The sequence below is a fragment of the Oenanthe melanoleuca genome, chromosome 2, assembly GCF_029582105.1.
Source record: "Oenanthe melanoleuca isolate GR-GAL-2019-014 chromosome 2, OMel1.0, whole genome shotgun sequence".
In the NCBI taxonomy this organism is placed as follows: Eukaryota; Metazoa; Chordata; class Aves; order Passeriformes; family Muscicapidae; genus Oenanthe; species Oenanthe melanoleuca.
The window spans coordinates 13,581,926-13,654,014 of record NC_079335.1 but is presented as its reverse complement, the minus strand read 5'-3'; the positions used below and the strand labels follow the sequence as shown (position 1 = coordinate 13,654,014).

The window sequence follows — 72,089 nt, the reverse complement described above, 5'->3', positions numbered from 1 at the left end:
CATTAAGAGATTTATGTCAAAGTAAGGGGAAGAGGAATCTCAAAAAGATCGATTGGCTTTGAAATAAAACATATTAGTAGCTGCAAGAAGGCAACAATCTGGCATTCTACCATGCTATTACAGCTGTCCCTTAGAAATGAAACTCTCTCTTTTAATTGTAGGAGCTGATGATCTGAGTTGAAAACATTTTGAAAATGGAGGTTTAAAGAAAACTGTTAATCTGCAGGCAGTGTGGTGGTGCAGGTAGCAGGAAAGTATGTCTCAGATTTGACCAAAGTAGGAGAAAACCTTCTGCAGCTATTGCCCCATCCTTTTTCTCTCATGTAACTCAGAAACTTCAGGGTAACTTTCATGCCAGTATATACTGAAAAAAGAGAAAAGGTATTTAGCTAATAATGTTGTCAAGAGAAAGCTTATACCCACATGATTCTCTTTGTTTTAACTGTATGGCTTGTTTTATCTTGTAAGTGGATTTGCCTAATTTTTTTGTTTTTTTGTTGAGTCTTTGGCTTGTTTTGTAAATCTGAGGCACATACATGGGGCTAATATACAAAAAGGAAAATCAAACTGTGTCCAGAGAAGGGAAATATGGAGCTTTTCCTATCAAAACAGAACTTGATTTGGATTATAGGATTTGAAGGTTGCAGTGAAGGAAGTGGAAAATTAGGTCACAAAAGATGTATAGAATTATCAGCCATAAATAAAAGAAAAAATTAAATAGACACATCTCCAATTTCAATGTGAAGAAGGGCATATATTCTTTGCTGTTAGGGCTTGTCTGCCTAGGTAATTAAGTTAGCTTGTGAATTTGAAGAGTGCTGGTTCCCTGGGCACCTATTGCTGATAGATGATGTTATCTTCTCTAGTTCCCTTTTGAAGTGGATTGACACCATGTAATTCAGTTGGATTTGTGACTGTTTCATGTTGTATGAGCAATTTGAACTGGGTAAGATCAGATTCCTACCTTTCAGATGACTGTAATTCAGGGTTTGTTTAGGGGCCCAAACTACTGCCGTGTAAATTTACATCCCAACCTGCTTTGCAGTCACTTCAACCTACAGGCAAACCAGCATGAGCATAAGGAATGCTGAAGAGCTATGAACTGAGAAATGACAATTTTATTTAGCCATTCCTGCCCTTGCCATTTTTGGCCTTGAATTTTTTCCTAACTTGATCTCTGTGACATCAGGAGGCTTGAGGCAATGATTCAGATCCTTCAAGTACTCAGAAACCTTTGAAGTTTTCTGAAAAACTCAGTTGTAAACTCCATTTGATAAGAAGGAATTCATTGTTCCCAGAATCAACATTTCCAGTTAACACCAGTACTCCAAAAGAGAAAGAGACAGCACATACTTTACCGAAAGCTATGGAAACTGGAACTGAAACAAGACAAGCTTTAGCCAGTAAGATTTTCTGGCTAACAGGTTTTTCTTTTTTGTCTCTACTAATTTGCTTGCTACTCTGTAATTGAAGGTCACTGGTTAAGGAAAATGGTCCTCTTAGCTCATGAGGAGTGTCTGCAATTTCATTGCTTTCAGTCTGACTTCATTGTGTATATTTGGGCAGTATTAACATGGCACCAAGTTTCCCTCCTTCTGGTTTTCCACATACACAGGATTGTCAGGCTGGAAATGATGCCACTTTCAGCCTTCAATGAATTTTGCATGGAGATCTGAGGTTTTTTTGCTGCATGTTCTGAATTAAAATCTCTCAGATACTGGGTTCATTCAGCTGTGAACCAGCTATTGGCTTGTGGAGCTTAATGGACAGCCTGTATAATTTACATCCAAATGGTTTCACTACCTGTGGATTGCTAGGCTCTCCCCTTTCAACCAGGGAAGTAGTTAAAGGCAGTTGTTGTCTGTGAAGGACACAGGACCGTGGCTACTTCTTGTGGCAGTAAAAATCTACAGTACAGCAGGGGCTTTCAATGGTGAACAATCTGAAATACAAGTGAGGTAAGAGACTGGAACCTCACATGAAGACTTTGCTGAGGCCGGACAGAAAAGCCACTGTGAGAGAGTACAGTCTTTTAAAGGAATCAAACAAAATAATAATATTTGGTATAAAAGCAGTATCTTTCAGCTGCAAATAACAAGCCATCTGCATGACAATTCTATGAGTTGCATAGATACATAGATAACATTTACAAATACAGTGATTTCAGACACAGAGCACTGCTTTTCTTCTTATTTATAGAAAGTTGCTGGCTTTGATGTCCATCATGCCATGCTGTTTTGAATTTCTCCAACAGCCTTTCCTTTTCTCTTTGAACTAAGTTAAAGCATTTTGTCCCCACCTTTGAGAGTGACATGTTCCTTTCCCTTACTATTTATCTTTATGTTTCTTTTCATGTGGCTCCTATTTCCTTTCCCATGCCACTGAGGCCAGCCTCAGCTTGCCCATTTTCCCCCAATCACCTCTATGTCTTCATCATTCACAGATCACCCTTCTTGAATGAATATTGAAGACTCTTTACTTACTACTCTACCCACCCTCTCTTGCTGGGAGCAATGAATGTTTGATGGGCAGGTGTAAGTGTATGCTGTATATGTGTAATATATGTGTGTAGACATATTACGGAAAATGTATATACTTCTCTGCCTTCTACTTGCTGTACTTTTAAAAACATTTTGAAATTTCTTCTGTATGCTGCTTTCCTCAGGCAGGTTGCACAGCACATCCATAAAACCCCCTCATTTACAACTGTACACAGAAAATATCACAATAAAGTAACAAAATGAGCACCCAATTTTTCCTCCCCAAAATAGCCATTAGAATTTATTTGACATTCCATGTACAATGTCAGCTCTGCAGCTTCTGGCTTCAAAGGAAGTGAGTGCAGTGGTGCAAGCCAAGAAAAAAAGGAGGAACCTTTGTGAAGTAACACAGAAGGAATATGCAATTTGTGGATGATGGCAAAAGTCACTGGGAAAGCTTGCCATGTCCCTGCAGAAATAGCACATACTCATGTACTAAATGCTCTGAAGCACCTTTTAGGTAATTTTGTTTGTGGCCAGACTTCAAGCATAATAAAGCTTTGTCCTTTTCTTGGCAGAGAAGGTTGAAAACAAAAAACAGGAGAGGGGAGGAGATGGAAGGAATTTCAGACTCCTCAGGAGAGGCATTCCAGCTGCTGTGGACTGTGCTACATCCTTCCTGGATGCTGCAGTGCATTCCTTTGTTTCCTCTGACCAGACATTTTCTTTTGTTTAGTCCATCAGTGCCCTGCAAAGTATGTGGTACCTCCTCAGCAATGTGGAATGTATTGCATAGTCTTTCTCTTCCAGTTCTGAAGTTTCCCCAGATTTAGCATTTTTATCACATGCTGCTCTTTACTCACTGTGTTAAAAGAGCTATTAATTATTGGTTTTAATTTCTCTTATTCAGCACTGAGAAGTGAGCTAAATTAAGCTTTGGTGGAAGCCAAACTAACTGTCAACTTCATGCATATTTATTTTTCATCACCATAAATGCAGCAGGGAGAGCAACAGCACGGATTCCAGGGCTTCATCCAGCAGGGACCAGGACTTTTAAAGAGATTGCCCAGAGTCAGTGATTATTGGCCACAAGGGAACATACTGATTTAAAGATTTTTGCATACTGTGCCTCAGTTAGCACTGGGAGTTCACTGTGTCATGCAATGTGAATTTTAAACATTGAGCTTCTGTGTGTCTGTGTCTGTGTGTGTGTGTGTGTGTGTGTGTGTGTGTGTGTATGTATGTATGTAAGATGCCTCTCTTCCCTGAATCCACCTTTATTCATCCCTCCAAAAATGTATAAACTTCCCTCTCATCTTTCTTCTAAGCTTGTCCTTTCCTAGTGGGATTTTTTTTTTTTTAATGGAGATCTCCATACACTTCCATGTTTCTAGAGCTACAGGGATTCTTCTGTCATGCTCTCAGAGTAGGCAATAAAACTTTGTATTGTAAGACAAGTTTGCTCATTATCATATTCCTTTTCAATCAGGATTCAAGAATATCACTACTAGGACAAATATTGAAGAAGTCTAGAGTCAGTGGTGCTGGACCATGAACCAGGCTCCGTTCAGTGAACAAGAAATTAAAAGCTCCTCCCAAACTTTTAGTAAGAAGCCTGTTTTTGCACAGGAGTAAAGCAGAACTTGCTTGATAAATCCATGTATTGTAGGTGATGGTGATGACTTGATCTTTAGTGAAATTTCCCAGCAAGTGTTCCTGCAGATGCAAGTTAAGCTCCAGGAGATGGAAGCATGGCTCCTTGGCAGTCTGCTCTTGGGCTGGCTTATGACTCAGGAGGCTTGAGAAACAGAAAATAAAATGAGAGGAAGTGAGTGTTCACCCTGTTAAAAAGTATTAACACAGAAGAGACCAATATACTTTTTCCTATGTACAAACAGATTTTGCAAACAAAAAATAATAGTAATAATAATAACAACTTTAAAGTGCTCTTTCAGTTAAAGAATTCAGTGTTGCTGCTTTGAATTGTTGATGCTGACTGCACAAGGAAAGCTAACAGCATTCTGATTTGTTGTGAGAACTTCTCCCTAAAATGTAAAAGCTTTTCTTATCAGACAAAGCCTTTTCCTTCTCTGCTTCTACCATCTTTTTTCATAATGCTATAAAAAGGCTAACAGTAAATGTCAATAAAAATGAAGGCAATGTGGAAATACATAGAAACTGCTGCTCTGGTCTTTTTTTTTTCTTTTTTTTTTTTTTTTTTTTTTTTTTCCTTTTTTCCCTTGTGAATTCTTTTAAATAATTTTGATCTGCATCCAGAGCAGTTTATGGAGGCACAAAATAGTGCATGTGGAACAGCAGGCAAGAATGTGCAGTGAATACTAATGCACTCAAATACCCTCCCCCAAGCTCTCTAAGCCTGAAAATCCTTCTGCAGCATAACTACTAGTCCTGTGGAGCTTGCTTATATCCTCATGGAGGAAAGTCCTTTAGTATTTAATACAAAATTATTATCTTTTCACACAATTTTTAAGCTGTTAGAATTTAATACAAAATTTCATCTTTTCCATATAGTAGATTGGGGAAAAAAACCTCTACAGACTATCATGAATAAGTTCTAAAATGCTTTTAGGCAAGGTTTTTCAGGCCAATAATACTTTTTAGTAGGACCTGCCTGAATAACCCTTGATAAATAAAATGTGATTTTTTTCTCAACAGCGGAATCTTGAGCTAAATTGATTTTACAGGTAAATTTACCAGGACAAATTTTGACTCTTCAGTGTAAGAGGAGAACAAGAAAGGGCCACCTGTGAAAAACAGAAGAAAATTGAAAAAAATAAAAAAATCACTTTTTTTTTCCCTGAAAAATATATTAACATTTCTGGAAGGCTAAATACTTAAATTATTTGAACCTTTTTGGCACAAAATGCCAAAAAAGGCCTTTCTTTATCTTCTAATTTCAGAGGTCTAATTGCAATCTGACATATCACTCAGATGCCAGCTGAAGTCAGCAAAGTGCACAGCACAGAGTTTGGGGCCAGACTGGTATCAGATCATATTTTTTCCCTAAACCATTAATTCTGTGAAAGGGGCCATGTGATGTCTAGCCTGCAGTAGCAGAAAACTGCAGTGGCTTTCCCTTTTCTGCTCCCTCTGCCTCCCATTTCTCATAAATTGGCATTCATTTTTCCTCCCTTTCTGCCTATATAATGACTTTACATGTTCAGAGTGTAAATATGCTTAGGTAACCACTCAGAAGGGCAAATGTAAAATTTCAGTCTTAAATGTGCATTGGATACCTCTCTTTCATATCAATTCAAGGAATTTCAAGGACATAGTGGCTGCTGTTCCTGCTTATATGCAGAGTTTGAAGTTGCAAACAGACAAGTTGCAAGCATCACAAGTCCATAACTAAAGACAGCAAATGTACTGTTTATAAACCTTGTGTGGCGTGGGCTGTTTGCAGATGTTTGCTTCCCCGAGGCCATTTCTCCACAAAAGGGCAGGGTGGCCCAATGTAAGGCTTTTGAATGAGCTGACTTCACCTCACCCATGCACTCCCAGCCAAACATCCACAGTGCTCTCCAAGTTATTTTGGCTCTGCAAGAAAAGATGGGATCTGACAATCTTGCAAAATGGAGCCTGTCATTTATTTTTTGCCTTTTAAAAAATTCTTTTTGGGTAAAACCTCATAAACTGGTATTGCTAGCAGCTGGATTCTGCAATGAGAAGAGCTGTAGGATTACCTTGGGTAGGTAACTAAGAAGTGGTGCTGACAGGCCTTGGCATTTAGCATGCTGACTGTGACAGTGGAAAGATTTATTCAAAACTACTGCATCAATTAGAGTCTGTATTTTATTTCACTGCAATGTGCTTCTTGGTGTTTTGCTTTGTAGCTTATTTAGCAAAATAAGCTCCCTGTTGAATATATCAGCTGACTGTTAAAATGAGTGAAAATCCATGGCCTTCCACAGCAGCACTGTGCAGAAAAGAGAAAACCAAATTAAATCCAGACATGCTGATGAGAAGGGTGAAGGAGAATCATCAGACACTCTGGCAACAGCAAATGCCAGACAGACAGTGATGGTTATCTCTCCATCTCCCTTCTCCCTGCCTCCTGGTGGTTGGAGTTGATTCAACAATGGGAGAGGTCAGAGTCCAAATTAACGATCTCTTTAATGGAATCTCATTGTCCCACAGTGCTGTTTTTTCCCTCCCCTTATCTCCATTTATGTTCATGCAGCCTTGCCATCCTTCCCTTATCTCACCCTTCCCTCCCCACTGTACTCCACCTTCAATCCAAAAAGGAAGATACATACAGCTATGATGTTTTTTGCTGCTACTACCATATTCACTTTCCTTGCAAGCTGTGGCATCTCTTTTGGGGCCTGTCTTGAACATTTGCATTTCATATTTCCCTGTTTTACATTCATCACAATGGGACTGTGACGTCTTGAATGTTTTCCAAATAAATAAACTCTAGGTAAGGTCAAGCATGAGTCGGTGGCACCCCACCCATGAAGAGCAGAATGTCAGGCACTACTTTAAACATCAAATCAAAACTCCAATGTATGGTGCTGTGCCACTCCTCACCCTTTTTCTACTTAAGGAAAAGTCATCAGTAGTGGTCAGAATGGCTGCTATTGTTGGACTCTGGAGAGACAGGTAACAACACAACAGCTAAGGGCTATAAATCTTGCTCAGCAGCCAAGGGCTAGTTGAGCATATGCCAGCCAAAATATGGCTGGTATGCAGATATCACTATGAAGCAATCAAGTTATCCCATAACTAGTGGGCAACCCAGGACTTGTTGAACTCTCCTGCATAGCTGCAGAGTTGTGTTCCAGGATCTCACCTTGTTACTAATCCCAAGGTTACTCCTCAAGGATGAGAGAATCCTTATCACATCAGATACCCAGTAGGTGAATTGGGAATTGGAGTACTGAAACTTTGAAATCTTAGCTAAGTCATATAATGGCTTTATTGTTTATCTATGATCATACAAACATAGACCATTGACCAGGTCTGGAACTAAGCCTGAATCCAGCCACACCTGAAAATCCCTGCTGGGAAGGGGTTTAGAATGCCAAGGGGATTCTTTCTGAACCTCACAACTCAAAGGAGGGTCTCCTGGCAGTTTTGCCTCGCACTGTCCCCTATACAGCACATACTTTGCCACTGAATGTTGTTAAGCCACTGTCCCATTTACCATTGAACTTTGGTAACTCACTGTCCCCGATGCCAACAAAATGTATTGTTGCTTCTGCCTTGCAGGTGAAGCACATGACTCCATCTGTGACAAGGTGAGACTCAAATGGTGAGAGGGTGCCCCATACTCCAGCTGGTTTCATTGTATGCCAAGGCCTCATTCCTGGAATATGCCAGCACATGTCTATCTCTAAGTGTGTCAGTGTCCCACTGCTTTGAATAGGATTACTCACACTATGAAGTACCTTCCTGAACTGGAACCTCAGTATTGAGTTGAATAACAGAGAAAAATGCTTTTGAGATCCATTGAAAAAGTGCTAATTCAAACCCCATGTGAAATGTAGGCTAGTCTGAACAGCTATGTTATTTCTCTAAAAAAATATACAGCCATCTTGGCAGAACTCACTTGTTATTGAATTCATTTTTATATGACAAGTTACAGGAAATTTAATAATACCTCATATTTTTCTTTTTTAATGGAAACTATGTGAAAATACTTGAAGTTAACAAATGCTAAAAACCTTTAGTAGTCTTCAAAGCATAACTAAAAAATTAATTTTTTCTTTATGATGGTCCTATTTAAAAATCACAGATTTCTTTCACTCTGAAAAATGGGCAACCTTTTTAAGTAGCTCATATCAATGAAGGAAAATTCTAGTAGATATGGATCAAATAACATCAATATGAAAATAGTACTAAATCAAACAAAATTTTTGTTTTACTGCCAACCCCTGTGGGGATCCTTTGTTTTCTCACATGAAGAATAGTTGCTCAGGGCAAACTTTGGGAACTGTGTGCGTTTGCCCACCATTGCATTTGTCTCAATGTCTTTCCTGTGAAACCACAGTTTGTAGTCCTCCTTAGGGTATTGACAGTGAAAATATTGTGCATCATTTTAGGGGTGTTGAAATTACTGAAATGCTGTGAGTAAGAGACATAGAGGAATTTCCCTTACCAGCAGGAGATGAAGTAAACAAGAAAATTCAATTTCATTAGAAACCCATTGGGGGCTGGGGTTGGGTCACCATGTCAAGCCATATAGAAAGAATAGCTTAGTTTCCATGTTCATTAAATAGTATTCATCTCTGATGAAACTGCTAGCAAGAATGCTAATTAATGCTTGTCGCTCTCCATTGGACTGACACTGTGAGATGTCTAAATACTCATCTGAGTAAAAAACTGTAGCTTCTTGTCACCTAACATTTCTGAAGCAGTTATTTAAAAGTAAAAAAATCTGTTTTCCTTTTTCAAATCCTCTCTCTCCATCTTAAGCTGTTCTAATTTTGAAAAAATGCACAATTAATGTATCCAAAACTCCCAATCACTAATTGTTACAATACTGTATTGATGGTACTCAAAGGATCATGTAACAGCTGTAACATTTTGCACTGAAACTATTGGCTAGATTAATGGTATTGGCCACATTAATGAACTCCAGAGCTGGAGAGATAATTTTGCTTAGCTAACCTGATTGCTCATACAGCATAGATGACATAAATGCTTTGTGATCACTTATAGAAGATCACAGAATCATAAAATAGTTTGTGTTGGAAGGGATCTTTAAATTTCATCTAGTTCTACCCCCGCATGGGGAAATCACGGAATACTTAAGGTTGGAAGGGAGCACAGGAGATCATCTAGTCCAACCTGCCAAGGCAGGGTCACTTAGAGCAGGTGACACAGGAGCTTTTCCAGGTGGGTTTTCAAAGTCTCCAGAGAGGAAAACTCCATGACCTCCCTGGGCAGCCTGTTCCAGTGCTCTGCCACCCTCAGTGTAAACAACTTCTTCCTCATATTGAGGTGGAACTTCTTGAGGTTTAGTTTATGGCTGTAGATCCTTGTCCATTTTGAATAAGTCCCATTTTGATTGTAAGATCACTCCCTGAAACTCCAAATTGCTGTTCCACTCATTAATTACAAACAGGACCAAAATAAAAGAGAGTGTGGTTTATCTTGTCTGTGTACACAGAGCATCAACTTATCTTTTATGTCATACAGATCACAGAATACCACTCTGCTACCTCAGTGTTGAGTCCAGCAGCTTTTGTCCACTTTTTCCAAAGAGACATCTTTGACTATTTTTAAAGACACAAAGAAGTGGGGAATACATTAATATTCCTGCTATTTTGCCCTCATGGTTCACCACCACCTAATTTCACTGCTACTTATTTTTAATATCTTCTGATTTAAATTATGTAGACTGTTCTTCCTGATGTCATTTTGAACAACTGAAGCCTCAGTTCAACACCTATTTAAATCAAGGGAAACATTCCTATTGATTACAAAGAATATTGAACCAAGCTCTGAATTATATATAACACTTCTCTGGTGTTTATGAGATGAATGTTAAAGAAAGTCTCTCTTAATTGTCTCACAGAAAAAGAATATGGATGATAGAGAGAATGCTGCCCTCTCATGGTTTTATGGATAAATATGATCTCATAATATATAAAAAATAGAAAAATAATATTTTAGGTCACTGCATGCTCATCTGCTCTCTTTTATGTATTACACTGAAAGGCATACTTACAACAGGTCTCACTCCTACCCCAAAAATGCTATAAAAGCTCTGAAAACACAGCCCATTAATTGCAAACATGGAAGTAATGAAGCCCAGGAATAAAGGGTGATGCAAGATGCAAGTTTAGTATCACTTTCTTTCAATCAGTTCAATCAGCTTTCAATAAGCTCATCCATTTCCCTGATGAACTGTTCCACACACTGTGCTTTCCCTGCTGGAGAAGTCTTGGGTGCCACTGCGCAAGAGGTACAGAAAGTATTTTTCTAGCTTAGGAGAAAGTTAGTTCTAAATTACTGGGATCTTTTCCCTTTCCAAATGAGTAATTGCCTGAGCATGCATAAAGGAATAGAAACAAAATGTCTGTGAGTAAATCAGGCTTCCTACACATCCTTGGTAGCTTTTGAACAGTATGGAACACATCCTGCACACCCAACATACCCAGTGCATGCAGTTCCCAGGGCAGCTGCTGAACACACTGCAAGATAAGAGCTGGTGTTGATCTCCTGTGCCCTCCATGCACATTCTCTGCCCAGTTGATAATGACCTTTCTTGTCTTCGTGACCAGTTGGAAATTCACAATGAAAAGCATGGCATTAAATGAGAAGACCCTGTGTGGTGATTTCCCTGGAAAAGGACTCCTGCTGGCTGTTCAAAGCAGCTTTGCATTTTTTTGTGAGAACTGCATATCATAACCTCAGACTATGAGCTCAATCACATCTCACATTCTATGCAATCCTTCTGTGCAAAACCATGAAAGAAGCCACATCAAGATGTGCAGACCACTGAAATCTTCAAATAAACATTACCCACATTTATCTATCACTTCTGTACTAGGAATAACCAGATTCCATCTTGACTAACTGCTAAACTATGTTGAATTGGAAAAAAAAAAGCATAAAATAACTAGTTGTATTTAAACAAATCCTAGGCCAGAATAGACCATTAGGTCATGTAGTCTTGTCTCCTGCATAAAAAGAATTTCCCCTAAATACTGCCAATATGTTATATTCAACTGTAACAAAATGCTCCAAGAAAGCACTGGTGTGAAAATGTCAAGAAAGATAATTTTCTTCTTTTGTCAGTTTGTGAAGGTTAAATCTCTGTCATTCTTAGTTTGAGTATTTCTCCTTCAATTCTCACTGAAAGGTATCTGTCTGTCTTTCAGTCATCATTTTATAGCCTCATTGACAAATTACATCGTAATTTAATAGATGGATCTTCCAAACAGTTGTTACTCAAAGGATTTTTTTAAAGATTTTCTAAAAACACCCCCTGCTTTGTCTCCACAATGGTATTTTTAGTAGTTTTGGATGTAGTAGTGAAAATATAATGTAAAATAAACTTTTGTTCCCACATGGGGTGGTAAACCCAGAATTTATTGCACTGAAAGTGGAAATTCACCCTGGGAATAATATGGCTTACCTATTTTTTCAAAATTGGACTGGGGTATTTTGGTCTGGCCATACTAAGGCTAAAGAATTACTTGGATACCAAATGTAAATATTCAACACATTTTAAATTACTTTGGTTTTAGTCAGGTTATAATGCTGTAATAGGGTGAATGGCAGCAGAGTAATTCTGGTTTCCCATTGGTCTCAGGGAGACCTGTTATATCTATCACAGTCAACCAGATATATTCCTCTGAGCACTGATTGGATTTAACTTTTCTTGAGTCTCCTAAAGGAAGTCAGCATCTAGGCTTCCCCAATTACTCATATCTGTTTCAGTGTTGTATGTCATGCTAAGCAATTTTGAAATGTCAGAATAAAGGTAGGGTAAAAACATACTATAAGTATTTTTTACTCCTCCATTTCTCTGTAGCAGATTTCTGAGCTTCAAAAGTCAGCTTAGACATAGAATCATATTAAAAAAAAAAAATCACCTCAACATATACCTCTGCCTCTTCTCAAAGTGATTGCATCAGAAAAAACACAGGAGAAGAAAAACTCATGATGATTAATATTGCCATATGTACCATGCTTGGTACATGCTTACACAAGAGGACAATTCAGACAGCTAAGCAAGCATACCTTTTCAATTCCTCTGAAAAAACTCAAGTGGAATAAGTGTCTGGCAAAGTTGTCTGAAAAGGTCCACTTTGGGTACTATCACTAAGAGATCTGATGCTGGCAAACAGAAAGAGATGTACCTGTAGCAAATCCACAGATCCAAAGTGAAATACTGAGATATTTGTATCCCCTCTGATTCGTATGTTGGTGTAAGAGGCTTGTGTCTTATTCAGATACACATCTTGCTAACAAGGCTATCCTGTTACCCATGTACTCTGGGCTAAAATCATAAATGTGTCCCTAATAGAGGGCTACATTGAAATATGACCACTTTGCATTTATCAAATTCCATTGAAAATGCATGTAAGCAATGATGCAAGTTAAATAAAGTTTATCAAAAACTACCCTGGCATTTAGATTCATTCAGTCTGCTGGTAAATGTTCTTTCTTCTTCTCTGCAGCTATACTAAATACAGCATGGCATATTTTAAATATTCAGGATTGGAAAGCATTTAATTCATTACATCATACATGTTCAGAATCATAACCACAAATATACCTTGCCAAATACATATATTTAGCCAGTGGCTAAACCTAATGTTACAGAAAACAGCTTCAGAAGGCTGTGCAATCCAAGCAAATGATAAGCAAGCTCTGTAGCCTGAAGCTTTGGAGAAGTGGCTTATGGACAGTGCTACAGATTCTCCAGCTTTCAGGATTAGGTGTAGCCAGGCATGACAGCCATTACCATAACCCAAGCTGATAAGGAAAATAAATGATCTTGCTCCAGAGGTATTTTTACTCTGTATTGTCACAGACCAATAAAGTTTTGGGTGTGTTGCTCCACTGGAAACAGAGCTCCGCCTGAAGGGGCTGAAGGATGCATGTGACAGAGCCATCTACCACTGCCCATGAATGAAAGATCTGAGATAAAAGGCGTGAAGAATGGGAAATGGCATTTTCTCATAGTTGTCTTTGGGTCCACTGAGCCCAAATTTTCCCTCACTGTTGAGCGTGATCAAGTGCCAGAGAGAATTACAGAATCACAGAATCATTTAGGGTGGAAATGACCTCCAAGATTATTGAGTTCAACCTTTGACTGATCACCACCTTGTTAACTAGACCATGGCACCAAGTGCCACATCCAATCATTTCTTGAACACCTCCAGGGATAGTGACTCCACCACCTCTCTGGGCAGTCCATTCCAATGTTTAAGAACTCTTTCCACAAAGAAATTTTCCTGATTGAGGTGCTGTATTTCAGAATTGCTGCTTTTCTCTGTGGAAATCCGCTTATTGAAATAGCTGTACAACGAAAACAGCTCCAGACCTACAAAACAGAGACCTTCTGCTTTATACATGTTTTGCATTAGCTGTGCCTTGGGGTTGTTTTTTTACCCATACCTCATCTTGCCTTGTTAGTATGGATAAAGGAGCTGATGACTACAGAGATTACAAGGTTTTTTTCAGAATCCCCCAAGGGCCATTTTGAGCCTTTTTGTAGCTATTTATCTTCCCAAAACAAAAAACAAATGGACAAATGAAAGAGAGGGGAATTGTTATGCAAAGAAAGAACTGAAAGAGCTGGGATGACTTAGTCTGAAGAAAGGGACCTTCTGAAAAAGCAACAGCAAAGTCAGCTATTTTCTACCATTAAGCACAGAAAAGAAAGAAATAAAACAGCAAAAGAGATGTAGTCTGCACCCTGGAAATATCTTCTGGTTGGAAGACTTGAATACTGGGAGAGGTTGTTTAAAAAGCCATGGCTTCAGTGTCACTAGGATTGTACAAGAAAAGATTATCAAAATCTTGGTCAGCTACAAATGATTTTATCTGGAGACCAGCAGAAGGCTTCCTCAGGGTCCTTTCTAGGGAACAGCCACAGTCCTGAATAAACTCCTCAACTTCTGCTCCCCTTTTACTGACACTGAAATAACAAGAGCTGGAAGTATGAAAGCCTTGAGAAAGAACCAGGCAACATTTCTGAAGGGTTTAGGGAGAGGCTTCCTAAGTAGTCCTGAAGACTTCAGGCCCATTTCACCCACTGTCACCACAGGGAGAGAGTGCTAGCAGAGGTGAAGGGAAGAAGCCATGTGCTTAGAGGACATTTTTTCTTGGGTATTTACATGGGTAGACAGGAAACCAAATCTTGGCAGAGCTATGAAGCAACAGCTTTGTATTTATCATTATAAGGAGGTATTGCTATTTTCTACCACTAAGCCTGTGTGCCTTTTCCTCTGATTTCAGTTCTAGAAATCTCCTATAAATTATTGGACGCCATGGTGAGTGCTGTGTATTTGGGGCACTTCAGGAGGCCACACAGTCTGCCAGAGTGCTTGAGCTGGGGATCTTGGTTTCAAAAGGTCTGCCCAGGACCTATCCAAACCTGTTGTTGGTTTTTTTTTTTTTTTTTTTTTTTTTTTTTTTTTTTTTTTTTTTTTTTTTTTTTTTTTTTTTGCCAGGAACACTAACAAGAAGGCTTACAGCCAGAAAATCACTTTCTTCTAATACTGACCAGAGGTCTTTTTTCAGGAAACAGAGAAAATAAAAGTATCTCCTAGTAGAGCTACCTTTCTTGCCTCCCTAGTGGTCCTTAACTATCTGGTCTAAGAAGCAGCAAGTAGGTGCAGAATGGGTCTGAAATGTTTGATTGGGTATAGGGGAAGTAGCAAAGCTCAAATTTTCAAGGAGCTTAAAGTGCAGGTCTGAGTTTGGGATCTAATTTGTACTAGAAAGTGGGGGAGGTATTCACACCAAACAGCTGAGGAAACACGGGGAAATACACTTGTGGACTCCTATCACCAAAAAATAACTGTGCTTAAATCCTCTGAGCAGCTTTGCAGTGGCAGGAGAGATTCTTCTAATAAGACCCTCTGATCAGGGGAGGCTTTGGGAGAAACCCAGATGCACATCTGGAACAACAATCTACCCCCTGGCTACACCATTCCTTCCTGGGGAGTCAGAAAGCAAGTTCAAAGATGGCTGAGGCTTTTAAATACACCACAGTACTTTTATCTAAGCAAGGCATGTCCTCTGCCCATCCCACAGGTGCTGTCAGGTACCGAGTGTCCTGGAAGTCATGTAGTGTCAGTCATTCTTAGTACCCAGTCAATTTTTCTAGTGAGCCTTTTCCAGGCACTTTAAAGCAAGAGTCAGCTTTTTGTTGCAGTCTTTTCCAACAATTTCTAGGATTTATCTGGTGTGCTTCAGACATGCTGTAGGCTCTGCTCCAAATCATGTTTCAAGGACCATTTGTTTTAGTCATTTCTGGTTAATCTGTACCTCCCAGCACAGCCTGGTCCAGGCACTTGCTCTCCCAACAAAAAAGTGACTCAATCTGCCAAGATACTGTCTTCTCCACCCCTTCTCTCTTGGGTGAACTCACTGTCCCCAAATAATTGAATCTTCCCATTTGGCTGTAGCTGTGTCTTCCAATGAAACTAAAGCCACTGGCAATCAAACCTTCATTCCTGAGAGAAACACCAGGAACAGTCCATCGGTCTGTGTCTTGATCTTTTGAGGCTGTTTCTTCCAGTCAGAGGCAGAAGATAGAAAGGTGTTCTTCAGTCACAGGAAATTCCAGGGGCAGGCTTGAGCAAAGGGGAAGTAGCTCCAGAAAAGGAAAAATAAAATATAAAATACGAAATGAAATAAAATTTTAATAAGTAAAATTAAACTAAATTAAAATAAAACAAAATAAATGAAATATTCAGTGTCAGAATCTGAGTGGCATTTATGGCTATACTGGAAAATATGAGCCTCTATGTGGCCTCAATGTTTTTTGAGAGCAATAAAGTTAACATGGGTCTAGTCCAATCGCTAAAATTCTGCCACAGTGTATTATTGCTAATTCTTGAAGATTAAAGCAGCCTCTGGCTCTCCCTCTGTGGCCCAGTAAGTATTGCAGGCTGCCAGAAAATAAACAAGCTGTATTAATTGCCCTCTGTGGTGGTGTTTCTTCCAAGAATGGTTGGCACTATCTCTGTAGCCATTGCAAGATCTTGCCAATGGCCATGACTAAAAAGTGGATGGATAATTGTGACCCCTTTTTTCTGGTTTCCTATATTCACCACAGATATATCACACCACAGTGAATTTTGTTTTGAGGATATTGACACTGCATAATATCAGAAGTTTCTCTTCAGGCATTCATTATCTACAAGAAAAGTATTGAAGAGATTATCCCAAGGTTAAATTTTGCTAGTAACTGGTGTGGATTTAAATTCATTTAACGGCGGAATTCACACTTGAATCACAGCAGCATTTTCCTTTCCTAGGCAAAGTTTTGACTGCTGACAGGGTTTTCCAGTAAAGAAACTCAAGGGACCTTCAGTCATTCAAGTTGAAGACTCTTAATTGTGAATCAACTTAGAGCTGTGTTCCATGGAACGATGGAACTGGAGAGAAAAAATAAACACAAACAATGCATTCCACTCTATTTTAAGAAGTTTGGCTTTTCTCTCTTTTTTATTTTATTTTTTTTAATCAGTGCAGATATTAGCTGAGATGCACATTCTCAGCTTTCCCAGTGTTCTCCATAACACATCTCTTACAGGAAAACCCTAATGAGGTCTTAGATTCAGACTGTGTTTACTTGTGCTCTGTCCAGTTCTCAGGGGAAACAACACATTGCCAAAGCTCCTTCAGTGTTTGTATCTTAGAGGCAATACCTGGTGTGTGAGATCACTGCACACACCCAGGCTTTTCACTTTGAGACAGTTCTTGTAAGTTATAATGAAGACAATATGTTTTGCAAAATGCATTGTTTCCAGGACCAACAGTTGTAACTGTTCACACTCTGGTTCATACTTTATCCATGTTTTCTCTGATCTTTGGGTAAAGTGTCAAGAGGGTGCACCAGGTGGTATAGAATATTGATGTAATTTTCTGGTGACAGAGGAAGAGAGGCTTGCGAATGAGATCTGACAGCTCTGAGAAATGATGTGGATAAAAGGAAGAATACAAATTGGAGTATTAAATTTCCACTGCATTTTATTTAAAATTTAAGGGAAAGAAAAGGACCTGCTGAGACATGCAAGCTGCTGATCATTACTAACTATAGCACATGCAAACATATAAACTCGCTGGTTTGCATAAGATTTTAAAAAAAAATTTCCAGTGTAATTGATAAAGCTGAGTAAATAACTCAGTGTACAGTACACTCAAGAAGCTGGTACTCAGTAGATTCTGTGAGAACAAGCAACATTATGCTATTGTATTCCACTTATGAGATACCAGTATGCTCTAAGAAAAAGTGAATCAGGCCCTGTCCCTGGGAATTTCCTCCTGACAATATTTAATAGCTGCCTAAGTGGGTCAACAGGGAACAAGAAATCTGGCTAGCTCATTTCCTGGGCCTTAGGTGCTAGTTTAGGCTGTACTAATTTCTTGTCATCAGCAGTGGACCTAGGATTTGAACAGAGGGAAATTTGGTGCTTATGAGTTATGTACACACTCTTCTTGCTTCTTTGTATGTCTTTTTTTAATAAGTCTTTCCCTGATCCATGGATTGAGACTAGCGCTCTGAGACAAGAAAAAAGGAGGATGTCATTACAGTCTCAGCAGGAGCTGCTGCCTCATACAAACACAGCAAACACATACACAATGTCTAGTAGGAAAGTTTTATGGTTTAAAAAGAAAAGCCTTTGAACTAAACACAGATCCTTTGCAGCAAAAGTTAGAAGAATTCTTGTGTTCAGCACAGGAAATACTTGATGCGTTTTTCCTTAGTGGAAGCAACACAAAGAATAACTCATACTGAATTGAAGTTTTGTGGTCTCTCAACTTTGTTTGAAGCAAATTTGAGAGTCCAAGTCTGGTAAAAAAATCTATTTTTTCAATCATTAGCTGACACAGTGTGGTCTCCTTTGAAGGATGCAGAGCAGCCAGAGCAGTCAAAGAGCAATTTCCTTTAAGACAAGAACAGGTTGGATTTTTTTCTTGAAAGTCCTTATCCCTTTTTTATTGAAATACAGAACATTCTTACTCACTCAGATGAATTCTGGGCCTCAGAAGTCCTGTAAATATTTTTGTGTTTTAATAGCTAAAGAAGGTGAATGGCTATTTCAGGATGGGAAGTGGAGGGGCAGGCACAGATCTCTACTCTCATGACCAGTAACAGGACCTGTTGAGTATGAGGGAAAAGTTCCTCACCCAGAGGGTGTTTGAACACTGGAACAGCTCCCCAGGGCAGTGGTCACAGCACCAAGCCTGCCAGAGTTCAAGAAGTGTTTGGACAATGCTGTCAGGCACAGGGTGTGAATTTTGGGGTGTGCTGGGCAGGGTCAGGAGCTGGACTCCAGGATCCTGGTGGGTTCCTTCACATAGAGCATATTCTGTGATTCTATGATACAACAATTCACTCATTCACTGACAGACCTCCTTTTCAATGAAATAAAATCCCTGAAATGCAATTAAATGGGTGATTTTGATTCCAAATGATGCAGGAAAACTGCATCTAATCCAAATATGCACCTGTGACTGGATAGCACATTCAGTTACTACTGATCAGGTTACTACCTGTTTGTCTGAGCTCAGCATTCAGAATCCATTGTCCTTCTAGGGCTGTTTGGAATTCATGCAAAAGGAAAATGCAGCCATAAATTGCTTGATAAATTGAATGTGCTCACAAGAAAGTAGGGTGTGCTGAGGACTGAGCCACAGCCACCTTCACTTAAAGATGTGGGAAGAGGCAAGCTGCAGAGTAACTCCAAGGTTATGGTACTTGCTCAACCAGGAGAGCTGCCATATGGACCTTCCACAGCTTTTCTTCACAGGACAGAGCCTAACCATCAGGTTGGGAATGAGGAATACACTAGTCTTTCTTGCTGAAATCAGGGCACTCTGTAACTTAAATTTGAGATGCCTGAGTTCAGAGAGACAGCAATGAGCAGACCTGGAGTTGGTAGCTCAGCAGTGTGTGGTCTCTGCTTCTGAGGCAGGGATTAGATTTCAGGTATTCAGTATCAACACACTTAAGCTTTTGTTGTCTTTTGACCTTTTACTTCATGAAAAAGAGGGACTCAGCAGTAGTGCTGCTTCTTTGTAAGAGAGACCAAAGTGCACACTGAGTGAAACTGGATTGAAGAGCCATTGCAAAGCTTTAAATGAAACATTGTAAGGCTCATAAAATTATTCTTTACCCTCAAAAAGTTTCCTTTCCATCTCATTCCCACAAAAAGACTTACATTTCCTTTTACTTTTTTGGGGGGGTACTTACAAAAGTCTTAGTGATGGCTGCAGACCACCTATGTGATTTTCCTTCACTAGGTAATTTCAAAAAACCCACAGAACTAAGTCACCATGAAGCATCTACGAATATAAACACATAAAATTCATGGAAGCATTGTTCCCTTACCATATAACATAGCCAAGCATTCCTTCCTGTTATTGCCATCTTATTATTGGGAAAATGCCCAGTCCTGCTTATTCTTAAAACTCAGCAGGTTCTTTTAAGCCAAAAGTGTGTTTCAATGAGAGATGAGCTGGCAAATTCACTTCTAAGTTTTTATTAAATGATTTCATGTGACCTTTGCAACAAAAAACCTTTTTAAATAATTTCATATGACTATGATCAACGCAGAACCAAGATTTGCAGACAGTAAGTTGGTAGAAATTGCTGAACCTAAGGTTGAAACAAAGACACTTATTCTTCCACAGGGGAAAAAAAATGGATACTCTTTTGCCATCCTTCTGTTTTTGCAATAAACTTTTCCGTTTTTGCTGTGCTGTTTGTGTCTTCTGTGCTGGTGATGAGTTAAATTCAACAGACAACAACAACATCCTGAAATTTAAAGCAATATTTTATTTTGGCTTAAGTCTACTGAACTAGGTAGTATTAAGAGTGAATGGATGGAAACGGGTGTAATATGCTGAAGAATCAACTCCTTTGAAAGCAGTAAATAAACAAAAAATTGCCATTAGAAGCACTTTAGCAGCAGGCTGAAAGGAGCATTAGTGAGACACACAGAACAAATGGAGAGCTCATTAGAGACTGACTGCAGCAAGCCAAGAAGATAGACTGCTTGGGTATTTCCACATCCAGCTCCAGAACTTCAGGCATTCAAGTTACCAAAAGAGTGACTTTGAAGCTGTATCTATTTTGCTAAAGTATCAGCAAGCCAAGCTAAATTAGCAGATCTTGGTCAAGTAAGTCCCCATTATAACAGCTCAGCTGACGAACCACTTGATACAAACTCCACAAAAATGTGATACCACTTCTGCTATACAGCTTTGACCAGAACAATTGTAACTACTTCATTTGACTTTGCATCAATAGTTTCTCATTGTGCCTATATTCACAGTACCACGTTGCTATTTCCAACACGACAGCAATGGCAGAATTCTTTCTAGTTCTTGGGAATGTTTCAAAGTGGGGAGCAGTAAGGAACTGTTTTGAACTGCCAAGATAGAATGCTACTGGGGATCTTGGCAATGAGAAATGGCAATCAGGTTTGGGTGACCTACAAGTAAAAATTTGCTTTTTGGCATCAGGTTTATTCACTTTACTGGTCATTCAGGAAAGGGTAAAGATTGAAATCGCTAATTCCTTCCTTACTGTTCCTCTCAACGGAGTCTGTTGTTTCTCAGTTTACATAGAAAACAAGCTTTCATGCTAGAACTGATATGGCTTATTTCAGTTTCACTCTTACATTTCCCAGGGCTGAGCAAGGGACTCCAGGGAGTCCAGCAAAAGCTCTCCTTCAGCAGTGAAAATAAGGAAAGGCTTGGCACTGAAACATCCATCAAAACAGAATTCAGTGATGACAAACATAAAGAGTTCCATTATCTGCTTTCCTGTATATATTACAGACCTTGGACCTCCCTGGTTTTCAAGATCAGAGAGACTAAAATGTGTGGCAGGATATGAGGCTGTTAGTACTATTCAAATTCTCCATGTAGCAAGGAAGCAGGGCTGAGACAGTACTGAATTTTATGCTGGCTTCCTGGGCAGGTGTGCTTTTCACCCTGGCTAAGGGACATAACATTTTCTTAACTCCCAACAATTGTGGAATGCATTGCTAACCTCACCACAGGCTGCCACAAGTGCAAACAGCAACATTCAGCAGCATGACAAACCTCCCTCCGTGTCCAGCTAGGAGCTGCCTGCTCCTTCCAGCCTCATGCATCCTGGCAATCATTCAGTCCCTTACTGTCCCTCACCTGCTTTTTGTGAAAACAATGTCATTTCCATTACTGGCATCCAGACCCCAATGTTATAAATATAAAAATCAGACGGCTATTCCCTCTTTCTTTATGGGATTTTCCAAGATTGTCTTGGATATATTTAGTACTCATGTGTAATGAGTCAGAGTGTCCACCTGTGGTCTCCATAAACCGATTTTGTAAATAGCATTGACTGATGTGACTCAAAAAAAAAAAAAAGAGAGAGAGAGAGAGAAAAAAGGCAAGTTTCTGTTTTCCAGTTTTAGTCTGAATTCAAACACTGTTTGCAGTTCCAAGAACTCTGTGGGTTTCATGCTCTGGGTCAGTGGGTGGAGAATACTGGAAAAGGCACACTCCATCCTGTCCCCTTGTTCCGGTGGGCTGTAGGTCTGCAGAAAGATGACTTTATAGCACAGCAAACAGCCTTTTCATTTAGCAAATGTTTAATATGGAACCTGTAGAAGAGGCCCTGGCATACATATCTTCCTGTGTCCCTTCCTCACTTGGACGTTGTTTTTGAAAAACACTGAATTTTTAACCAGCAGGAATTAATACAGAAAATGAGCTGAGGTCTGCTGGGAAGCATGGAAGGATGTAAGTCTGACTGACATTCTGTAAGGCTTTGAAGAATATGAGAGAACAACTTTCTTCAGTGTTCTGTTATCTAAGCTCAATTTAGACTCATGCTGATAGAGGTGGCCACACTGTGAAGTGCACCTAAACTTCTTAGGTTGGACTGAAGTCACTTGTGTGTGTTGTGAGGTCCTTTGGGGCTGGAATAGAACCACAGGATTGTTAAGGCTGGAAATGCTCTCTAAAATCATGGAGCCCAACTGTTAACACAACCCACTGTGTCCTTTGCTAAACCCATACCCAAGTGCCACATCCACACACCTTTTGAACACTTCCATGGGGAAATGGTGATTTTACCACTTCCTGAGGCATCCATTCAAATGCCTGACCTAATATCCAATCTAAACCCCTGAGTGCCACTTGAGGCCGTTTTCTCTTATCCTGTCATTTATCGCTTTGGAGAAGGGATCCATTCCTACCTGGCTACAGCCTCCTTTTAGAGAGTTGTGGAGAACTAAAAGGTCTCCTCTGAGCCTCCTTTTCTCCAGGCTAAACACCCCCAACTCCCTCAGTGGCTCCTTATCAGATTTCTGCTCCAAACCCTTCACCAGTTTCATTGCCTGTCTCTGGACATGTTGCCCTTCCTTGGACAGCACTTGCTTTTGGTTTTTGAACAGCTGAACTGTGGGTCTGAAATGCTCCTGTGTGAATTGAGAGTGCAAGAGTGAAGTTTTGGACCGACAGTAAAAAACTAACAGCAAAGAAGAGGAGGCAGCTTGTATCCTGTTAATAACAGAAAAGTTGTGTTAATTGAAGTTTAGATTAACCTGTCTGGCAGGTCAATATCTCAAGTTAAAAGAAGCATCATGCATAATATAGATATAAATACAAATACAAATATATATATATATATATATATATATATTTGGGTTTAAAGTCAACTATAAAAGGATAACTGAAATCAGCTCTGCAATGCTGGCAAGCCCCATCTCCAGAAAATATATACATGAAATATACCTGAAACTCATGTTTGAATTTAAAATTTGGCATTTCTTAAGATATACTTAAGACTTTTCTTAAGTTCTTGTATTAAAATCTTTTATCTGCTTCCTTTGTAATTGCACAAAACAAGCAACTCGACAGGTGTTCTGTAGATGCTAAAGGATGCTATAAAACCAGTTCAGATTGAGGTGTTAAAAGGACATGTAGCAGTGCACAGGTAGATGCAGTAGAAGACTGTATATATTCAAAAATAACCAAGGAAATAAAGCAAAAGGTTGTGCTGAGTGTTTAAACAGTCAGTTGACTTCAGTGGAAGTTTTGGCAAAAGCTAAAGGCAGGCAGGCTGCTTCCTAAACAACTGAGGGAAATAATTGATGATTATGGCAGTATCTGCTGTGTTTCTTTTAGTTTCTGCATTAAATGCATTGTGTTTAGGGCTTAGAAATAGACCCCTAACTCTCAACATGTGTATTAAAAGATCCATTAAGACTCACAGAGCTTTTGCTCTAAGTTGCAATCTTAATAACACTGCTTATTTTCCCTTACCAGAATTTTATTAAATTCTTATTATTAATAAACTGTTAGCATATTTTCATTCTCAAAGCCTAGAAATGTAGTACCTTGAAGGACTTTTACATTAATGCTTCACAAACACTTGAGTCTTGTGCTCAAAGGAAACTTCAAGGCTTTCAAAACCACTTAGGTGAGAATGTAAAACACAATGAAAAGCAATATCTGCATGACTCTTTGCTGACTGAAACCACCAAGCAACACACAGATATATTAGGACAGGATTTCGCCAGGTGCTGACGTGTCTTGTGAGTCATTGTGTACTCTCAGCTCTTTGAAATCAACAGAAACAAGTCAAGGAACACGCAGGACTTACTGAGATCAGGTTTCTTACGGATCAGTAAACCAGTGTTTTCTGCCATATTCTTTGAGTAGAAGAACAAAAGCCAAAGCATTCACTTGCAGACATCACAATTACTAAAATTACCAGGGAACCAGCATTTCTCACGTTGTGATTAATGCAAAGGAAGCGGCTGAGCTGGCAGATAACATGAAGCATGTTAATTTGGAATTACAGAGGCATTTGATAGCAAGGCAATGGCTAAAGTTTTATCACCATTTCTATTATAAGCCACCATTAAAAACCTACTGAACCCAGATATGGGTGTATGCTTTCTGAGCCTCAGACTCATTCTAATGTTTGCCTTTGATGAAGTAGTTTCCACCAAAAAGAAATCAAATCAGTTGTAGTAACTGGCATTCTAGATAACCATTCAACTGAAGTTTAGGAGAAATAATTTTCTTTGTAGTTCTGTTAACTAGCAAACTTTGGTCTTTAACACTAATCACAATTGCTTATTATTCTGTAAGAAGGAACTTTCTTATTTTAGAAATAACCATGTGTAAGTAGAGTGATTGCTCATTATTTATGACTTGGTGGTAAGTGTTCTTGATGTAGATATGTGTGACTGACAATTTCATCTTAGTGTTAAGACAGGCACTAGAAATAAAATGTAAGAACTACTTAAGTCTGTTATTTCTTCTGTGTGGGAATGGTCTCTTCTGCCTATTGTACTTTGTGCTTTTTGGTGTCTGTGGTGCTATGCCAAGCTTTTTTAATGGCATAGCACGAATTTCCAATCTTCCTCAGGCTAGCAGTATTCTTTCTTGCATATGAGCTGGGCACTTTCCAAACAGGAAAGGCAGCTCAGCTTTTGTTTTAATGGTGCCATGAGCTAAAGAGGCACAACAGAAGCAGTAACTCAGCAATTCATGAAATCCAGCCAGGTTCCCTTGAGCATTAAGCAAAGCCAGCCACCCCTAGAAACACAGCAACTGTTATGGCAATGCCAGCAACTTGGCACAGACCAAAGGGAAGGAAGTAAAGAAGGAAAAACATAGGCAATTAAAGTAACCAGAACTTTAAGGCAATTACCCAGACTGTAATACAGCCCAGAGCCAGGATAAAGGCTGCTATTCTTGTGACAAGTGCCATTCAATATTTTACAGCCTGAAGTGGTCAGGACTCAGAGCCTTAGTGCTGGGATTCACCTGCAGGAGAGTACCCCAGCAGGGCACGAGTGACTCAGGGTGAAGAATGTCATCTTCTGAATCATGATGCCCCTTCCTGTGGCATTTTGTTTTATTTCCAGGATTCCCCTGGCTGTCTGACACTAGGTAGGCAGTAAAATCTTGGGAAAACTGAGGATATCTAAGGTGTTGGACTGAGTTTGTGCCCTCTGCAATACAGTCGGTGTTGCTGGCTTTGACTCCAGATTGAAAGTTTCTTTTAATTTCCTCTAGGCTTTATAAAGGTAAGAATGGTAGGTCTAATTTTAAAATACGCCCTTGTGTTTTTTAAGTGATGCCCAACCTTCTGGTTTTGTAGTATTTTAAAAATTAACCAGTGTTTCCATTGCAAACTCCTCTTTTGGGGATTTATCATTGCAATAAAAACATATTCTCATGACATGCATATACTCACACAAATTCTCTGGTGAAGGAAGCTGAATTCATGCATCAAAAATTGCTGTATTAGAGCAGGATACAAGGAAAATGACAAAGAACTTGATTCTGAAATGAATGCAAAATACTTGGGTTTAAGCATCTAAGGAGTTCTGCTGAGTTCCAGAGCTTTGTTTAAATTGTTAATAAGCAAGCACAGGGATCAGAGTAATTAGTAGTTGTTAAAAACAATTAATAAACAAATTAAATAAATAGACACCATAAATATGCCCTGCATTCATTCAAGGAAAATCCACTTTGCCTAGAAGAAAGTACATAGAAGAGCACATGTAGAAGAAAGGACATAGCTCACAAACTTAATACAGAAAACAGTGACATCTCAAACATGTAATTAATTTCAGATGTGCTTTTTACCTCTGCTCTTGTTCAGCTTAACTGTAAGAAACTTAACCTGTTGAAAGAGGTTTGTCTCCTACCTTCTGATGCAGACAGTCTTATGCATCTTCCTTCCACCTTCTCATAATATCTATCTTGCATAGATACAATAGGAAAATTATTCTATATTACAGTTATTGAAGGAAGTTTGCTGTGTGATGGAGAGAAACTGAATGATGTTTCTATAGATCACTGATTCTAGAACTCTAATCCAACATTCCTTCTCTCTTCTTTCAACTCGTACCACACATACCTGCTGAAAGGATAAAGTCATGATTTGTAAGAGTTGTTTTGAAGGATAAGGGAAGAATCTGGGTAAAGTCACTCTTTTTCACATATTCTGCACCAAGTCCCAGGAGTAGATGTATTCCCAAAACAACAGGGTGGTGCACTTATTTTGTTGAAACATGTAAAGCAGGTGAGGATAATCTGGTGAACAAAAGCAAAAACCCCAAGCCAACATTCAGAAAACAAAACCAAACCAAACCAACCTTCCTAACAATTTTCCCCATGGAGTTCCTAAGCTGTTTCTTTAAAATTCAGATATATCAAAATGGTTCTTTGGCCTGAAACATTTGTCAAGTGCCATGCTGCTTCAGACAAGAAAATGTTTTACAGTAAAATCTTTTGAAACTCGAGTCCCTTTTAACCATTAGTTTATAGTTACAAGCAAGTGGAACTCACATGCCTTTGGGCACTTGCATTGAAAAGCTTTTACTGAGAAAGGGTCAGTACACTCAGACCCAGCAAAGCCCTACTAATACAGAAACCTTTGTCATGTTTAGTCAGTATTTACAATGAAGAAAAGCCATCTGGGAAGGGCTCTCTCCTAACAGCTCAACCAAGCTGTGTGGAAGGATACTTGTCTTAACAGTTCAACTGTATCTGTTCACCTCCACTGGCAGCACAAAATGCAAAACATCAGAAAAAGATTTTTTTGTGAAAAAGGACAATTAATTGGAGCTGAAAACCATAATATATTGTTATTAATAAATTGACCTTTGGGGTAGATATCCACATGAACAAAAATCATAGAAAAGGGTAAATTTGCCATAAATACTTACTTCTTAACTAAGCAAAACACTACATATCTGGATCTGCTTGTGTTAGGCAGCAAGCCAGTGACAAATGACACCCTGGAGGTGCTTAAAAGGTGTCTGAATCTGGCACTGTGTAATGTGATGTGATTTAGGGCTTAGGGGCTACAGTGGCTGTGCTGGGTTCACAGTTGGACTGGATGATCTTCAAGGTCACTTCCAACCTTGACTTTCTATGAAAGCCAAAATCAAGGAGTAGGTTTGCTAAGCCTCAGCTCAGAAGCCTGGTTCAGGACTCAAAATAAAGAAGTGTCTATAACACTTGGTCTTCTTTATGGCTGAAGCTGTTTTAAAGCTTTTTCATAATTTGATTTGGAGGCTGGAGGGGTTATCTTCTTATTGATTTTAAAGTATCTGTCAGTTTTCATACAATTCTGCTCTAGTTTTCAGTACAAAGTCTTCATTTCTGCATACAGACCACCTATTATTTGCTTTTCCCCTTTCCATGCCTTGGAGCTTATACTTGTCTATGGTTTAGGTTCTTGAAAAGTGATAGGTACATATGAATGGATGACTGATCCATTAAGTGCAGCAATGCTGTATTGGTAATCACAGTCCCTGTACATCATTGATCCTTTCAGATTATTGGATTCCATGGGAGATTTTATACCCTATGACACTTAGTGTTCAGTTTGGGCATGACTAAATGGGGAATGGCAGGATGCAATATTGCAAAATGAAGGATTATTGGGAAACCTCAGGTTTGGTACTTCCTTATTTCAAAGTGTTGATTTTGTAACCAGATCTAACTTCATGTGAATCAGGACCCAAGGGAAGAGAGTCCATGAAAAAGACTGAAGATTGTAGCAGGGTACAAAACTACCTGGCTGAATTCAGATTGACCAGATAAGCAAATATCTGGCAATTCTCAACTTCAGAGGATTTGATTTTACACCTAAAAAAAGCATGAGTTTCAAGTGTATGTTGCTAATTTATGTTGTTGAAGAAAGTCCACTCTGTTCATGATAAACCACCTCTCCATCACCAGTGGGACATTGATGCTGACTGCTTGTGATGCTGCATGTAAGCCAGCTCTCTGAGCAATCATTTATACACTCAGCTACCAGCCACACACACCTTGTTTCCAGTGGAGAGATGATGGTAAATGGGGTGGGTAGGGCTCCTAAAGTGGGGCAAAGGAGGGAGCCTTTCCCAGCCCCCGTTCCCCAGAGAGCAGCTCCAGCATCTCTGCAACCTTTGTGCTGTGCTGGCTGCAGTGGAGCTACACCAGCACAAGCTGGTGGTGCTGGCAAGCTGCCACAGCTTCCCTGAGCTCTGATAGGAGAGGCAGAAACACCTCTGGAAAAACAATTTTGCAAGACAAAGGTTATGTATTTCCCTTTACAGTAAGAGCTCCTTTTTGTCCTGCCACACTCCTCAACCACGTTTCAAAGCCCTGCTGGAAGCGCCAAAGATGTTAAAACTTCTCAGGATGAAGTAACAAGAACATTTTATGCTGAAATGGGTCAGGGCTCCCAGGCATGCAGGTAGAACTGCCACCCTGATGATTAAAGCAATGTAATTTAAAGCCTACCACAGGATGGAGAAATATTTCCTCCTTTCCTCCATACCCACGTATGAGTTGCAAGTTGCTGGTCCAGATTATTCCAGTAAAAGTGCTATCACTGTTAACAGGGTGAGAGGAATCCACAGCAGGTTTCTTGTCTGGCCTTCCAGAATGAATCTGAATTTTAAATGTGCAAAATAAATACTGAGTATCTGCCACAACTATTACAGGAAGAAAAGTATAATGTCACGTAATAGCTCATGTCTCAAGACACTTTGATGTCAGGAAACAAAATACACAAGTACAGCTATTTTTCCAGCTTATTTATCTTTGGGGGTTGCCAAAGGGAGGTCTTTTTTGCCTCCCAGACCACCACAAAGTTGAGACATGGGGAACAAGTGATTGTCCACATGACTCTTCTGTGAAAGTTCTGGATTTTCCGAAGGGTCGTTTACAGTTACATGTTTATTCATTTTTCCAGTCAGTGAGCATTACAAGAATAAAGGACAGAAAAGCAGAGGTTATGCTAATAATTCCCAAGTGACTATCAAGAGCATGCAGTTTCAGTCTCTGATGCAGATGATAGCAGAGTTTCTCAGGGAACTAAGGAAAGACACAGCCCAGCTTTGTGAAATTGCTTAGAACCTAATAATTTGTAAAATTTGTATCCATAAGATCATACCAACAATTGATTTTTAGGTAATTCTTTGAATTATTGGTAGAATTTGTCACATTCTTGGCAGATACCAACTTTAATAGTTGTAGTTAGGTAGTCAGGAATTTTCCATCAGAGCTGAAAGCCTGATGGTCAACAAAATCATCTACAACTTAAAAAAAAAATTAAACCTTTTAATTGAAGAAGCAGTACCAAATTTCTGGTCTTCTGACATTCAGAAATATCCTGTAGTTGAGATCTGACATTTAGACTGTTTTATTTTTTATTGTATGTTCTGTCTTAAAAAAAAAAAAAAAAAAAAAAAAAATTCAAGTCAAATTAGAAAAATTCCATGACCTTGACTAAATACTGAGAATGTTGGTCCATTTTACTGCCCTCCAGCAGGATATAATCCAGGCACTGAATAATCCATTATGTTGCCTTGCTTCCTCATGGGGAATAGATAAACTGTTAATCTGCATTAAATGTAATAAGTCTTCTTTGTGATTTCTCCTTTTTTGAAACCTCAGAAACTTTTGAAGAAAACAATGCAGACTGCTAAGCCATGCCAAAACAAAAGCTGTTATGGACAAAAAGTTGTACTGTTGGGCAAAAGCACAAAATTGTCTTCAGAGACACCTCTCTGCAGAAGTCTCACTATCATATTATTTGTCATGTGATTTCACCCTGCATTTTTTCTGCTTTCCAAAGTAAGTGAAAAACAGTTACTTTTAATGGAAGGACCTTGGATATGTCCATTCTTATGTTCTTTTACACATACCTGTTCCCATTGTGAATGAACATCATCCTATTGAAATGAAGGTGGTGAAGAGGTGGAGTGGGCTCTTCATATTTAAACACTCCTTTTTCCATTCTGTATTCACAAAGGATTTGGTACAAAACTCAGGGAAGTTAATGGAAGTTTTTCATTCATTTCCATTGAAAGACATGCTGGAGAATCTCATACCAATTCTGTAGCTTCCCTTTATTTTTTTCTCTTTACCTTTTTCTTCTTTCCGCAAAAAAACCATTGGGATATTTTCTGTTGCTCCCATGTCTTTTCCATTTGCATCATGCATCCTTCCCAACGCTTGTCACACACCTATCAGGTGTAACAAGGTGTGTCTGAAAAAGCTTCCTGGCTTTCTTATTCTCATTCATGGTGAAATTTGTTTCTCCCACATACAGGACAAAGTCAAATGCTTTGTGGAAATCTAACAGAATCAACTCTCCACTCTGGAGTTATGAGATACAGGCAAAGGAAAAATACAGGCACAACTTCTGTTCTTAGGAACAACTGCATAAGCAATTCTGTGGCACTGTGCCAAAACTTCTCAGCTTTGCTGGGTGTGGACTGACTCACAGGATCATCTTAGCTCTCTCTGTAACCACTGCACTGGTAGATCTGCAATCCAAATTGTCTTCCCCTGCATAATGGGGGATGACTCTTCCCTTTATCAAGCAAATTGTCTATGTCATCTGTAAGGTTATTTAGGCAAAATGTTGAGGTTTTAAATTCAGATAAAGATATTTGCAAGTACCTTAACTCTGTCCTGGTTTGATACTCCCTTTTTTTCAAGAGAGAAAATGTAGTATCATGTGAGAACAACTAAGGTCACTAGGTAAGCAAGGTACCCCTAATTGCCTCACCACTGTAGCCATATGAAAAGCAGAAAATGTCTTGGCTCTGTGTAAGCCCTGCTTAGCAATAACAGAAACATCTCTGTATTATCAACTTTGTGTTGAGAAGAACAACATCTCAGCCACCTCTCTAAGTGAAAGGCAGAGGTAAGACAAGGCTGTAGCTTAAATAGCAGTGGAGTTTGTCAAGAACACTGTATGCTGCAGCAAGTTAAATCAGTGGGCCTTGGGAAGCAGACCAAGCATTGCTGTAGGCTGAAGGCTGAAAAACTTCCCTGGTAAGTGTTAACACTTCAGAAAGAAAGCTGCTCTCTAACTGTAATACATCATGAGATAAATCAGCTTTTAGGAAAAAGGATGTAGAACTATCTGGAATTTGGGCCTAAAATTGATGGAAAGTTATAAATTTTTCAAATACAATTGTTTATTTAAACATTTAAATGTATTAAAAATACTTTACTAAACATGCATTCCAGAAGATCCAGCAGGTTACAAAACAATGGTAGCTAGCCATTAAAACAGGGTACTAGAACTTGAATTTTCACTCACTTGAATCAGTAAAATAGAGATGACACATCTGCCAATCACCACCAGCAGCTCTGAGCAGGAATCATTCAGTGAAATTCCCAGGCTTATGTTATGTACATGTGTTGGTTTTGGCTGGGGTCAAGATTATTTTCTTAACAGTGGCTGCTATGGGGCTGTGTTTTGGATTTGTGTTGAACACAAAGTTGATAATACAGAGATGTTTTTGTTATTGCTGAGCAGGGCTTGCACAGGGCCAAGGCCTTTTCTGCTTTTCATATGGCCACAGTGGTGAGGAAACTGGGGGTGCCTGGGAGGCTGGGAGGAAACACAGCCAGGACAGGTGACCCAAAGTGGCCTAAGGGAAATTCCAGACCATATGACATCATGCTCAGGATATAAACTGGGGTGGAAGAAGGAAGAGGGGGACATCTCAGTGATGGTTTTTGTCTTCCCAAGTCACTGCTACACGTGATGGGGCCCTGCTCTCCTGGAGATGGCTGAACACCTGCCTGCCAGTGCGAAGTAGTGAATTGATCCTTGTTTTGCTTCACTTTTGTACAAAGCTTTTGCTTTCCCAGTTAAACTGTCTTTATCTCAACTTCTGGCTTTAGCTCTGCTGATTCTCTCCCCACTCTTGCTGATGGGAGAGTGAGTTAGGAGCTGCCTGAGGCTTAGTGCTGGCTGGGGTTAAACCACAATAATGGTTTACCGAGATAGAGGTAATTTTCTTCACAGTAGCCGATATGGGGTTGTGTTTTGGATTTGTGCTGGAAAGGATGTTGATAAGACAGGAATGTTTTAGTCACTGCTAGGCAGTGCTTACACAGTATCAAGGCATTCTCTGCCTCTCACATCACCCCCACCACAACAGTAGGAAGCCAGCCGGTATCACCATAATGATCCCTTCTGTTTTAAAAGCTCTGAATACTATACATAATCCCTGTAATTAATCTAGCTCCATAGGCTTCTGTTTACGTGTCAGTTATTTTGGCCATGTGTATCAGAAGAAATAACTGGTTGCAGTCAGTCAGGGTTTATTGAAAGTAAGGAATTACTATTTGGAGTGAAGTCTGTTTCTAAAAAGCCTGCTGTATAAGCCTATGCTCATTGGAAACACTGAAGTTGATCTTGATGACACATCCTATTTGCTGAAAGTTTACGGTAGATTGACTCATGCAGTTTTATGTCGTGCTCAGTTCAAAACACTTTTTTTTTTTTTGGTTGAGTGGTAGCTGTTTCAGTGGTTACCTTTTGGTTTGATGGTTTGTTTTTATAGGGCAGAGAAAGTTTACCCAAATTATGAGCAGTTGCCAGTATTGCCTGAAGAAAAATGTCATCCTGACATTGATTTCTTTGAGGAATGAATCATGCAGCTATATGAATTTTAGCAGAACTGTCTGTCTAGATTTGTGATCTTTTCCTTTCTTTTAGTACAACGTTTGTCACTTGAAACAATGTGTGATGTCTCGTCTTAAGCATATTTATAGTTTTCCCTCTGTTTACCAACAGTTCTGTTCTGTGTGTCATGCATGTCTGGCATATGCATCATCACAAGTTCCATTTCAGTATACAAACCCATAATTTCACTTTATATTTTGTCCATATGCATCATTTTTGTGGCTATGTTTTATCCATGATGGACCATTACAAAGAGGCCTTCTTAATGACAGAAACCATAACGTGTTCCAAATATAGCACAGTGTGGATAATTGCAGTCAGGAGTTTAGGGGTATTTTTGGTTTTGACAATTAATGACTGCCTACATGGAAGTTTTATTGAATTGCAGCACATAAAAAGCCACGAACAGAAAACCAATGACACATTCCTTTGGAGATCTCCCTTGAGCTCATCTAATCCAAAGAAAATCAAAATGGCCAAATCTTGAAATCAGCACAAACAGAAAATCTAAGTAATGAATACAGCTTGATGGATTTCTTCAGGCCAGATTCTCATCACTTGAAATCTTCCACTTATGAGGAAACAACTGAGGAATCCCAAGAGCAGCAAAATAAAAGCAGCTGATGTTTCTAGTCTGATTCTAATCTCATGTAATTAGAAAAACAGATAAATCATAACTTCTCACTGTCTCATCCCTGCTTTCTTTTTAAGACTGTAATTCCCTTCCCTCCTTGTACTGTGGGCCCCTGTTACTTACTATTTATTAAGTGATGATTCAAATCTTTGCAGGTATAAAGCCATAATGTTTTCCCTGATGTTCAGGGGCTCTTGACAACAAATCTCATCTCTTGCCCTTTGTTTCCTTTAAAAAGGGCAGCTCAGCATTCAGTTTCTGACTCCATTGCCTGCTGGCCCTCTTATGGAGCAGCACTCACTGGACATGTGCCTGTCTGTATGGCATGACAGCAGGTACAGTCATCACATCTGAGGGAGCTGTCACTAAGCATTCAGTTACTGACTCATTCCCCACCAGAAATCCTTCTGAAGGTAAAACACGTGAATATCTTCCTAGTGCTAATTGGCAGTACTTCACTTTCAGATTGATTAAGCCTAGAAATTATTTTTTTTTAAAGTTACTATTGGAAATAAGCCAGTTCCAGCTGGGGAACTGGCATAGGCAGCATTGAGCAGGCTCCAAGTTAAAATCTATTTCGAGTGCTCATCTGTACCCTTGTGAAATTGGTGTCCCACCTCTGTGAGCAGGCACGGAGCCATCCTGCTGCATGGGTACAGGGGTGGGCAGCCAAGCCATGGTGGGCACACACTGACTGTGGGCAGGAAGGGCACAAATCCAAGCCCAGGAATGTGGATGCAACAGCATGGCTGGAGTGTAAGCACAGATTCAACAGTAAATGGACCATGTCAACAGCATGAAGCTAGAATCACCTCTATATCAGCCAAACAGCCTCCTCTGTGTGAAGTCATTTTCACTGCCAAGGGATGAAGACATACTCCACCAGAAAAGAAAAGAGCTAAAGAAGAAGAGCAGTCAGATCTTTGTGATGGGTTGTACATTCATGTTCTCCCTGCTCTTTGCACAGCCTTTTTGCTTTTGGTTAGATTGTTGGTGTTTGGAAAGAGAACAACTGATCTGTGATGCAGCACAGTGGATGCTTTGCATCTTCTGTTCTGTAAAGCCAAGGACCAGCTAAGATGAGAAGTAATCTCTTACCATTAACTCAACTGCTCATAAGTTCAGGTTTATTCTTAACTAATTCTGGCTGGTAAGAACTTAAGGATGTGCTTTTAACTGCCTGAAGGGTAAGACTCCTTTGTCACAGAACAGTAGAAGAACCCGCAAGGATCTACTCTTTGCTCCCAATCCATGTTGCTCTGACCAAATTGCAGGCACCTAGCAGATTGTGGCAAATTCCTGTCCCTTAGACTGAAAGTGACCCTGAAACCCATAAGAAAAAAGCTGGAATCTCCAAAACACTTGGAGAAATGACAGTGCTACATAATGTTTTACTGATACTGTTGGACACAGTCCAACATTGTCTTTGGATCTGATTTAATCTTACTTGCAAACTCATAAATTCTTTTGAATGCTGTCATAAAATTCCATACTTTAAAAAAGAAAACCATGCCCCAGTTTTTGGTGATGAGAATTTCTGTGCTGATTTATGAATCTTTCTTCTATATCTGTACTTACATTGCTGCAGCCAGAGAGCAGGTAGATTAAAAAGCAAAGCATCCAAGTAGGCGTCACTTCCCATATGGGGATGAGACAAACAAAAACTTGAAGACTAGGAGAATCCTGCCTCAAGGAAAATTGCAGAAAACTCTGTGGTTCTCAACAGTTTCCATCAATGACAAAGTCACTACTATTCAGAAATCTTTTTATAAGCCTTGTAGCTCATTTTGTTTCCTTGCCAGAGGTGGCTCAGCAGTTATTCCAAGTGATGTGAATTACTCCAAATTTGTAGAAGTCACAGCAATCCTTTTATCTAGTCTGTGCTAGTACTGTATTTTATATGTTAAACCACTATTAAACTAAAACCCAGCCATAATGACATCACATTGTACACCTAAGCAAGTGTCCACAATTCAGAGCAATGCATATAAATTGGGGAACCCAGCCTTCCAGTTTCCAAACCACATGTCAAAATCTCCGGAGATACCAGCAAGAATCAACACCATGTAGGAAAACCCTATAATTTTAAAATCTTTCTTCATTACATGAAACTTGAACTTGTGAAAAGACTTAATTCATTAGCAGGTTAAAAAGAAAAAAAAACCAAAAAATCATAACAAAACAAAGGGCTTTCTGAATATGAACTGAGTGAAGGAGTTTTTTTCCTTTAGTTTTGTTATGCTGTCAAGTGGAAAATAAGCCACCACCATCACCCTGCCTCCTTTACACTAGCAAACAGTCTGGCAGACAATAACTAGGAAGATGAGGCTCAAAGGGAGGATGAGGTTCAAAATTTTCTTTTTCTTGCCAGAAAGACACCCACACAGATATGAAACCAATGTTACAACACATTACACAATACTGTGTATCCCCAAACAGCAGGGAAACAACTTAGGATGTAAGATAGAGTTCACTGGGCAGGACAGACATCTTGAAACACATTTGGTAGCAGAGTTCAGGCAGTGACCGAGGCCAGGAGCCTCTGGGCTTGGAGGGAAGTTTTCAAGCTTTCTTTGTTTTCCTGCTCTCTCATTTTCCTCACATCCTTGCCCTCCCTTTTAGCTGGATCTTGCAGGGCAGGTAGCTGCCTCCTGGTTTGTTGGTGTTTCTTTTGCAAAGAAAGTGCCAAAGGAAGTGCTAAAAGCTGTTTGGCTCTAGCTCTCTTCAGAAGAGAGTTTGAACTGAAAAGGAAGAAAAAAAGAAAAACTAAATAATTATAAGTGTAGATGATCTGTATAATAACAATCTATAAGGTTACCCCATAACATGGGTAGTACATAACACATCAGCTGAATTCTAGGACCAGGAGAGTAAGATCAAGTAGGACTGGTAGAACTTGAGGTTTGAAGTTTTGTTGTTGCTCTGCATGATAAACAAGTTTTATACAAAATCCACAGATCAGCACATCACCTATGTACCACTTAGTATTTTAGGGTTTTCTCCTGGACACAAGCCTAACATCTGCCATCTGCTGTGACTGTGTCTGCCCCATCACTTGGCTTTTTCCAGAGCACCCTACACAGTTCCCCACTTCATGGAAGGGTTTCAGAGCATGCTGGAAAGCAAAGCTCAGCTTTACCCCAATCCAAGGCTTTGTACAAGGTTCTGTCAGTTTGTGTTGCAGCGTCAGCAACTTTTCTGTTCTCTTAAGTGTTAAAGAGAGCAGAATCAACCTTTTCAGTTTGTCAAGTTTGTCATGGTGGGAAGCAGATCTATTCTCTTGGGGCAACTTGTGCACCACTTTGCCACTAATCCATCTATAAACTTAGAAAGCAAACACAAAAGACTGCACACCAGTGCTATTTCAGTTCTCAGCTGTGTGTCCAGGTCTGTTTCTAGATATAAATACTTTCATTAGCTATGCAATCCTCTGTTTAATTGCTTACATGATTTTTATTTTTTTAAGAAAGGAGCCTCAAACCAGATTGGGAAGGGTATAACTAGGCAGGACAGAAGTGCGATTCCAGGCAGAACATTATATTTGGTTCCTATTTATGCAGCCTAAAATAACAACTCTCCTAAGAGCATCAGGGATGTTCAAATTCCAGAGCCAGAAATGAGCTCCATAGCTCAAGACACGATGTGATCTCTACGAGGAGAGTGAAGAATTCTAAAAGACAGAAATGCCTGAGATAAGAATGTAAAAGTCTGAGGCTGGGTACATGCCCATAATCTCTCATGTGTAAACAAACAGTTAAATTTATGTCAGGGAGCAGTATGTTTAGTTTTCTGTAGAAGACATGCTTCCCAGAAGGAATTACATAAATATTTATGAAAATGAAGCAGGAAATATTTTCCCAGGGTAGGACACTGTTCAGCACTGCATCAGGTCAGTAGAAGCTGGGGTTTATTTTGTCAGTCTTCTTCTGGAACTGAATCATTGCCCTCTTGTTTGCAAAAATCTGTTCTGACACAGGAAGAGGCTGCACTTAAATAAACACAATTACAAGCCACACTGAGTATTTCATTTCTATCACATCTCTGAATACATATGAGAATGTCTTACATTTTTGGATAGCTTCTCTGAGTGATTGCATGGAAAACAATAGTAATAGGTATCTGTCTTAGGACTCTCTGAAAGTCTGGTGCCATTATGTCAAAGGTGTCTTCAGTAGAACTGAAAGCCTGCAGGCTAACAGAGAAGCATTCTCAATCCCAGTGTTCACAATAAAGGTGTTTATAAAACATTCACTATGAGCCAGGACATTCCTGCAAAGTGCAAAAGTTAGAAACAAAGAGTTGTAATGCAGTGCTACCTGAGTGAGCAGAAGTTACACACAATTGAGGTCTATTTACCAAATGGGGTACAGGGTTCAGTACTGCACCTCATAAAACATCCAGCAGCTCTCTGAATCTGTGCTCTGAACTCGAACTCCTCATGGGATTTCAGTGCTGACCAGCTGCTCTGTTCCCTGGGCAGCAGCTATCTCCAAATCCTTCCTGCCTCACAGCAGATATGTACAGCTGGAACCTGTGTCAGCTTTCCTGTTTAAGGGCTAAAAGCTGAGGGGAATAGGAGTGGGAAAGGAGCAATAGGAACATCCCAAGAAGGGGTTGTAAGCTCCAGTGCAGACCTAAGATTCTCCCAGAGTGCCATCCCTGTGTCAGACCAGGAAAAGCTCACACCCATCTCTCAAGGTACCAGCTCAGCAGAGAGCCAAACTCATCAGCAGGAAACCAGAGTGATCGGAGCTGATAATGGAGCATAATTTTTGATACATCTGAGGCTGATGAAGCCTCTCAAACATCCAACAAGATGTTGGATGATGATCTATAATCATTAGAGTCCTAAAAGCTCTGTTTATTAAATATATAAAAACCGTAAGATTTTGGACAATTTTGTCCTTAGGTTGGTTGTTTTTGTCAGTTATTTTCAGGCATATCAAAACCTAATCACTGTTTTTATCTTAATCAGAAGAATGACAGCTGGTGGAGACTGTTTACAGGCTCAAATTGCCATTGCATGGTGTCAAAACCAAAAATAGCATTTTACAAAATAGTGTAAGGATTTCTTTCCTCCCTACACATTGCAAACCACAATACTCTGCCCTTTGCCACCATGGCTGATATATCCAGCATGATAGAATGAAACACCCCAAATCCTCATGACCCCTGATACCATAAGAGAAACCATCTAGGATCTCAAAGCAAAGAAATATTCTAACTCTTTTTTTTTTTTAGGTGCTCCCAAGTTTATTCTGTACAGTAAGGTAAAGAAGGGAATATTCTCATTAATGCTGAATTTGGGTCAGAAAGGATGCCAGTGGACTCTCAACACTTATGTGTGAATCAGCCCATGGTTACAAGCAGGATGTATTAATCTGCAGTCCAACCACAGCATCTGTGACTCTAAAAATGATGAAAATTGGCTGTAGATCTGGCCACCTTTTGATGAGAAGTATTTCAGCATGTTGTCTGTGCTCCTTATAGACTGTTGACATTTAACTACTAATATCTGAAAAGTAAGCAAATGAAGGTTATGCAAATCTCCAAGGAAGTTAATTGGACTCCAAATATACAATGCACAAGACGAAGGTTACCTGACTAGTGCTCATTTCAAAGAACAGAATCTTTCTGGATATTTTTTGGGGGTGCCTTTTCAGAGTTTCCTTGTAAAACATTCATACCCTTGGAAATGTTTGTTTTGTGACTTTTTTGTCTGGATGATGTGGCCTAGATTGTTTTTCTTCCTTGCCTAGAGTGATTTCTTTAAGCCTGATTCAATGAGATTTAACATGCACAATAGGCACTCTGCTTCCTTGAATCTCCATCAGCAGTGAAGCTACTTGAAAATTTTTCAGTGAAACTGGTTTGATAAATACTCATTTGCCAAAACCCAAGCTTTTCATGGTAGTATATCAGTTTTGATGGATTGTCTTTTAAGGCTGGTTTTCTAGCTCCAGGACAGCATTCCTGGTCCAACACACAGGAAGACATAACTGATTAGTACACACCCTTCTAATAATGCAATATAACCTTAAGGCTTTACTGCAAGCACTGGTTTGAACTAGGCAAAGAAATAATTAAAATCTGGGTCTTCTAAATTTTGAGTAAGTGTTTTAATTTATGAAGTTTTTAGATCCATTAGATCTAATTTCTCACAGTATTTTCAGGGGGCTTGTGACTATCATGGAAGGTGGGGTGGGGGTGGGAGGTAGGGGTCAGGGAAGTGTAGAGTCTTGATTTATATTCTAAAGTGGAATGAAAACATTTGTAAATGGTCACACCACTGTCAGAAAAATGTTGCCTGCTTAGTCCGGGATAGTAACTGAAGTAGTTAAACAAATGGTTTCCTCTCTCACTTACACTTACACCCCTCTTTATCCCTGATAAATAACAAACAAGTCACTATGAGTCTCTCAGTACCATGGAATAGATAGCATCATTCATGTCAGCTTGGCAACAGTTCCAAAAATGCCTCCTCCAACCCTAAGTGCACTAGCTTCCCACTCCTACGCTCTCTATTCTTGCTCTTACATTGACCTTCTGCTCACAAAATGGAAAGTGAAGAGAAGAAAAAGTTAAATAAAACAGATTTACAGTGTACAAGTCAGAGGCAGAGTGCCCAATGCAAATCACAGAGGAACAAGTTTATTTCTGGTATGACTCTACTCAAGTATAATCCTGACTGTCTTTCCTCCCCCTCTAGCTGTTAGTACCTGTTATCAAGGCCACATTTGAGGGGGTAAGTTAGATGACTTTAGATTCTTTAGGACAAACATTACTATTTATTTCTGAAAAGCACTGTATACATTTTAACAAAAAAAGCCCCAAAACAACCAAACAAAAAAAACCCCACCAAAAACCAACCAAACAAACAAAAAACTGTTTTAGAGTTTTAGAAAGGGGGACAATCTGTGAGCAGACTAGAAAGAAAAAGAAAGAGGAGTATCCTGACCCTTCCTGGGACTTTGGCCAATACTTTATTATCATTTACAGATGAAAGCCTGAAGTCTGAGCCTTCCTTCAGGCGCTAAGTAAAGGTATTGACTTTTACATCAGTACTGTTACTTATTCTGTATGCCCAAAGGCTGAAACACAGGACAAGGGAACCAATACTCCTAAATAATGAGGAAAGCCTCTCAAAAGCTATTAACATAGGAAATGCATTTTTTCCTAGAATGGAAAGCAAACACCCTCTCATACACTACATAGTTCAAAAGCCTAGATCAGATTTTGAGTAGCTGTCTCATTGTGTGAGAAGTTAACGATTTTCCTGGAAATATTACAAATAATCATCTCCCCTTTCTTTTCTGCCAGGCTATCTTGAACATCCTCCTTTCCCTGGTTACTATGCTGTCCTTAAGAGAAATCTAGTTTTTTGTAGGAAGGGATTGCACACAGGTAGGTATCTGTCACAGCTCCTTCCAAAAACAAGGATGCATGCAACTGTTCCTCCATCCAAGATGACTCCTGCACTGGTTTCAGGGTGCCAGCACCCAGCTGAACACCTGAAAGTTACCTCAGGATTCGAAGCAGCTGGAGTTTTCTCTGGACAACCCAAAGATAGTGTTCTGTTGGGATCTGTGCTACACCACTGTCCTGATATATGTCCTCTCCCAGTGCATGGGAAGAGTGATATGGGAGAAAGTGATTCCATCATTCAAGCTTATCTTGTTCTGTGTGTTCTGTCCTGAAGTTTGTCCCTTCTGTACTCTGCCTACCAACGTGATCTGGGGTTGGGGCTAGCATTGTGGAGCTATCTGTAAGCATTAACCCATCACTTGTGGGTTTCAGGCTAAAACACCCACAGATAATGTCAACTTTTTGTTTGCTGCTCTGGGGACTGTGGGTACCTGGCCCCAAAAAGGGGAGGTATAGCATCGGTGGACTGGCAGCTCCTCTGTTGTCACTAACAGTCTCCTTGGTGGAAAGCTTTTCTGGAAAGTATCTCTACATATTATATGGAGTCTGCATTACTCTTCCAGCACACAAACAGCCAAACGTATCCTATAACTAATTAGTACACACTTGGATACAATACCAAAGTCTTTTGTCGCTTGAGTAAGTGAAAACTGGGCATGAAGAATCAGTGCTGAGAGGAAAAAAATTTCAAGAGAGATATTCTCATATGTTGGAGAAATTTTCCATGGCAAAAGGAGCTAAATGTCTCACAGATAAGAGATAAATTGGAATAAGCAGCTGTCAGTGTTAAATAAATATCCTGGATAATGTGCAGGACAGAAATAACCACAGAATCGTCAAACTCCTTTCTTCACTTTATTTAGCTGTTCTTGCATGTAGCTTCCAAGCTTTCCACTGCTCCAGTCAGTGAAGCATTTATTTTTGAGTCAGCTGCATTTCTTAAGACTGTAACAACGATAGGCATTTCCTGAGAAACTGCAAGGATGAGCAGCAAGAAAGAACAACAGCTAAGGAAATATGGGACCCTTGTAGTGTTTTTTATCTTGCAAGTTCAGATTTTTGGTTTTGATGTTGACAATCGACCTACAACAGATGTCTGCTCAACACACACAATTTTACCTGGACCAAAAGGTGAGGAACTATCAGGTTGCTAATGCTGAGATCAGTACTTGTATAGGCTGATTTTTTATCAATAGAGACTTGAAGGGCTTGTGACATGGGCTGGGCATGAAAGATGTGAAATATTGTAGATTGTAAAAACACCTAGTAAGCTGTAATTGTAATGGGGGAAAACGAAGAAGCAAGGAGATTTAAATTTTCATTTCTTTAGTTTCAGGAATGGTGTCACATATTTTCAAACAAGCTAGGGGTGTCTTTTTGCATCTTTCTCCAGCCAATCAAATATTCTGTTATTTCTTGTGCTCAGCACACAATGAAAACAGCTAACAGATACAAACTGAGGCACTTGTTTAAAAGTAGGCATCTATTGTGAACTCTTAATGGTCTGCTTTGCATCTCCAGATAGGGAGAGATATACAGTATTTAAAATTACCAAACTGCCATTGTTTTCAAATGTTTACTTGTAAATGCATCTCTGCTACATTCATCAGACCTGATCCAGTAGCTCTTGTTGAATTAAACAGAAGTTTGCTACAGATTTCAACAAGAATGAGATCAACTCTTGCATGTACAGGTCTTTTATCTTCAAAATACTTTGCATATATCTGAAATCAAATTTTCTGCATTAACTTACTTTTTCTGTAACACAACTAACATCAGTGGAATTGCCTGAAGGGTATCTTATTAGGTCCATGACATACAAATCTATCTTGCAGTGACATGTCTAAAATATATATTCCATACCATGGCTATTGCAGTTTCAAACTATTGCTTTCTTTTTAGTAATGCATTGTGTTTTTCTATAGGCTACAGACTGAGAGAAAAAAAAAATGCAGCTGATTTAAATTTAAAGCAGAAAAAAGATTATCAAGTCAAGAGCACTGCTACAGACTCATTTATTTTTATGATGGATTATTCAAATGCATGTTGCTTAAAGGACCATTTTTAATCAGGAAATTAATTTCTTCATGATTACAATCCAAGCTTAAACTTTTGCTGCCACAGCATAAATGCAGAGAGATGTAATGATCCCCAAGGGAGCTAGTGGGTGTTGGTTTAGTTAGTGTCTAATTAATGGCAGGCTGGAGAACAAAGTTTGACAGAATTGTGCTTAACAAGTCACCAGGCTAATGAGGAGGTCTTGTGACAACACAGAGTAGCTGGGACTCCAGCTGGCTTCTGTGGTCTGCCTTGTATAGGAAGCATTTAAAGGGTAGATATTATTATTATTTGTAAGTGCAGTTCTGAGAAAGTCAGGATTTAGTCATTACCAGTCCTGTTCTTCCTGGCTGACACCAAGACACAAGATGAGACCAGCAGTTTATTGGCACAGCTATATCTACTACTTTACATCACCATCCCCAAGACCCATGATTGGTAGAAGGAGTATTGAGTATAAATCACCTTCAAATTACAGGCTCATATCCACTGCAGGTCATCAAATCCATTTTGAAGACTATGTGATATGATCCTCCAGATTAATTTCAGTTCCCACCAGAGCTGAGCTCATCCAGGACAGTCACAAATAGCCCTTAATGGCACTGGTTGTTTTAACTCCCAGTCATCCTGGCAATTAAAGACCAAGCAGGCTGAGTGTATGAACTACCCTGTTATTTCTCAGGCATCCCTTGTAGTCAAGGTTGAAATATGCTTACCTAATATGTCAGAAGAAAGTCTGTCCTGCTGTCAGTTTTCCATCATGCATCTTACGTCTGTGACTCAGAGTACATGATCCCAAGCTTATGACCACAGCCACAGGCAGAACTTTGCTATTTAAACTCTAACCTTGATAACAGACAAGCCTCTGATCTTGGCTGCTCTAGTTTTTATTCTCTGTGCTACGTCTCTTGTGTCCCTTTGTCCACTGTTCTCTTAAAAATGGGTTTTGACTTATCCTGAACAAGTTTTACCCCCTCACCTCCACCTGCTCAGCATTTCAGCTATGGTAAAATATGGTGATATTCACAGAAGACAGGGTGCTGATCTCACACACTACATTGACCAGCTGTTTCTACCACCACAGGTTAGATTCCTGTTGTGGCAATTCCTCCTTCCATGGGAACATGGAAGTGTCTTAATGGGCCAAGGCAACCAGAAGTGCAAAGAATTAAAAGGTATTCAATAGCTGCAAGACTTCCTACACTGTCCCATCTCAACTATCCCAGGGCAAGTCATAAATTGTCCTATAGGCTAGATCAAATCTGTGTGCCAGAGGTGGGTCCTGTGCAGCAGAGCAGATACAGCTGTTTCCATCACACAGTACAGTGGGGAGGAGAGTCCTGAGGGAGAAGTGGGGGGGTTGGAGAGTTCAGAATTTATAACCCTTTATTGCCTGCACTATTGGGGGCTGCATGACTCAATTCTCTAGGCATTCACAGTTGCTGCAGGAGCAAGCTCTCAACCTCTTCACAGGCTCACTCTGAAAATCACCTGTTCAAGAACAGTTGTGAGGACAGATCACTTACATAATCCACATGTAACTTGTTCAAGTTACTTTGTGCACGCCATATTCTTCCCCTTCAAACACATCTCTTTGTTATGCTCATATCTGAGATGTCACAAGAGAAGTATGACATGAGGAGTGGGATATAAAAAAAAAAGGGCAATTCCAGGCTGATAATCAGAAAAGTCTTCAAACCATCTGTGACAGTCCCACCAGGTCCCAGAAAGCATGAAGCAAAACCATTGTGTACAACAGTAAGAGCTAGAAAATACTCTGGAAGTCTGCAGTGTCCCAGGAAGAGAAGGGATGCAGTGAATGCCCTGTCAGGGTTTGCAGGCTGTGCTGCAAGGACAGCAGTGTGCCTGAGCTCCAGTGCCCAGTGGGATGAGCCCCATGGGTTCCAGCCCCACCTCTGGTGGCTCACACAGTGCTCACGAGGTGCTGCTGACCCCCCAGCTGCTGGGGAAAGCAAATGAAATCTGAAGCCTGTTTGCCAAGGATTATGCAAAGAAATATGCCAAATGTGCACTCCAGAAAAATGGAAAATTAAAAAGAATACAATGAGAGAGAGGCAAAAGTTGGCACTCTTCTCCATTTCCTTTTCTAGGCAACACTCTCTCAAAAAGAGGGGATTATTCTCAGTGAAAAGAGCTCACTGCAATGGCTTTCTTGTACTGCCTTCCTGAAAAATGATTTGAAGTACACAGCCAGCTGCCTTATATGGCAGTTAAAAACAGAAAGGTGTGAGGCATTTTCTAGGATTCTTATTGAAATACCCTAGGAATACCTATGCCCCTTTTATCCTTCCCCCCCCACCCCACCCCACCACACCAAATAAAAGGTAAAGATTTTCAGTGTTCCTAACTAGTGATTTTTGATATTTGACCCCTGATGTTAGGAACAACTCAGTCCTAGCCGTGCTGTTGTGGCACAGGAGCTCTGAAAACTTACATTGGGTAACACTGAATCGTGGCTGAGTAACTGGGGCAATAAAGACCATGTTCTGTACTTCATGGATTTCTTAGTCCAAAGACAATAAAGAAATTAAGCATAAATGAAACAATGAATTTTCCGGGGCAGCCGGGTTCTTGGTTCTTGGCCTAGCAAAAGTAGTCATGGCCCTATTGCTTACTTTCTACCCTTCCAAGCCTGGAAGCAAAGCAGGCTGGCTGCTGCTGCTGAGAAAGGGTGTGGGACTGTGGGCAGGCAGCAGATAACAGAGAGAGCAAAGGCACCAGCTGTTGGTTGAGGCCCTGGCAGCATCAGGAGGATCAGGCTCTGCTCCCCTGGACTCTCCCTGTGAGGGGTGTCCCAGCTCTGTCCTTTCTTCCAGCCTGCTCTCCCCTAGAGACTGCAAGCTCTGGTCTGCAAGGGAAGTTTTAAGTGGGCTGTTGATACAGATGAGACAGGAGTTGACCTGCTCTGACTAAATCAATAAGCAACAACATGAGGGTAAAATAAGCAGAGGACCCAAACCTCTGACTTCTGAACTCCCATTAAATATGTGAGCAGCAGCTGGTTTCACATGGATTTATGGGATCTCAGCACTTTCAGAAGACTGGCTCTAGATCTTGCTCTGTGTCCCTGATCCTAGTTCCTTTTCTTTGAAATCCAGACACAAGAACTTTGAAAGTCTTGAATCAGATCCAGGTTGAGAAACTGGAATGAGATGAAATTTGAAGAGCACCGGGAGTTTCCCATTGCAGTTTAGACCTAAAATGTTTCTTTATCATTATTTCTGACAAATGATGCTTATAAACTCTGTGACATTGGCTGGTACCTCAAAATAGCATTTACTGTGGTCACCAGTATAGCTGTCCATCTCTCAGCTTTAATTGTGCTTACGCAGTTCCACTCCTGGAAAATCTCAAACTCTTTCAGAAACCAGATATGCTGCTATCCACGTTGCCTTCCAAAAATATAAAATGCCTTACCACATCCTATAGCTGTTCAAATCTATAACTAAACTTCCCTCTTAGTGCCTCATTTTTGATCTGAAGAGTCCTTTAATTTCAACACATAATTCTATTTTTCATGACTTCTAGAATTCATTTTAGCACACAGTAAGTTTCTGGAGATTATCAGCCTAAGGTACAAAGCATGTATGTGGGGACTTAAACACATAAATTCGAAAGATAGGGGGTCTGTACTTCTTACCAGTGGCAGTCTGATTCCTCACTGAAGCCACCATAATTCATGGGTCTCTGAGATCATGTCAGAATGGCAGTGCAACAGGCTGGGAAAATCAAATCACTCAGACCAAGTAAAAGGAGAATCAAGAATGATTGAAATTATTTCTGTGTTATTAAAGAGATAATGTATATTCCATTCATGCACAAAGGCCCACACTTTCAAATAATACAAGTTAGCAGAGGTTCAGTGAGCCTACTGAAGTTTTGGGCATGCCTCCTTCAATGTAATAGGAGAGGAAGGTATTTCTTATGAAGTCAAATTTAGAAGTAGAAAAGCAATCAGATAATTCTTTTTTTTTTTTTCAAGAATATTTTTATTTTACAAGGGAAGGACTTGTCTAATTTGAACCTGGATGAAGAAAGATAACCTGTGTAAGAATGTTGCATATGTAGGAGTCCTGCATGTTCCTGCAGGACACCTGGGAAAGTGACCATGGATGCAGTTGCACACTACAGCTGAACACACTACTCAGCTCTCAAGTTTTCTGACAAAACAAGGGAGGCCAAACACCTTCTTTTTATTCCACTCTGACAATGTGGTCCCCACTTCTCCTTGTGCTGGCTCAGCTATTTCACAGAATATTCTGAGTTGGAAGGGACCCACAAGGAACATTGAATCCAACCCTTAAGTGAATGGCCCATCTAGAGATTGAATCCACCATTTAGGCAGCACCAGGCTCTGGCCAAACCAGGCTCTTCACTGAGCTGCTTCAGCTCACTCACAAAAAATGTGTATCTGCCCAATTGATATTCCTCTGTTTAGGGAGACAAATTTCTTCAAAATAGAGTCAAAAAGGTGCTCAACAGCAAGCAGAGGGGAGGGAGGCATGCAGGATAGTACTGGGAACTGAGGGGAGGAGGAGGGACTGGGAAGGGAGCATCATGTCAGGCAGCTGATGTCAAGAAATCCTGTCCTCACTAGCCAAATGCAGCATGACAACAGGAATGTACACTCTTATGGGAAATTTGCTAAGGATCTGAAAGACACAGAAAGTGAAATGAGAGGAAATTTTGAGTATTTCCATTGACGTAACTGTGACGCATTCATACACTGGAAATACAAACTGGGCTGTGTTTGCTTATTTCTTAAAGTCTGTGACTCCCTCTGGTGCCAAACCCTCTCAATGCCCAATGCTGCAAAGCTCAGGCCCATTCGGTGTGCCAGGCTACAGAGCTAATCCTGTGGCTATCTGTGAGGTTCTTCCAGGAGGGAAGTTGCTCCTGTAGGGTTCTCAAGGCTTCAGAATTATGCTCATCTCCTTATCCTTTTAGTTCAATGCCCAGGAGAGACAGAAATCACCTGTACTCTTCACATTCAGTCTCTGGAGGTGGGGAGGGTCCATCTTCCACCTCAGGAGGACTAAGAGCATGAAACATGGAGCTCAGCAGAACTGTGTCACACATTAACAAATTCCATACAAAGCCTTTTTGGTAGGGCATTGGCTATGCCTAGGAATGATAAATGCATCTAAGACAAGCAGTGCAAAGCTGCTTGCCTTGCTTGAGAATGCCACCATGTGGTATTGTCATCAAGATTAAACATCCTTCCCCCCTCACAGCAAATTAGTCATTAGGCCCAGGGCTTTCAAGGACTTTCTGGCTAGTAGTGGGATTTTTTCAATTTACAGTATATGGTGTAGAAGGACAACAACTGTGCTGTAGCCTAGCATAAGTAATGTTTCTATCATTTGAAAGAGTGGGCATGCCCTGGATTCTGGAGGGAGACATACCTGCAAAAGAGAGGATGAGAGAACATTAACATTTCCGTTATTTTTGCTCAGGATTGTCTTGGTTTGAAGGAGACAGAAACTGGAGCTGACCTGAGGCCATGGCCAGCACACCTGACAAAGTGGTCCCAGGGAGTCCCTTAGCATAGCTCCAAGTGTGCTGAGAGGTACTCATGCACAAGCCCAGCTCAGAGTCTCCTCCCAGCTTTAGCCTTTAGGCAGCCTGCAGACATGCTCTCAGCCTGATGCAGATAAATGTGGGCTCCATAACCCCCGGGAATTACATTCAGGTCCTCCAAGAACCATGGTCAGCCCTTGATTACAAGACTTGGAGAGTCATTGAATATATGTGAACAATATCTATAAACATGAAAACATCCTCAGTTCATGAATACAAACCAGATAAATTGCCTACAAAAGATCCAGCAGGGAAATCTAAGTCACTTAAAGGTCAGTAAATGCTTGCTAATTAAATTCTTACTAAAGGCAACCTTTCAACATTTAGTTATTTGATGTTATTTAGTCAAACTCTAAAAACTACAGAGCCCCTTTCAACTGCCTAAAAATCCTGCTGGAGATTAGACCTTCAGCTTTTTCTTGAGCTTGTTTACCAAAGGTCTGTGGTTCCCTCTCAGTTACAATTAACATTTTCTAATGGCTGCTAAATTTACTTACTTCCTATGACTTCTGCTCTTCTGCCTTGCACAGTCCCGAGCTGGAGGAGCCTAGTAATTTACTGCTTCAGGTGTTTCTTTTGGAAATCTGGTATTTCATATCTGTGACACAGAAGAAACCAATCAACTTGAGGAAATACTATCAAAGCAGAGAAATAGTCTTACTTCAGTTAATGACTTCAGGTGCTTCTTCACCCATTCTTCAGATGCCAGTGCAGTAGATTATCTGACATCCTTAAGACCACAGTTTTAAAGTGACAATCTGCTAATTAGATTAAAATTTAACCTGACATTGTCCTAAGTGAAAAGCAGCACAAAGGAGAGGTTAACCTCTAGGTATTAATAACGAGCACATGAGGTCAGGGATAAGAAAATTTGTGTTGCACAAAGCACAGTACTGCAGAACTCCAAAACACAGTCCAGAGTACTAGCAAGACAGTTTTTTTTTCCTGGAAGATTAAAAAAAAAAAAAGGTGGCTAATACAGTGGGATGCTTGTTCACATGTAGTCTCAGAGGAAAGGGAGGGATACTTATGGTAGGCTAGAAATAAAGCCAACTCAACTCCTGCCCAAAACAGTCAGCCAACCTCTCAGTCTTTCCTACCTGATTGCAAATCATAGCAAGACCACAAGAGGGAAGCACAACCCAAGAGTTCACATTTCGTGCCAAAACTTGAGATTACTGCACACAACAGCTAAAGGAGAACACAGCATGTACCATATCAGCAGGCACTGGGATTAATCTAGTTTTTAATTAACAATAAAATGGTATCACTAATAATACTGCTTGTTTCTACCCTTGTTTTGTAATGGCCTAGCTATTCTCAGATGACAGATGGGAGAACAGCAGGATTACCCTCTCTTACAGACAGACAAATTACAGTTCTTCCCATTTTCCTGATTTGAAAAGTAAGACAGAGTGTGGCAGGCTTCCTTATACCAAGATGAAACAGGTGATGGAACTTATTTCCCTCTCCATTAGGCTTTTAGAGGTCTTAAGCAAAAATTTGGATCACATAAGGTGTTAATAAAAGTTGAGGCACTCCCTGATCTCTGGAAATCTCCAGAACAAACTTTGCCACACCTTTCACTCCTTTCAGCTATCAGCTCTCAGGCTGATTGTCCATACAGGACAACATAGCATCAACTCCAGCAGCCCCAGGTGTGAAAAATCTTGTTCCAAAGTCCATCAGGAAAAGTTACTGGATCTTTCAGGGGCTCAAAATGCCGAAACCGAGACAGGAATAAAACATCTTTAGAAAGAAATCACAGTTTCTCCACTTGTATATTGACTTTCTTTCCTGGGTTCTATTTTGAGTTTAAACTGTTTCACAAATGAAAAAGGGAAGGAAGGAAGGAAGGAAGGAAGGAAGGAAGGAAGGAAGGAAGGAAGGAAGGAAGGAAGGAAGGAAGGAAGGAAGGAAGGAAGGAAGGAAGGAAGGAAGATTGATCAAATTCTACATTAACATAATGCAATCAATAATTCTTTAGGATATAGATGCATTTCTGACAATTTTTGCTAAGCAACAGTCAGACCCGGTTGGGTGGCTATTACACTCAGATATTTTAAAGTGATATTTAGCCTCTTATGTGTTAAAACATTTTATGAATGGTGAAGAAGTTGTCTGCAGTGACTTGACCAGGCTTATCTACCTGAATGGTGGAGCACTTCTCATTTGCTTTACTCCACAGAACAGCCCATGACAAGCTACCTCTGCCTACAGAATTAGAAGGTAAATCAGGAATGAGTGGGAAGTATTTTTCAGAAAAAAAAATGAGACCAATGTAATGATCAGTCTTAAAGCAACCATGGGAAGGTACTTTCTCCTCAGCACATTAAAAAATCATTGTGCTATTTGCCACAGGATATTTATTATAAGGGCTAAAGATATAAATGGATTTTAAAGGCACAAGGCTACTTGCTGGAGGGAAGAATCACTAGTGGCTGTCCATGAGGGGAGGGGATGCAGTGCTTGGCTCAGGTAAGCACTAAACCCATTGCTGGGAGAGGGCTGGAAGTGGCTGCCTGGGTCATGGACACTCTCAGTACACCTCAGTTCCCTGAAAACTTTCTACTGGGGCTGGAGGAACCTTGGTGAGACAGGTTGTTGGTCTAGTCCCATGCTGCTGTTCTGTCCTCACCTCTCTGGCTGACATCCACACAGACTTCCCTCCCTTGTCCCTCCATATACTGCCCCACAGCCTTCTCGCCTTCTGGGCAGCAGGCACAGACACAGCTGGCTGCCAGTACCAGATCCTGGCTGAGGCAGGAGGCTGTGGCACTGCATGGCAAGGCTCGTTGCCAGCATGGGCAGGGAACAACAGGAGAGGCTCTGGAAGGCTGCCCGTGTTCAGTGCAGGAGGGTTGTGTGTCTCCTCCCCACCTCTCCTGGGGGGAGAAATCTTCTTCTTAGGATTTGGCTCCAAACTAAGAAGATGAGAAAACCATCTTTAGTTGTGCCTCCAATTTCCTGCATAATGCAAAGCAATATTGTATGCTACTTGTAGAAGGAAATAACATTTCTTTCTGACTAATTGCTGCCTTGTGCATTTAGACTATATATTGCACAGTGAGAGACTGTCTCTTCCAATAGTGAAAGTGCTTATACAGAGCTATACAGGATCCTGTGTAATAGGGTCTTGATCTCATTTAGAAAATTCTCTGCACTACCATAATAAATGCAATGATTTTGCCTCTTACAGATCTTCTGTGTATGACCTTTCAAAGTAAAGCATTGGAGTAATTGCAAAACAAGTTTCTTGTATCAACATACAAATGCCATCTGTCAAAAAATGAAGGCAAGAATTGTGTCATATTAAATGCCAAGGTCTATGTCAAGATCTATTTCAACATATTTACATTTCTCTCATTCCAAATGCATCTGCAAACCCTGAACACAGAGTCACTATGAATGGAATCACTAGAAACAATTAATAAACACCTGTTGCCTCCCTTGGCAGTTTGTCCCTGTGTGCACAGGTTTCCCAATACTGAATGATTGGCTTACTTATCTGCTTTATAGCTAATAATGTTTCAAGTGTGGCAGTAGAAATTGCTGTTGTACAATTCTCTTGCTGTAACAGCCTCTCTAAAAGCAAAAGTTTTTAGCTTTTTCTAATGATGGTCAGATGTTTTGTCTGAAAATTTATCCCATGGCTATTGCGCCTTCAATGTGAAATAAAAAGAAATCAGTAGGAAAAAAATAGCAAACATGAATTTTTCTTTCTGAGCATGAATAGTTATAATTACTGTGCTGAAAGAAATGTGCCATGATGTCTTATTTTCTGTTTATTTTGGAAGGGGATGAAGGTGAAAAGGGAGACAGAGGAGAAGTAGGCAAACAAGGAAAGGTTGGACCAAAAGGATCAAAAGGTATTTATGATGATTTGTTGACTACTGCTGGTATATGAATATCATTATACACAACTGTACTCATGCATATGATTAGTGTTTAATGCTTTTCATTCCTGTTTCACTGGTGAATTTCATCCTGTCAAACATTAATTGGTGAACACAATACTTAGAGAGCCTGGTTCAACTCCTACTGATACTTAAGATAAGTACATATGGCTGGCATGAGAGTGACTCAGAAAACCTAGGTCATATCCATGATCAGAAAGATTACTCTTACTGAAATTAGCCTTTAGTTGAAATTGAATTTGAAGCATTATTGCTTAGCAATACATCAGGGTGCTCAATAAAATTTGGTTTCAGTATTCTGTGGAAAAGCAAAGCCATAGACAAAAAAAAAAGTTCATCTGATCAAACAGCATCCAAGATAAGAACAAGAGTTGCAGACGTTTCAGGACTTGGCTCAAGTAAGCATGTCTCATATTTACAGTCTGACCTGGGCAGATCATTTGGAGACACCAAATGTGACCTAGCCAGCCTTATTTGCATACTCTAATTCGAAAGCTTAATTTATCTTTAGAGTTTAATGATAATGCATATCCAAATTCTTTCTTCCTTGATGGTGGTTTAAGACTAATCAGGAAAGTTTTTACTTTCATAGAAACTTTAAAATCACACTATTATTATTGTGATAATATAAAAATTTTTCAATTTTTAAGTGCATTCTTATGCTTTTGCTTCTTACATTAAAATTAACATCAGGTAAGATACAAGGAATTCAGGGAATCAACATTTACAAAACATCTTATTGATATTAAACTCCTTTTGCAAACTGAGATTCCCTGGATTGGCCTGTCATCATTAGACAGATATTTCAGAACTTGCACTCTTTATTAATCAATTGAAAAGGACACTTGTCATTTTGGTGCTCTGAAGACTGGGAAAACACATACAGCAAAATTAGTAGCTCCCTACGTGCAGTCCTACTTTGAGAAGGACTCCCAGCAAAGCTGCAAGGACTTAGGAAACTGATTTGTCTGGGGTGGAGAAAAATAAAAGCTGCCAGCCTGGCTTGATTGTGAAGTAAACCACTAGCAGTTTTAGTTTCTATTTTCCCTAAGACAGTATGATGTTTAAACAGGCAATTCTATTAAGGTTCTCTGCAATGTCCTGCTGCTGTACCCTACAGGAGCAGAGATCTGGCTGTACTCTTTCAAATATCCTCAGGACTGTGCTCACTTCATTTTGCCACACTGGCCACACTCAGGAAAAACAGCAGGAGTTGAGACCTAAACAGTGCCTCAGAAAAGAAATTACAGCAGCCATCCATACTAATTTCCTCTTCATTTCTTCTCTTAGGAAACAAAGGGCCAGTGGGTGATGTTGGTGACCAGGGAATGCTTGGTAAAATTGGTCCAATTGGTGGAAAGGGTAAGCTCTGGTTCCGGAATTTTCTTGGGGTTTTTTCCCTCAAGGTAAATATGTGCTTTATGAGAGCTCCAGATATGGAGCAATATCAGGTAATGATATGACCAATACTCTCCAAATAAAGTTATGCATAAAGATTGGTGATGAGAGCTAACTAAAATACCCTAGTTTTATTTAACACATGCAATATGTCCAATTAATTTGGCTAAAATAATTTATTTTATGAGATAAGACATCGGTCCTCTTTGATGGATCTAGTTGGAGGTGTTTCGGCCCATTGCATGTAGGTTGGACTAGATGACCTTTAAAGGTCACTTCCACCCCAAACTATTATATGATTCTGTGGTAAAAGAGGAAGGGAGAAATCCAGCTCCTGTGAAGTAAATCCTCTGAACACTCTAGAGACAAAGAGATAAATTTGTGCCTTTGATTTGAATGCTGAAGGCCCAAGTCAATGTCCTGCTGCTGCTGAGGATGCCACACCTTGTCACTGGCACTGCTGTGGGTCACATGAGAAAGCAATGCACAGGACATCCCTGTCCTGGTAAGGAATGAATTCAGGAGTTTTAAGAAGGTGCTCACATAAGCAGGGATGGCGACTACTTTCAAATCAAGGTAGACTCCAAATCTGCTTGGACAACAATTTCAGGAAATTGTGCTCTATTTATCTTGAGAAGAAGCTCAGGCATTCCTTTCTGATATTCCAAGAGAGCTATTTAAGAAGGAATATTACTTCTGCCACAAGGAGACCTGCCTTGAAAGCTGATCAGGGACCCCACCATTGCAGGGAGAACTCTGGGGTCTCTAACCAGAACCTCAACTTGGGTATGCTGTTGAGTGGGTGGAACAGCCTCTCTGGAGAGCTTCTCAAACCACTGCTTTTAATAAACCTTTCATGGCCTCTAGCCAGCCTCAGTATCAGGAAGGAAGAAAAGATTTTGACCCGAGGGATTAACTTTCAGAAGTACCTAGAAAACTGATAACTCAGACAGTTATCTCCTAAGATGTCTTCAATCCCTAAAGGAGACAAAAATGAAGAATCTCACAAGTTGCTTTTCTTTATCTGGAAGTAAACCAATGCTCTGAGCCTTTCAATCAAGCTCTTTTTTATTCTGAATGCACAATTTATTGTCCACTTACAGTTTTTTCTAATTTTCTTTATTTGTGGAAGCAAAGGTCACTAAGTCACTGTTTAAATCTGTGATTAAACATTCGAGTTCTTAATGAAGCAACCTGAAATTCCAGCTTGCAAGGGTGCAGTGTCAAGCACTGCTAATAAAATGACAGCAAATTCTTTAAAAAACCACAACCATATAAAGTAAAAAGTACATAAAAACATGGCCATCAATAAGGCAGAGCAAGTATTAGTATGTTTTGACCTCTGAAGGTTTTATTCATAAAACAGCTGACATGAATTTCAGATAAAGTGCAGCTGTTCCTGACCCAAATTAAAAATGAGATTTTTTTAAAAGAGCTGGTCACCTCCATTTATACAGTAGCAGAGCATTTGGAAAAGTATTTCTATCATTTTTATAATTTACAAAAGAGGGGAAAGCAGTTGGATGCAAATAAATCACATTTCCATAAACTGAACTGAAACGCTGCTCCTTAATGACCTCCCTCCGTGCAGGTGCCAACTGCTGCCCGCACACACAATCTCTTGCACGTGTGAATTCAGTGGCTTAGAGCACATCTGCTGCCTCATCTCACCATGGAGCTACTGAACCTGGGCAAGGGCTCTGTCCTGCAGCCCCTGAGAGAACCCAGATCTCACCCTTCCAAGATTTCTTGAGTGCTTTCAGCCTCCCAGGATCCTTTTGCAGTTTATATTTAAAGTAAGTGGTACCAGGAACCAGCAGAACGCAAGATGCCAGTGTTATCAGTGAGTTAGCTATTAAAAGGTTCTCATTTCCATACACTAGAATTAATAATTGTGGTTTGTTTAACTTGGCACATCTTCCAGCACAATCCATCAGAGCTTCCCATCAAAAGCACACTGTTCATATATTATTAAACAGGTTTTTTAATACCCTTCCCTGACATATGCACAGTCTGAGATCTGAGAATATATCTCCTCTTTATTCAGGTGACAAAGGAGCCAAAGGCTTACCGGGGGTTTCAGGAAAAAAAGGAAAAGCAGGTATGCTACACATCCTTCTGTGCAGAATGGTCAAGTCTGCTGGATCTTTGATTTCAGGGTTGGTTTGTATGGAATTCCATGGAATTTTGAGGCCCAAGGAAAAATGTGAGAATAGATGAAATGTGAGGAAGAGACTGAAAATGTTTTGTTGAACAAAATAAAGGATAGTGTAGGGACATGACTGATTCCTATGAATACACCAGCATACACAAAATATGAAGTCATCCAAATTCATGGGCAACGTTAGGTATCATAAAAATTAACACACAGGCCAGCAGTATGCATTTAAACTGTATAGTAGAAGAAAGTTTCCTAATAGCAAAGGAATTAAGCCCTTTAACAGTTTTCTAATAGGAGCATGGGGACAAAAAAGGTAAGTGATGTCAGATAGAACATAATCTGTTGTCAAATTAATGCAATGCATTTGCTTATGGGAGGAGAATCTGATGAACTAGAAAGTTCTTCTCAGTCCTAGTAACCTTGAATGGTTACCCACCTTGAACTTATAGTTGTGTTTAAGAGATTTAATATAAAATTGGTTCTTAATGGGAAACCATCAGCAACTTATTTTCTTTCTGAGAAAAACAGAAGAACAAACAAAACCTCTACCAAGCCAAATTCCAGTTAAAAAAAAAATTAACTGAGACTTCAGTGCTTGAAAGCTATTGATTATTTGGGTTGGTATTAACTTGCTTAAACCAGTTAGCAAGGGAGTGTACAGAGTGTACAGAGCCAAAACATTAAACACTTTGATCAACAGAAGTACAGCCAGTGGGGTAAGGTGAGACTGGCTCTCCATAAGTGGATCCCAAGTCTTCAGAAGCTTTTGAAGTGGGCTACAGGTCACTCTCCATGCACACACACACACAAATGCTTCTCAGCAGATAAATCCTCTGTCCTTTGTATTGCACCAGGCACGGTCTGTGACTGTGGAAGATACCGCAGGTTTGTTGGACAACTGAATATCAATGTGGCTCGTCTTAACACATCCATCAAGTTTTTGAAGAATGGTAAGGATCCTTATGTATTTGATGGGATTTATTTGACTCCAATAACAGATATCATTGCTATTCTTCTACCATTGTTGCTCTATGGAAGTGTCCACTGATGACCCAGAGAGACGGTCCTCTGTTTCAGGCATACTGAAAATCTAAAAAGAGAGACAGTTTTACATCTGTAAGGATAAAAGGACCAGATGGCTAAAAGCAAAAACAATACAGAAGTTATCAACAGCACAAGAGAATGCATCATGAAAAGCACAAGGAATGATTTGCTAACCACCTTTGCACTGTCATTCTGCTCAGGTTTGGTGGCCAGTAAGGCAATATAAGGCAGAAGTTTGTGCCAGTCTGCTCCAGACAAGCAGGAAGAGCAATAAAAACATTCTGATGCTTCTGCTGCCTGGGAAGGCTGCAGACACAGTATTCCTAGTGCTCCCCTCAGTGCCTGCACAATTTTCCTGTCACAAGAGCCCAAAACTCAAGGATATGGATTACAAGAAGCCACGCTTGCAGGCAGCGCTGCTGGGTGGACAGTGCAAACTTCCCCACTGAAAGGAAGGGAGTTTCCTGGCATAAAAGTGATTTTGAGACAGCTCTACCACTGCTTCCAGGACTAGGGCTCTATCAGTAAATTAAACTAATTTGAGACTGTTCTTTGTCACTGTGGGCATCCAGCACAGAACAACACCCTTCTGTATTAAAAATACTACAAAACTGGATGATGTATTATCAAAGACTGTCCCTCTATAAAATTCTAAGCTATGCCTGGGGTAACTCCTGAACTGGGGAGAGTGTTAATTTTCCCAGGCCAAATTCTGCTCAGGACTATTGCAGCACACCATTACCAGAGACAACTTCCAGCAACCCAGGCATGCTCCTCAGCACTGCATAATTCACTAAGCTATACACTCACTGGTTGAGAGGTCTGCCTTTTAAAGATCCTGAGCAACCACAATTTTCTTCCTAGTCAACATGCATGCCACAGTGCTACATCAGCTCTGAATATCAGGCCGTATCTAAAATGTCTTATCTTAGAAGTCACATTTATTTTCCTCTAAATGGAAAGGGCCTGAAAAACTATCTATACCCCTGTGTCTCTACCCCTGGGCCCTCTTTCACTATCTATATTCAAGAACATACAAAGCAATAGGGTGATCCAGAATTAGACATTGCCATTTGACCATTTAGCATACCTTAAGTTGATTAGTACTAGATATTCAGGAAATAAAACTGAAGTGTCACGCCAATGAGGACTGAATAGTTCTTGTATTACTGTGTGCTAAGTGTTGACCATCCCATTAGTCACATTGATCTCTGATCATGTCCTCATCATTCATCATAAATACAGTCGTGGGAATACTTTTTCTCCTTCTCTTTTATTAATTCTAATGTAAAAATCATCTCATTGTCATATTGGAATAGAATAACCTTCAGCATCTGTTAACATGCCATTAAGCAATTTTTCTTCTTCAAAGTTATAGCAGGTATCAGGGAGACAGATGAGAAATTCTATTACATTGTGAAAGAAGAGAAGAATTACAGAGAAGCCTTGATCCACTGCAGGGACAGAGGAGGATCACTGGCCATGCCTAAAGATGAGGCAACCAACGCCCTGATTGCTGACTACATCTCCAGCAGCGGCCTGTTCCGAGCCTTCATTGGGCTGAACGACATGGAAAGAGAAGGACAGTTTGTGTATGCAGACAACAGCCCCCTGCAGAACTACAGTAACTGGAAGCAAGGGGAGCCTCATGACCCAGCTGGTCACGAGGACTGCGTGGAAATGCTCAGCACAGGAGAGTGGAACGACTCTGAGTGCCAAGTCACCATCTACTTCGTCTGTGAATTCCTCAAGAAGAGGAAATAAAAGTGCCAGAGAATGTGCCTGGCACCTGCAGTACCTATAATAACCCATCCTCATTCATTTCTGGTAGGGAGATCAAATCAGGGGTAGGAAACCAGAGACAGAGCTCAATCCAGCCTTCACATCACTGGGCTAAGAAAGAGTAACTACTGTTTAGTCATCAGTGACTGTAAAGTCAGCACAGGTCTGCAGGGGGCCTCCAGCCAGCTGCCAAGTTTGATTTCATTTCTACATGCATTTTAGGGTTGGCATTTCTGTGTGTAATTTAGGGGTAAATTTAGAGCATGCAGAAGTGAATATAATTTCACTGGTTCCAGAAATAGTAAGATCATTGATATATGAAGTACTGATGTGATTTGCAAAGTCTACAGATAGAAAGAGCATGACCTTCATTAATCTCTGACTTGTACAGGGAGTCCCAGTAATCTCCCAAATGACTTCAAAGCTCGGAGAGAAGATTTTAAGTAACTCTTGAAAAATTCCTTCTTTTGTTAGAATCATAATTTGAGGTGGAAGGTATCTCTGGAGGTCATTTGATTAAATCTTGCATGCAATGTAGGACCAACTTCAAACTTAGAAGTTGTTATACTCTCCTTAGTTTGGCTGTGCAATTATATTGCCTGATAGGCATTTATGGGGTCTTCTGTAAAGCCTTTGACATGGTCCTCAACAATAACATTCTTTTTAAATTGGAGAGATGGATTCAATGGGTGGACTGTTGGGTGGATAAAGAATTGGTTAAATGGTTGCATCCAGAGCATGCTGGTCAATGGCTCAGAGTCCCAATGGACATCAGTGACAAGGGATCCCTCATGGATCCGTAGTGGGTTTATTATCACTAATTAATAGCCTCATTAATGACATAGACAAAGGCATGAAGTGCACCCTCAGCACACCTGCAGATGGCACCAAGCTGGGTGGTGCAGCTGACACACCTGAAGGATGGGATGCCATTCAGAGGGATCTGGATGCCATCCAGATGGATGAGAAGTGGCCCATGGGAACCTTACAAGCTTTAACAAGACCAAGTGCAAGGCGCTGCACTTGAGTTGGGGCAACCTCCAGTATCAGTCCAGGTGTGGGATGAACAGATGGAGAGCAGCCCTGCCCAGAAGGACTTGGGGGTGCTGGTGGATGGGAGGCTGTTCATGAGCTGGCCATGTGCACTCACGTGTCCTGGGCTGCATCCAAAGCCCTGTGATTCTGCCACTCTGTGTCACTCTGGTAAGGCCCCACCTGCACTGCTGTGTCAGCTCCGGAGTCCCCAGCCCAGAAAGGCCATGGACCAGGTGGAGCAAGGTCTAGAGGAGGCCACCAAGATGATGAGCATGATGGAGCACCTCTCCTGTGAGGAAAGGTGAGAGATTTGGTTTTGTTCAGCCTGGAAAAAAGAAGGCTTTGGGGTAACCTAATTGCAGCCTTCCAGTACCTGAAGGAAGCCTACAAGGAAAATGGAGAGAGACTTTTTACAAGGACATGTAGTGACAGAAAAAGGCAGAATGAGTTTAACTGAAGGAGAGTAGGTTTAGATTAGATATGAGAAAGAAGTTCTCTGCTGTGAGGGTGGTGAGCCCAGAGAAGTTGTGGATGCCCCATCCCTGGAAGTGTTCAAGGCCAGTTTGGATGGAGCACTGAACAACATGGTCTAGTGGAAAGAGGCCCCATTCACAGTATAGGGGTTTGAACTAGATGATCTTTAAGGTTCCTTCCAACCCAAACCATTCTATGATTCTACATAGGAGAGATCTCACTTATCTCTGTTTTCAACTCTACCATCCATCAGGCTGGCCTGAAATGTGAGGAATTAATAGTACATAGGCATGCAAGCCTGCACAGATTGTAGGCAACCTAAAAACAGACAAAGCAGTTCTAGTGTCTGAAGTCCCCAAAATATGTGATAAACATACAGAAGTCTAGCACAGAGAACAGTGTAAAGGAAGCAATACCATTCCTGTAGGCTGTAAACAGGCATGTGTAATATAAGCTATACCATGTGTGTTGCTGGTTTAACAAGTGATTCTAGGAACATATTAACTCCCTAACTGAGAAGCCAGTGACGTTTGATGTTTAATGCTAAAATCACACCTGCCTTTGTAATACAGGAAGAAGCTATAGAACAGGTTTTATCCCCAAGGAACACAGATTCAGGTGTGGTTGAACAACTTAGCCATGCAGTTCAGAGGGACTCACTAAAAATGATGACCACTGAACATGAAGGCTCTGCTGTCACTGTCTGGGTACTTAGGTCTCCATGTCAGAATTCTCACAAAGAATTACATTTTCATATCTTTGAGAATACTGACAGAGCTTTGTTCCTCAGACACAGCAAGTGCTTAGTCATGGTTTACCTTTCGTCACAGCAGGAGATGCCAAAAGAAACCTCAGGGCAATTGCAATGCAAGTCTGTAGCTTTTCTTTCCCACTTAACACTAAAAATTAAGGAAGGGTATCTGGAAGTTAAGGAGAATGCTAGATGCTCAGCACCACACAGCAACATTCCCTGCAGGTCAGTGAGCACCAGGTGCACACAGTCCTCCTCTGGGTACACAAAGAGCTGGACATGCTATCAGTTAGTAACACAGAGAGTCAGCTCCAAGTCTCCCTTCTACTGCTGAGTACAGCACTGCAAAGGCAACCAAACAATCACACATCCTCAACCTCACCCTAAACAGGAAAATTCTCCAAACCATTTGCCTGGTTGTTTGACTTCAAGTTCACCTCTGAGCATTGACCAACACAGATGCATCCCAGGTGACTCTGTGACTCAGAACCACTCTTGTAATCTGGTTTCTCTGACACTTGTTCCTCCAGAAAACTTCCTGTTGCTACCAGCAGTAAATTATCTGCATTGCTACACACCTTCCAGGAAACTATTCCAACCTGTGAATAAAGGGGTGGGACCACATTTATTTTCATTGCTCCCCTTCTATGCTATGAGAGTATTTGGGCAAACAGGTTTGCATGACATAACTCAGCCTGAATTGTTCCCTCTCTGGGAATTTATATTCCTCAAAACTAGGCAGAATTACACTTTTTAGGATCTATTGTCATAAACTCATTAAACTAAACACTTTGGTTTTAGAAGCATTAATGGGTAATGATAAAGAATTAATGACTAATTCAAGATAAATTTTCTCGAGGAAAAATAATGCCTTTTAGAAGTTCAAGCCCAAGGCTGCTAGCCTCAATCACAGCAGGTCAGTTCCTACCAGTCATGCAGAAGTGGCATAGTAATATCCCTGTGGGTAGCCACAATCACTTCTCTGCACTTCATCTTTACTTCTGACCTAAAAAGCCACCAAAACATGCTTACTAAACTGGAGGTCCATATTCTGAAACACTCTGGCCACACTGAGACCAATGGCTGACAAAATTTAGAGGTGTCCTCAATGCTACATCCATCATGGATAGGGCACTTTCCTGTTCTTTAGGAGGACACTCAGGGCTGGGAAAAGGTGAGAGTGGACTTTGCTGCAGGATCAAGCTCTGCCTTAGATTAGACCAGCTGCTCTCCAAGACATTCAAAATCAGGAAATACATGTCTAAGTTGAAACTTTAGGGATTTTTTAGGTGATTATGAGTTATGAGTAAACCTGGACCATGCTCCATGTAGAGGAAGGAATGACTATTGCAGCCTCCGGCTGCATGGCTGAGTGAGGAAATGAGTGAGAAACTTGTGCTGGATTTCTACAATGGAGAGGCTGGGACTGCCCAGTTCTTCCATCCTTACCCTCTATTACCACACCAGCTTCACCCTTTCATAAACAGAAAAAAATAAACAAAACCAACCCTTTACCCACTATGTATTATTGCAACATTGGGCAGAGCTACACCAGCTGAAACAAGCAGACTTGGGATGGCAGTTCCTCTGCTAGCTAGAGAAGAGGGACAGCAGAGGAGCACAGCAGATGTCCAATGTTCAAGTCAGCCAAGCACAAGTATGAGCAGGTGCTTGTGCAGCCCATCCTAGCAGCACTAGCTCCAGTTAATAAATTCTGCCAAAAACTCATTGGCTAGGCCAAATAAAAAAGCCTAGACCACAGAGGAAACCTGGCAGGTATGTGCCTGCCCCATGCCTTATGGACACAGGCTTGAGCCTTAACTAACTGAAATATTATAGCCATGTTTTGCAGAAAAACTATGCTTGCTATAATTAAGAATTTGGGATACATCAAAGGTTTCCATTGCTAGCCAATGGAAATTCACTGTGGTGGGTAAAGTATCTTAGGTTTATGCATTAGGTGGATGGAGCCAGGAACATAGGAAATGGTGTCTGACTGTTAACGATTTATGGTCTGTTAATATGTGACACCTAAACCATTTTACCCAATCCCAGTATAACTTTTCTACATGTTTTTCTTTTGATTATTCCCAAGCCAAATGTACTTGTTTCAATTTATACTTGCTGTTTCTTGTCCTCCCACCACTTAACTTACCACTGTGAAGAGTCTGGCTTTGTCTTCTTGAAGACACCCTCATAGGTGCTGGCAGGCTGTTATCAGGTTCACCTGAAGCCACCCCTTCTCCAGGCTGAATAAATCCAATTCTTTTAGCTCCTCCTCACATAGCTCTGACTCCAGCCATTCTGGGGAATCTCAGCTAAACTTGGCTCCAATTTCACATTGCCATTCCTGGAGTTGCTCAAAAGGACACAGTACCTAGGTGTGGTCTGACAGGTGCTGAGCAGGAGCATAATCCCTTCCCCCAAGCTCCTGGCTGTGCTCTCTCCAGCACAGTCAGGATGCCATTACCTTCTTTGCTGCCAGGGCACACTCCTGATGCACAGGCCATATACTGTCTGCCAGGACTCTCCAGAGCCCTTGCAGTAAAGCCAGTCACCCCCAGCATGTATTGATGCAAGGGCTCAGCATTCCCAGGTGACAGGAACTTTGCATTTGTCCTTACTGAATTTCATAAAGTTCCTCTTGGCCCATTCCTCCAGCCTGCCTAGGTTCTTCTGTATGGTAGGACTGCCCACAGCATATTCACTATTCCCTCCAATTTGGTATCATCTGCAAACCTGAGGAAAATGGAGTTTATCACCTCCTTGAAGTTCCTGGTAAAGATGTTCCAGTCTCTAGATCCTTGTGGCACTCTACTAGGTAAAACAGGAAAATGTTGTCTGGGTAGAGAACAACTTATTTAGCCATTCTCCTCTGAGCCAAATCAATGAATTTTTAGCCATACAGCCCATAACATTTATCCCAGCTGGGATATAAGAATGTTGTTGGAGACAATGTCAAAAGCCTTGCTAAATTTAAGGTAAATTACAGCCATTTCTCTCCCCTCATCCACAAATACAGTCATAGAATCACAAATACAATCAGGCAGTCAGACATGATTTACATTTGGTAGATCCATGCTGATTGTTTCCAACCACCTTCTCCTTCATAGGCCCAGGAATGTGCTCCAAGAGGATCCACTCCTTTAAATTCCACAGGGACCAAAGCAATGCTGATCAGTTTATAGTTCCCCAGATGGTCTTTGGCCTTCCTGAAGAAATGGTGGAACATTAACTTATTTCCAGCGATTAGGAACCTTCCATGATTTCCATAACCCTTCTGATGTAATAGAGTGGCCCTGCAGAGACAACTAATTTTTTTTTTTGTTTTTGGCACCTTGGATGTGGTCTGTCTGCTCCCTTGTTTTTTTTCTGGTCAAACTCTCTCAAGTAATCCCCAGCTAAACACTCATCTACTGCTGGCAGTTCTCTTTGGACCCTTTCCCTAAGCACAGATGCATGGGATAGTTTGGTGGTAGAGATAGCAAATAAACCTTAGAATGCCTCCATTTTATCAGTGTCTGCTGTTACTACATCACCTCCTCCATTCAGCAATGGTTCCACATATTCCTTCCTCAGCCTTTTTATACTAAAAAAGCATTGGAAGATCTTCTTGTTGCGCTTCCCATGTAGTCTCAACTGCATTTAGCCTTTGTATCTCCCAAGGCTACTCCTACAAACTAAGGTAATACTTCTAAATTATTCCAATGTAGCCTGTCCCCACTTCCATCTCCTTTATACTACCTTTTCATGTTGGAGCTCCACCAAGCTCCTGACAAAGCTACCTGTAGATGTGCAGGGAAAACAAGAGTGCTGCCTAAGATAGCAAGAATACTTCAGCATGCTTCCTGCTCTTGGAAAACCAGAAATTTATGATCTTCTGTATTCTGAAGAATGTCACTCAGTACAAGCATTATTATCCTGTTCTCTCGAGGCTTATAACATATATAAGGCACAGACATCTATGGTAAATATGTTTTAGAAACTAACTCTAATAAAAATGATCACAGAATCAATATATCCCATTAGAACACATTTTCCTCAGGCATTTCAAACAATCTTACATGGGCATTTGGGCTGATCCATTTCTTTTTTTCATTCTACTTCTTTCACTGCTTTTAATAACTTTTTTTTTAAACTAGCACCTGGAGCAATAGATTGCCACATTCTTGACCATAGCCACAAGAATATATAGGCATCTTTATGTAGCTTTACATACAGTCTTAAAAACACATTGCAATTGTAGTTCAGCTGGCTAAAATGCTTATTGAGATGCAATTTGACAGCATGTGTGATGACAAAAATAGTAAATGTGTCACAGAGAGGGATTAATATGGTTATTTGGAAAGCATTGCTCTAGATTGTCTTGGTTTAATAGACTTGCATGGATACAAAAGTCATACATTGGTATTTCTTTTTTTTCTCCTTTTTTTATTTATTAAAGTCACAAGTAAACTACTTAACATGCGGAAAAAGAACGAGCAAGATCAAAGTAGTAGCTTAATCTATGTTTCTTTTATGCTTTTGTGGGAAGGGACAACAGCAAATTGTAAAAGAATTTCTGCCTACCCACTGTGTGCAGCGTGCACAGCTAAAGTTCTGGGCCCCACCCACTCCTGGCCTGGAAAGGTTGCTCCATGCAGATCTTTCAACATAAGGGAGGAAAAGTTTCAATTGATTTTTAGGTGGGTGGGACCAGGAACTCACATCACTCCATTTTGCAGACAGCAGCAGCAGCCTACTGATGCACAATAGCTGACCACACAGAGCTGTCTGTGGCTGGGCAGTGTGTGTGAACATGTGCATTTGAGTTCTGAATCCCTAAGCACCTTAGTGCTGCACCTCAGCATCCTCAGTGCCATATCTGTGCTTAAATCCCACGGAAATCCTGTGCTCAATCAAGTGCAGACCTGCAGATGCTGGGGGAGTCAAGGAACTGTAGCTTCTCATTGGTATGAGAGTACATCACAGATTCATCTGCAGAACCACGACCTCAAATTATGCCATTTCATTATATGTTTTCTTTTTTGTCACTTTTTTATTTACTTATGTGTTCTGCAAAACAAAAATAACTTTTAAAAACTAGCCAGATGTCAATAATTACTTTGGTTTTATTGATGTGGACATAGTTCAAACCTAAAGAGTTCTAGAAAGTATAAGTAATCTCTTTTTGAAAGCAGATTTCAATGACAAATCCCCTGTTCATTTTTTTTTCTATTACTAGATGCTACAAGTTTTGCTATCTTGTTAACCTCAGCAGTAAATTTTCTAGCAAGGGATGCTAATTTTCCCAACTTCATACAATAGAAGTCTTTATATCAGTTTCCCACAACATTCCTGGAGCTCATGGAGTTCCCTCTACTATGTGGAGGATGGAAGGAGTCACAATAATGATCAGTCAGTTTGTAGAAGATTAAGTAAAACATTGCAGAAAAATATGAATACAGAATTGGCAGATGCTTACCATGTGAGCTGATGGATTATTTCCCACTACAAGTTAATTTCTAGGTCTTGAAAAGGGCTTTAAAGTTCATCAGAGAAAATCTAAAATGTTGTTCATAGGTCCAACAAGAAATTTCAATTCAATAGCTCAGAAATACTTTCTGCAAGTCCATGTTTGCAGGAGAGAGAAAACTTTCTCAGGACCTGAAGAAGCAGAAATACATTCTGCAAAACCAAGGACAAAGCAGACACAAGTGATTCCTATGATCTATACCCAGATACCTACTAAAGTTCAAAAAAGCTGATTTCTTTCTGGTTTCTTTTACTGTGCACCAGAAACTCAAAAAGACTTCATGTGAGGTTAAGTATTTCTTTTTGAGTATAGCTAGATGCAGAAATGTATGAAAACACTACTCCTGTACAACAAATTATATCTTCAAAGCACCCCATAAACACTAACTACACAGCAATTATACTGTCCTATTAGTAAAGTAATGCACAGAATACTGACCTATTTATTCTTTTGCTATTATGTAAAATTAATGAACTGTGTTTTTTGACCACTGATTCATCCTTCTTCCAAATACCTGTGGATTAAAATTTAAGCTACTTAAATAGCTCCACAAAACTACTTGTAGGCAGAAAAAGGCAAAGCTATTCAAGTATTTGAAATGCACTGCTACAGACTGTAAACACTCTGAAGGATATGTGAACATAAGGTCCCATTCCGAATCAAATTCCAGGGTAGAAAAATAATTTTTTAAAGGTGTTGATAGTCTACTGCTCAAAGTTTGTTTGGTTTTATTTTTTAATTAATGCCTTGTAAATAAATTACAAAACTTACCTGGTAGCAAATTCACCATCCCTTTCTCTCCCCACATCCAGCACGTCTGAGAACAATGTGCAAGTCCACTGAGAGGAGTTATTTACTGTATTGGATGAAAATATTCTCTACATAGAAGCATGTGTACAAGCATGTCCATCCTGAAAGATGTCAGGAAACAAAGCACAAAGCCAAACATTAATGAACACAAGAAATCATCAGCAACTGTGAATGAAATAAAATATTCACATGTGGAAGAAATAAAATATTAATGTGGTTGCCACATCAAAAATCATGGAGGGAAAGTGAGATTGTTTTTAACTTATTTTTCATAGTCTAAACCACATCTTAGCAGAGTTTGATTCAACATGAGGATAGCACAAACCACCTCACCTTCCTTGATGATGCATAAGCTAAACCTGCCAGCAGAACCACAAATTGTTTTCTATCCAGAAATTGCATACATACTGTGTGTAACACTTATTTCTTCATGAAGGACGTCAGGCTAACAGGAATGTGGTTTAACTGGTTTAGGATTTAAGAAAGAAAGAAAAGAAAAAAAACACCCAAACCTGTTTGCTTTCCTCTAAATCAAAACCTACTTGATCAAATACTTAAACTTACAAAAACATTATGAGAGAATCTGAGGCGAAGTTCAGTAGGAACTAAATAGCTGAGATAGGCATGCAGAAATATATTCACTGTAATTCCCTGAAACAAATGTATTGTGCTCATGTGTTATGTTAATTTCTGATGTAGCTTCAGGACTTGATAGCTCAGAAAGAGTTACTGTTTGGCATCAGAACTTGAGAACTTTGGCATGAGAACTTGCCATCAGTATCAGGACTGATGTTTTTCAGATGATCTGAGCACATAAGCAAGCAGCATTTCCCAATCTGACATGAGAAAAATCAAGCATTAGAAGGAAGGTCCATGTTCTGTAAGGGGCATCCAGTTCCTGAAAATACCTGACTGCCCTACAGGACTTTATCATTGCAGAGGATTGGCAAACTCAAAATCTAAAGTTCAAGGTTAGAGAACATGTATTTGTGCTTACTGTGATTAAAAAATAAACAAAACAACAAAAAACAAAAAGCAAAACTAAAAACCCACCAAAAACAAGAGAAACCAATGCTGATATACCATGAATCATTCATGTCAATTAAGACCTTTGGAGTCCTCCAGGATATAAAATGCTGCAACCTTCACTCAAGAAAATTACACTCCACGTACCAATATCCCTAACATCACCTATATATAAGAACACTAAAACAACTCTTTATGAACAATTTGAATTTTATAATGAAATCAATATTTTTTCAGTACAAACAAATATCTGTGATGATTTTATTTTCCCCTTTAATTAATATGGGAACAGCAACATAGTGGCTAAGGATGCAGAAGCATGGCTCAGACCATCTGAATGTTTCTAGAAGTTGCACCAGCATTTCATATCTAAAAGAAAAATCCCAATAATGTCTTTCCATCTATAATTTAAAAGAGTAAAAATGTACTGTACTTTCCATAAACAAGCTAGAATGTGGCAGTGCATCTGACTCATAAGTATTGTGTTTCTGTTTAAACTATTCTGTTAGTACTGAAATTAATTAATTTTGTCAACACCAGAGGCACTTGGATGCTTGGAGGCTTGGAGACAGTTTTGAAATGATGCACAGTCAGTAAAAGGATTATAGGTTTGCCAGTGATTCAATAGCTCAGGAGGTCCCTCTCAGCCTTATAACTCCAGAGTTACTGTAAGTAACAACAGATGTCATTAGAATAAGACCCTGCTGTTTTAAAAACTAAAACTAACTAAAAATATAGGAGGTATACTTATGATTTCCCTAATGATGCCTATACTTAGAAAGAGCTCTTTACCGTCCTACTAACAGTCATCAGGTAAGTCCTAATTATGTGTATGCATTGTAACACTGATAAATCCTTTTTATTACAAATAAACTCTGAGAGCTTTAAAATCTATAGACTCATTCCTTTTCCAGCAGCATTTTTATGCTATTTCAAACCATGATAGTGCTTTTTTTATCCAATCATATTTTAATATCTCTATGTTTCTCCTTCCTGAATTTAGTCATCACAAAATAAAGCCACCATTGTCTTTTGCCTAATTATCCTTTGCCTTCTATTGGATTTTTAGCCAGGATTTTGCTCAATAAAACAAACAGTCCCCAAAAGGCAAACAAACTACAACTGAGGAAAAAGGTGACTTCCTGAAAGAACTGATAGTTCATGAAAACAATGGATACCTACTGCTGCCCAAGGAGAGATAAGATCAGAGGCCAACATGTTATGAGCAAAGATTACTACATCAAGTCTTGAGTGCTGACAGAGTGAGAAGAGTCCCATGCCACCAGCAGTACCAGTGGCAGGGTCTGTGCTGCATCCTGCAATGGCAGCTCTTGGCACACCCTCCTTCATCCCTCTGCAACCTGCTGAACTGGTCCTTTATACCATGAAGCTGGAGGGGGACAGGGAAAAAAAAAGTACTGCTGCTGTGCAGTCTGTCTACTGCTTCCCTGGGCAATTCTGTCATGAACAACCAGTGCAATTTACTCATCCCTCATCTACAACAGTGTTATGCTCCCAGTTTGTACCTCTGAGTCTTTCACACTCTCCTCTGAGGACAATCCATTCAAACCATTTTTCCTGCTGGCTGACCTATGCCAAGAGCAGAACACTGATTTCTTGAGACATTTTCCCATTAGGTAGCTTGGCTGTGCTCTGCCATGTTCCTCTCTACCCACCTTGCCTCCTGCACCATCTCAGGTAAGAATCTTTCTCTATGCTATGACAAGATTCTGCATTTTTACCTTTGCTGCACCCTCACACATCTAAAAGGAATTTCTCAAAGTTAATCAAAGGAAAACTGGCCCTTGGCATATTACATTATATTACTAGAGAACAGCAGTGCCACCAAGTCAAACAAATGACGTGCAGGTAACCTTAGGAACGTGGAAACAATGTTATGAGAGCAGGTCAGGAACCTCAGCTAGATATCCCTAATAGCAGCATAATACACAAAGGAAGGACCCTGGCTCCACACCATCCTCCAGCTGTGTGGTGCCTGTGTCAAGGAACCCTAAACACTCCTAACCAGCCAGCAAAGGATTCCTTTCTTTAAAGGGTACCCTGAGAGCCAAAGTAGCCAGGTCAGTGCCTTTCATCCCACAGCTCTGGGCACAGAAGACACTTCTGCAGGAAGAGGCCATGTCCAAAGTACCACTATAGCCCTATGAGCCAGCCAGACATGACTGCTGAGAGCATCTCTGAGACTGCTTAAGTGCTCCAGGGACTGGTTTGGTACCCAGCCATCCCTGGCACTGGTGTACCAAACATGTGGCACATTTATCTTCACTTCCTCTCCTCAGCACACATCCCAAGCTTAGTTTAACTGGATGAAGTGAGAAACTTCAACAGTTGTTTTTCCCTAAGCGTAATGATGCAAGGAGAGGCAGCTTGCATTCACAAGCCTAGCCCTGCCTGTTAAAAAATTAAAACTGTTGCACTACCTCCCAAGAAATCTCAACAATGTGGTGGTATTTGCACACTAGTTTATAATATGCATAGATCCAACCATGACCCTGATGTTCTGTTACCACTGAATAAATACACTACACAAACTATGCTAAAGTCTTTCCTTATCACTCATCTTATGAAAACCAGTTTTATGCCTATTTAATTTCACTGCCTAAATGGGAATGACTCCAGAGTTTGTACCAATATGAGATCAGAATCCTGCATGCATTTTCCAGGAGCATGTTAAATTAATTCATCCATAAACAAAAAGTCTGTTTTGCATGATCAGCTTCAGGCTTTCTATTTTTGATATGTAACTAACTATAGGACTAGGAGAGTTTGTGTTCCATATTAAGAAAGAGCAGCTTTGCAAATCTAAAAGAAACACAGATGACTTTGGAGGCAACTTCCTCCAGAATAAGGATGTAACTGGAAGAAAGAAGCAGATCCTGATACTGTCAGTAAAACCTTGCTTAGCTCCACTCTGGCTTGGGGAAATCTTCTTGTGCATAAACAGAGCCACAGGAGAATAGGGTTACTATAATTTATTTGGTTTGTATTTTCCATCTCTTTGACCACTTTGGCAGACCACCTTTGTGCACACTGTAACACAGGACATGAGATCACAATCTCTTACTGAAGAGCTCCTAGTAACACACTCAGATAAGGTGTTAAGGACCATGAATTCTGAACTTGACATTTCTTTCACCTATTATTCTAGTATCCTTACCAATATTCAGCTCTTCCAGAAGTATCATGCCATTCACCACAAAAGGTAGTCTGAACCTTGCTGCATAGGACTGCTGTGTAAGTAATTTTCATAACCAGTACGTTTTTTCAAAATACTAATTTATCTTTTATTATAGCTGACTACAAATTGTCATAACTCACTGCATTTTTCTAATGGTTGGCCACCTGGGGGAGAAGAATTACAGAATTCCAAAGAATATTTTTTAATTTATATATACAATATGCAAATCAGTATATATGGAAGTAAATCATCAATTATTTTTCATAATCTAAAATTGATAGCAACTGGTATAGTAGTTCTGTGACAATGTCTCCTTTACATTAGACTGCCATAAGCATAAGAACCAAAGGGAGATTTTCATAGCCATTTAAGAGCAGTTTTTAGTCCTTGTGGGTGCACAGACAGACTTTTCCACACACAGTGAATCAATACACTTCTGTCTACTTGTTGGCTCTGGTGGACTGGAAGCTGCATCATTAGTTTACCTTGTAATGTGCCAAGATGCAATTAGTTTCACAAAAACACTATTAAAAAGAAGTTCAACACGAACATGTGCTTTTGCACGGAAACTTAAAAATGCAATCCTGACACTAATCTCTTAAAAAAT

The 72,089-nt window shown here is 40.1% G+C and overlaps 1 protein-coding gene across 1 annotated transcript; it reads left to right on the top strand.

Moving 5' to 3' along the window:
• Positions 1 to 41,533: 41,533 nt before the first annotated feature.
• Positions 41,534 to 59,345, top strand: COLEC10 (collectin subfamily member 10). Its single transcript, XM_056483370.1, has 6 exons — positions 41,534 to 41,842; positions 52,168 to 52,239; positions 53,578 to 53,649; positions 55,733 to 55,786; positions 56,701 to 56,796; positions 58,263 to 59,345. The coding sequence occupies exons 1-6, from the start codon at positions 41,695 to 41,697 to the stop codon at positions 58,652 to 58,654; spliced, it is 834 nt and encodes a 277-aa protein (XP_056339345.1). The 5' UTR covers positions 41,534 to 41,694; the 3' UTR covers positions 58,655 to 59,345.
• The last annotated feature ends 12,744 nt before the right edge of the window (positions 59,346 to 72,089 follow it).

What these genes read in the sequence shown, in the direction of transcription:
- COLEC10 (XM_056483370.1), top strand. Translation starts at nt 41,695, where the DNA reads ATGAGCAGCAAGAAAGAACAACAGCTAAGGAAATATGGGACCCTTGTA. An exon ending in AATTTTACCTGGACCAAAAG is followed by an intron (nt 41,843 to 52,167) that starts GTGAGGAACTAT and finishes TTATTTTGGAAG; the next exon opens with GGGATGAAGGTGAAAAGGGA. An exon ending in AGGAAAAAAAGGAAAAGCAG is followed by an intron (nt 55,787 to 56,700) that starts GTATGCTACACA and finishes GTATTGCACCAG; the next exon opens with GCACGGTCTGTGACTGTGGA.